General features: G+C 35.0%; 1 protein-coding gene and 1 non-coding gene across 2 annotated transcripts; one reads left to right on the forward strand and one right to left on the reverse strand.

Annotated features, from left to right (window-relative positions):
- Positions 1-570: 570 nt before the first annotated feature.
- Positions 571-35811, forward strand: LOC147388891 (uncharacterized). The gene is given in 8 exon segments (XM_086419673.1): positions 571-652; positions 15982-17333; positions 17808-17961; positions 17964-18032; positions 18035-19713; positions 34024-34179; positions 35257-35448; positions 35521-35811. Coding segments are annotated over 8 exon segments (3975 nt in total).
- Positions 35779-35885, reverse strand: LOC147388892 (small nucleolar RNA R71). Its single transcript, XR_015171074.1, has one exon. It is a non-coding gene; the product is annotated as a small nucleolar RNA R71 (small nucleolar RNA).
- Positions 35886-72089: the final 36204 nt, after the last annotated feature.

Consider the following 72089-nt stretch of genomic DNA (forward strand, 5'->3'; position numbering starts at 1 on the left):
ATAAACAGAGGAGACCATGCCGAAATTTCGAGGTGCCACCTAGTACCTTGGGATTTGGCCTTGGGATTTGTGTTAGCGTTTGGCGGGGCGCCACACTTATGCATTGACTCGACTAAGGTACGTTGATTCATTGTTAATCCTTTATAAAAACTTTGCACCGACTGTGCTTTGTCATTGCCATAGTGTAGGCACTTGACCAATAAATCATTGAATATTTCCCATGTTTGGGAAAATTCATCATCAGGACGGGCTCTAAAATTTCTAATGGAGTCCTTTATTTTCTGAGTTTTGGCCACGGGATAGAATTTGGCCATAAATTTCTTGGATAAAACATCTTAGGTGGATATGGAATTGGGTGTTAGGAAGTTCAACCACTCAACTACATGGTCTTCTAGGGATAATAGGAACAAAATAAGCTTGATACTCTCCTTATCTAGATTCTGACATATAGTCAAGAATCGATTAAGGTGGGTGTAAGGTTGTTCACGCTCTAAACCGTGGAACTTAGGGAGTATGTTGATGGTGGCTGCTCTGATTTCAAACTAAAGTGCATTGTTCAATGGTAACACAATGCATGTAGAAGGAGATGCAGAAGCTGGAGCGAAGAGCTCATTGAGAGTTTGCTCTCGATTGTCCATCATAACTACTGATGGTATCTTACGTATCCTACTAATGGTACGTTTGATCTCAGGATCAAATAATTCTAACACGTTTTTCTGTGATGTCTACCAAGCATGCAAATCACACAGTCAATCAAACAATGACGAAAATAAAAGACTGGACCTAGATAGATTGTCTAAAGCTACACAGCTTCTAACTGGTTAGAAATAGCGCAACTAGCCTTTCAACTCGATTCTATGAAGTCAATTTTGATTCATTCGGATCTCCAGATCGGAGGTGTCGCACAATGCATAAGCAAGGGCATTCTCAAATCACCTTCCTTTCTTGAGTAGACTAAGTCTATCCCCTCAAAGGGTGAGATCTTACTAGATACAAAAGATGACTAAGAAGCACAACTGACACAACTTGAAGTAGAATTTCTCCTATTGAGTTCGTGGGCCTTATAGTCAAGTCTAATTGATTTTAATTAATTTGATTGGATGACTAGTGAGTTGATTATCTTAATTAGAGCAAGGAATTGGTAATGACTTCCAATCCTTATCTTATCATGCCATCCCTAGGAGAGGGGTGTTCTTTACTACTTAATTAATTATTCCAAGTATGTGCAAATTGAAAAAAATAACATACAAAGACAAGGTGTAACTCACTATCATAGAGAGGTGTGGGTATTTCGGGATTATTTCCCGTGCTAGACGGGGTGAAGACGGTTTGAGTCGACTTAGGCCACCAACTCCAATTTTGGTGTACGAAACTAATGAGCCATGACGGTATTGTCCACCCGTCATCCTTCTTTAGTCTATTAAAATTCAAGTCTTCTTGGATAATTAAAAAGAAATTACAAGGAATCCTATACAAGAGTTTTTTAAATAGAAAAATAAACCTTACTAAAGATTAAAAGAAATTGAAAGAAGAGAAGAAAAAAATGTTCACCTACAAGAAGCAAAACAGAAATGTTAGCAGAAATAATAAACGGACTCAAAAATAGAATCTAACTTACCACAATCTTGTTGACTTTATAATATTTTATACAAAATTTTGTTCTACCCCAAATCGATATACTATAATAGTTAATCGGAGATTGGAGCAGAAAGTTACAGTCAGTTTAAGTTCTGTTGTCTAGGGTGAAAAAAAAATGGGAATGATTTTTTTTTTCAATGTTTTTTTCTTCTTTTTTCTCTCTTAAAACTTCAAGAATACTTGAACTTATAGAAAGAAACCAAAAGAAAAAATAAAATAAAATAAAAATGAAAGAAATGAATTTTAAACCAAAACTTACCACTACTACCTTTACTTTTCCCCAGCAGCGGCGTCAAAATTCTGATAAGACTATCGTTGTTTTTCTCACCGGAGTTAATAATAATCTTACTTTTACCTTGCGGGACAAGTAGGGGATTGAACCCAAGAAAAAGGAGGAGCAGAGTTAAGCTACGAGGATAAAATTAAAATTAACTAAAAAGAACTAAAACTATTTTTTTCGTTGTATTTTTTAATTTAAAAGAAAATGTAAAATTGCTAGAAAATGAACTAAAGTAAATGAAATTAAAAGCAAGTAAACTTATGAAATTAAAGTACCATTAGAGATGGATCTACCTAGAACATGTTGATGACCAATTCCTAGTCTCTAGCCTTTTTATAACTCAATCGTAAGGGCTTGGTATTAGCTCCTTAGATCGAAAAGTTTTGCAAATGAATCAAATGAGGAAACATAAACAAAGTAAAATTCTTTGAAAACTTCCTACTACCAATTATCTAGTTTAAGCATACTTTATCTTGATCTAATCTAAGCAAAAAGTATCTATACTAAGAACAAAAGATACAAGAAGTCTTAAAGAGAACTCATAAGTATTTTAAATAAAAGAAAAGCATGAAATTAGAAATAACACAAGAACTTGCTCTAGACTTTTTCATTTTCCAATGGAGTGGAGCTTAGCCTAATGTCATTGCAAGAGAGAGAAGATAAGAAATGAAAGAACTTTTCTTCATTTCATAGAGAAACTTACAACATCTTCTTCTTCTTCTTCTTCTACTTCTTACAAAACTTTTAGCTAAAAGAAAATAACTACAAGATAAAAATACAAAAAATAAGAGAATAGGCTAAGAGCCTTTGATTAAAGGAGTCTTTGATAAGAGAACCAAGTGGGGACCTTTTCTCTAGAGATTGAGACTCTATTTATAGAGAAAAAGGTGTGTAAAGTAGTCTAAAAGTAGCTTCCACTTTTCTTTGCACAAAAAGACAGAATTGGAGAATATGAGTTAAGGATTAGGACATTCCAAAGTGGGCCCAAATGCTTTTGCCTTGAGATGTTGATTCCAAGATATTGATTTTCTGCACAATAAACACACGTAATTAGATTTATCCAGTAAATGAATTTATTTATGTATAATTAAGCCTAATTAACATGCAACATGGTGCTCAAGGCTTATCATGATTATTACCTTAATACGGATAAATAGAGATAAAAATCAAGATAAATGTCCAAAAAATGTGCGTATAATTGAGTGTGTCGAGACACTCATCAACATATCAAAAATAATATAACTATAAAGCATAAGTATGGCATGATAAACGACACATAAAGATATTACTCAATGACACATGGTCGCAACATGCAAACGTGTGCAAAACAATATACCAATGAACAACGAAACACGCATGTGACAGTTGTAAAAGATTTAACTATAGAAAATAACTATATGAAAAATAAATATAAAAAAGATTTTACTATTGAAACATTGGCATGACATGCTAACAAACTAATACAGATTTACAAATAAGAACTTAACAATTGTAGAATGACAAATGTGTGAAGAATTTAAATTCTAAAAGTAGAAATTATTAACACGAGACAGCTTAACTACAAATGAATTGTGCCACGTGACAACATTTGGCTATTATGCTCACTAAATGATTTAAATATGAGAAATATATGAAGAAGATCAAGTTGGGGAGCTTGAGAGGTGAATAAAACATGTTAGAGAAAAATAACTTAATTTTTTTTTTCATGTGCTTGCTGCCATGGCCGTCGGTTAGAGGTACAGTACCATAGGATAAAATTAATTTTTGCAAAAAAATTTTGAATTTGTTTTTATGATTTACATATTTTAGAGATGCCAAAAATAATTTTTTCACCCTAACTTTCACTCTTAAGAAGCCTTCGAATTTTTTTAAAGATTGTGCCAATTTACAAAATTTTCAAGAATCTAAGAGAGGTAAAACGCATTAAAAATGAGCAAAGAAATTTGAGTGAACATTATAATAGAACTTAGATAGGGTCCATGAGCCCAAATATAAAAATAAAATCAAGTTCCTTAGTTGCTCAAGTTTTGACGAAATTGGCCACAATGGTCAAAAGTGACATGAAATATTTTCTTATAGGAAATTTTTCATCAAAAGAAGTCATAACCTCAAGTTTGACTATAAAAATAGTAAATGAGACTTATAACTCAAAATTTTCCAATATTGATTCAAATTTGGTGGACCAACAGAGTTCCATGGTGCACACAAGCATCCCATGAATTTGTGATTGAGAGCACAGAGGCTTCAAATTCCTTAAATATACCAATAAAAGAAATAAATAAGGTTTTCACACAAGATGTACAATTTTTGGTGCAAAAATTAAAAGTCAAAAATTTTCTAACGTGTCTACGCTTGTTTGGGCAATTTGTTGACGGGAAACAATGAGGCACCATCATCCATAAGTAGACTCATTTTGAGAATAATATGAGGATACAAGTATCCAAATTTACTAATAAATAACATGTTATTAAAACAAGATGGATTTTTGGATGACGTGACCACACGACTCTAACAATGTGAAAATTTCTATAAAAAAATCACGAAAATGAGGTCTTAACCTCAAATTTTACTAAAAAATACAAGGTAATGAATCAAAAATTCAAATTTACAAATTAAAATCAATTTGTGAGTTTTTAGACTCAAAAGAGTGAATATTTCCAATTGTCGTGTATTTTATACACCACTTTGAGGAACTCCAAATATTTGACTAGGGGATGATCCTTAACTATTGGTGGGTTTTTTGGCATAAGAAATGAGGACAACAACGAGAAAGGGTAGGAAATACTTCTTCTTCAATGTTGATGAATTAGTTGAACCCATGTCCTTTGTTGGTTGATCGTCAATTACAACATTTATAGACCTTTCAATGGAGTAAGGTCTTTGATTGATGACTCAATAAGGATGACTATGAATATACCAATATATAGCCTTACCATTTGTCAAGTCAACTTTTTTCAAGTTTTCATAGTCTCTGAACAGTATAACATTTGTTGTTAAAGACCTGAAATACATAACATTGGAGTGGTCATCTACCAGTACTAAAAAATGTCTCTCACTTCTTAGAATTTAAACGGTTGTAGGATCCACAAGATCCCTATGAAGTAATGCTAGAGGATTTGAGGTAGCTAAAGTGTTTATCTTTTTGTGGGTATTATGAACTCTTTTATCAATATGGAATTTATCATGTACATTTCTAACTTTATTGCCCAGCTTGGGCAACCCTCTGACTAATATTTTTTGAAGCATGTTCAAATATGTTCTTGTAATGAACATGGTCAAGATGTTGAAACCACAATTTGAGCAAAATTACTCAGACACACACAATGGTGGTTTTCCAATGTCTACAATGACATAACAGTCATCGGATGTGCGGAGATCTCTCATAATCACTTTTCATTAATGTTTGAGATCTCACACACCTTGTAGTTGAAACTCACCTATTGTTCTCTATCGCATATTTGAGATATGTTGAAGAGTTTATATTTCAAACCAACTACACAAAGAACAATTTCAACTTTGGGCATCCCAGATCCACTGATCGTGTCACCCCCAACAATCCTCATGATATAATCACGAAAGGGGACAGAGCCTCCATTAAACTCTACCAAGTGACTAAATTGACTTTGGTCACTGGTCTTGTCTTAGGAGTGACCTCTATCCAAATACCATTGTGTAAAATTTCTTACCTTAGGAAGGATGTGAATCATGAGGTACTAGTTATCCCTAGATTTAATTTTTTAGTTTAAAACAAATTCTTTGGGATAGAGGATTGTGTTTAGGAGGAGAACGGATTTTATTATTTAGCTCATATTTTTCCTTCTTTGGTGATTTTTTAAGTAGGGGACCTACTGTTCTTATATGATCTTGAAAGTGATATCATCTTCAATTCCTTCATACATCTTGATTCTTCTAGATGGAGGATCATTTTTAGAGAAGAAGGGATTTTCCTATTAAGCTCATATTTCTCCTTTCTAGGTAAGTTTTTAAGTGGGGGACCTACTGTTCTTTTGTGATCTTGAAGTTGATATCATTTTCAAATTCCTTCCTACACCTTGATTACTTTCACTTGATTTGAAAGATTCTTAGGCTTTCTGATTTAGGAAAACAATCTGGTTAAATAAGTTCTTCACAATACAGTCTACTATAGGAGGAGAAGTATTTCTTACTTCCTTGGACATGGAGGGCTCAGTTTTCATGACAAATGATTCAATTTTCTATAAAGGAGCCTATCCTGTCCCATGCAACTTTTTCTCTACCATTGAAAATTTACCAATAGAAATTAGGGTGGTTCTAAAGTAAACGGTCTTGTATTTGACATATACAAATTTCATGTGATCAATTTCTCCATAGAAGTTGTAGGTTGATTACTTTCTTGAAGTGTTTTTCTAAGAAGAAAAATATTTAGAATTGGTAACTTTCTTGGAGTCCTTGGGATTGAAGTGTCTCTAGAAGTGATTGCTTTCTAAGAGTTCAAAAAGTTTCAAAAAACAACCATTGTGTCGGGAGGCGATATAGAATTATACGTATCATAGCCCAAACTTCCTTTATCCCCAAATGATTTTCTTATACCCGTGATTTTTTCATGTTTCTCATAACCCTGGGTCTAGTTACGCTCAAGTCTAGCATAGTATGACTCTAACTCACATATAACAAATTATAGGATTCTATTCTCATGTTATAGATTTACAAATTTAGTATGTTGATAAGATATAGTTGAGTTTTTCATATTGAGTTGAGTTCACAAATGCTGAGATTTAGTGATCAAGTCACTTCTCACTCTCTTTCTGATAATTCTTGTGCCTTAAAATTTCTTTGAAGGAATGTTTCAAATTAAATATTCATGTTTTTTAACTCAATCCCTAGGGAGCATTTTTTACAAATGCTTGTTCTAGGAGATCCATTAATCTATCATTTTTTGCCTTTTCTTAATCATACTTCTTAATGAGTAAAACATGATTCACAAACAATTGATCAAAGGCAGATTTGAACTCTAAGAAATTTTGAATGCCTTCCTCATTCTAATAATCAGAAAAGGAAGTTACTTGAGGACATGATTAATTTACTAATATCTTTTCATCCTCAACTTCATCCACAAAAGGGATAGAGACCGTGGTAGATGCCATATGGATCCTGAAGGTGTTACTATCTTTAAAATTTGAAGAAGCTTGTTTTTCACCTTCTAACTCATCTAAGCCATCGCACGTGATTTTTCTATCAAGTTTTTCCCTTGTATCTAGATTTTTAAAAATCAGTTGTTCTAGACTTCGAGGGACAAGTTGTGGAAAAATGGACAATGCCTCCATAGTTAGAGTTTTCGGTATCATCCTTTGATATATAAGGAGGTTTACAAATGGATCATTTTTTGTTATCAATATTACTAGTTTTACTGAAGCTATGTGATCCTCACTTCTTATAGACTATCTTATAATTTGTCCCCATCAAAGTCATGTCCTCAATATCTAGGTCACTCCCACTATTTTCCTCAAGGATAGTTTACTATTAATTTGGGAAGTGGAATCAGATGACATGTGATTTAGCTATTTAGAAGTTGGTTTTGAAGAAAAAAAAACAGGACTGTTGTCTAACCCTTTTAGGAAATACTTTCGAGATGAAGCTCAACCATGGTAATGAGTTCAACACTCATTATTTTTACATCTTGAAACTACAATCAACATCACATTAGAAGCGAGCCTTTTAGGAAGGGATCTAAGAATAATAGTGTAAATTTTTCTTTCCAAAACAAATTATCCTAAAAAGTACATGGAAATACAATAGTCTCTAAGTTTTGCATAAAATCCTTAGATATAATTGTTTTATTCCATACTAATGTTCTCAAAATAATTTGTTAATATTTGAAGTTTGAATATTTGACAACATAGGTTTCTAAGATAAACCGAGTTTATTTTGCTGACCATCATGAGCGTATTCATATAAATTCATTGAGTGATATGATCGTGTACATTGTAACTAAAGTTTTCATGTTATCGAAACTTTTGGTATTCAATTGTATAGGTGGCTCATATCCTTCCTCTACTTTGTTCCATATATCACAACTCAAATGAGTTGATGTCAGTCCTCATCCTAATTTTCCAATATGCATACTTGAGCTAATGAATAAATGGAGGTCTAGAGGATAACCATTGTTGGACTTAGACATGGTTCAAAGTCTTGGGATCAACTTTAGGATGCTAAGCCTATCAAGAGTTACCCGTTTTGATACCAATTGAAAGTACCGGGCTTCGTACTGTGTCTAGTCCTAGAGAGGGCGGTGAAGAGGATAATTAAAATATCTTTCCATTTATTACTTAGATTGATAATGTGACTATTTATTCTAAGTCATTCAATTATCCTCAATTTTGCACTTATGTCTTTAAAATGCATTTAATGAAAATATACTTGGAATTTAAATATTCATTTCATCATGTCATCTAATGGTCTATTCATATAATATTTACCTATCAGACATTCATGGCATCTTATGATATTCAAAGCATTCAAGTGTAAGTTGCAGAATCATAAAACATGCAAGAGACATAAGACTTACAATGGTTCAACAATATGCCTAGATCCATTCTCACGATAAGTCTCTAGTTTGTAATACTATAGTTGTTCACCTAGAATCTAAATATTTATGGCACGTCATACATAGCATAATATTCATTTATAACTTGCATTCATCTAAGTGTAAATTAATAAAGGCATTTTCACAAACACGAGACAAGCATTTTGTGGTGGTTCAGCAATGTACCTACATCTACTCCCAAGGTTCATATCTAAGAACTTGATGTTTACTATCAAAGAAGTTTATTGTTTATTTCAACTTTTACACAGAATTTTTATATCTAGGCTAAATTGTAAAACCTTAAGATCGAGATAAATGCATCTTTTCAAAATTATAAATTTTGTTCATTGAAAATTGACAAACCTCATTTCTTGTCAAGAGTCCTAGACTCTAACAAAAGCTTGGTTTTTGATAGGATGAACCAAGTAACATCATAAATATATTTGGAAATGAAAAACCAAAATAATAAGGACTCACTCAATACTTTAAGTTATGCCAATGGTGATCTTAAGTTCTTCGAGTTCTCGAGCTCATAAATACATCTTGACAATTGGATCTTACAATCAAGCTTTCAAGTTCATCGACTCCTTGTGATTACTCCTTTCACCTTGTCCTTTGCTTTTTGCTCTACGAATATACAAATATGTGTGCAAGAAAAGGTTTAATAGTTGAAGTGGGATCAAACGAGAGATTGATCCAATTGATAAAGGATATTAACTGATGAGTATGAAAGGCATTTGGAAAATAAAAATTACATGCTGATGGTGCCGGGATAACTCTCAGGGGCACTAGTAGGTACAATGGTCATATTTTTTAATTTTTGGACCATTAAAGTGACTCACCCAATAGCCCTGGTGAATAGCCTAGCAGCCCTGGTAGATACCCTGGTGAAACATAAAGCTTGCTGCCAGGGGCACTGGTCATTTTACCATGTGACCTTAGGTAAATTATCAAAATACCCTTTTGGTCATTTTGAGCTCTCGGGAAGTCCGATGATCAAACAGTTCAGGGATATTTAAGATCGTACCAATATAAGATTCTCAAAAAATAATCAAGGGATGGGCGATGGCCTAAGGGTGGTAAAATTTTCAAAATGCTCTTTTGGCCATTTTGACTCCCAACAATCCATTTTCAAATCCCGGAAGTTCTGATGAAAGAATGGGTTGAGGAAAATGCTATGTGTATTTTTCCATTATTTTATAAAATAATTGACTATATTTTCTAACCTAGAGCTACGATTTCTTCATAAAATTATACATAATACTTAATTCATCATAAATTATATTTTATTGACTAAATTGTATGTATTTTCTTAGGTTTCGAGGATTTAGTTACACGTCTATTTCTTGCAGACCGAACAGGTGGAAATTGAATAATTAAAGAGTAGGAAAACTACCAAAATCAAAGACATAGTCAAAAGTCAAGGTCAAATTCAAAGTCAAAGCACTCCCCAAGAGATCTGATGGTCTCAGATTGATAAAACCAAGTTTACCTTCACTAAATATCTGTCATGTCATGCCATTTCATCTATAAATTTTGACTCACTTATTGAACTAAGACAAGATCAATGGGATTAAGCATTTATTTAAAAGAGAATAAATTTGTCTATCAAGAAGAAAAGCAAATTTGGACTTTTCATTGCTAAAAAATGCGTACAAAATTAGAGACTCCAAATATATCGTGTCGTACCATTTTGGATATAACTTTTGACTTGGTTACTAAAACGAAACAATGTCAATAGGTTGGAACTATAATTGAATGGACACGATGTAATGACCAAAAAATTAAATACATATCTAGAGAAAAGATTATAAGTTTTGATTTGGTAAATTCTAAATATATTTACTTATTTAAAAGCTTGGATTTTCAATTACAAAAAATTGGGAAAATCCATCATCACCAATAGATTAAAAAGGGGTGAGAAACATACTTTAGCCTGTAAACACGTCTTAAATAGAATTCATTCAAAAAAATTACAAAATTCTTGAATTTCATGTTAAGATTTTATCAAATAGGTAAAATAAATTTTAGAGTCATAATTTGGGAAATCTAATCACACCATTAGTTTTGTTTCAAAAAATTATTTTAAATAGATATAAGTTTGCGAAAATCAAAGTTTGGGATAGACTTTTTAAATAAAAAAATGAAGTAAATTTGGAAATGACCTTTATGTCTTTAAGTCACTATAAATACCAAACTTATTAGAAATTTACAAATTTTTCATTCTCGTTTCCAAAGACAAATCCTAACCTTAGCCTTCCTAGAGAGAAAATAATCGATTTGAGGACTGTAAAGTTAGATTCAAAACTCGACAACGAAGAAGAAAAGTTTTCTCTCATCAAGGACTTTGCGTAGGATCCAAGGAGACCGTGATTTCATCGGAGAAGAAAAAATAAAATTGAACAAAGAGGGATAATGGAAGTTGATCTTGAAGTTATTGCATCATAGAAGACGCTAAACGTGTAGGAACTCTTGCCTTCTAATCTCTAATTTCTAAATTTTTTGTATAAAATCATTTTACATCCAAGAACTAGATTTGGGTTTCAGTCTAGGGTCACATTCTTAAAAAACTATGCTTAATTAGATGATTTGAATCATTGATCTTATTTTTAAATTGTAAATCTTGCATTAAAACTAAGAAAAAAGAATTTGATCTATTAGTTTTATGATCCTAAAGAATTGAGAAAAATTAGAAAAGGATTATGGACGAGTTTGGGTTGAAATTGAAGAATAAGATAAAAAATTATTATGCTCGGTCAACATAAGAAAAGCTCAATCAACATAAGAAAAGTTTGGTTGACTGACCTCAATCGCCCGACCTATTACCCCAACAACTCTCAAGCTCGGTTGTCCGACCATATGCATAAATTACCAATTCAACTTGTTTTCAACACAGTTTTTCCCCACCAGTGTGGGTACTTTTCATCACCTTATTTTCCTTATAATCATTTAAGTAAATATCTTTCTATTTACTTTAAATCTTTAGATGAATAGAAGGGATTACCTTTCATTTGAAAACAATGAGAATGATTTAAAAATCTAAATCTCTACTTATCAAAATTTAACTTTTGATTCCAAGAAAAAAACATAATTTAAGGCATTTTTGTCAGATTTTCAAATCCTGATATTTTTTACGTTATTTTGAATTAAGCTACTAAAATTACATAATATTAATACATTTATCTAAGACTTTCATTTCTAAAAATCAAATTTTATGTTTAGAGGATTTTGAAAGTTCACTTTTTCCAAATATGGAATTGGTTGATGCCTTAGAATCACCAATATTTTTAAAAAATATATACTTTCTTAATACCCCGAATTTTATGTTGGTACTGATGAGTGTCTCCAAACACTCAATTTACGCACATTTTCTGGATATTTATCTTGATTTTTGTACCTATTTCTCTATATTAAGATAATAATCATGATAAGCCTCAAACCACCACGTTGCATGTTAATTAGGCTTAATTATATATAAATAAATTCATTTACTAGATAAATCTAATTACATGTGTTTCTTGTGCAGAAAATCAACAATTTGGAATCAAAATCTCAAGGCAAAAGCATTTGGGCCCACTTTGGAATGCCCTAATCTTAACTCATATTCTCCTCTTTTGTCTTTTTGTGCAAAGAAAAGTGGAGGCTACTTTTAGACTCTTCTACACACATTTTTCTCTATAAATAGAGCCTTCATTTCTAGAGAAAGGGTCCCATCTTGGTTCTCTTATCCAAGACTCCTTTAATCTAAGGCTCTTAGCCTATTCTCTTATTTTTTGTATTTTCATTTTCTAGTTATTTTCTTTTGGTTAAATAGTCTTGTAAGAAGTAGAAGAAGAAGAAGAAGTTGTAATTTTCTCCATGAAATGAAGAAAAGTTCTTTCATCTCTTATCTTCCCTCTCTTGCAATGACATTAGGCTAAGTTCCCCTCCATTGGAGAGTGAAAAAGCCTAGAGCAAGTTCTTGTGTTATTTCTAATTTTATGCATTTCTTTTATTTAAAATGCTTATGAATTCTCTTTAAGTTTCTTGCACATTTTATTCTTAATATAGATACTTTATGCTTAGATTAGATCAAGATAAAGTATGCTTAACTTAGATAATTTGTAGTAAGAAGTTCTTAAGAAATTCTACTTTGTTTTTGTTCCTTTATTTCATTTTAATTGCAAAACTTTCCGATCTAAGGAGCTAACACCAAGCCCTTATGATTGAGTTATAAAAAGGCTAGAGACTAGAATTGCTCATTAACATGTTTTAGGTAGATCCACCTCCAATGGTGTTTTAATTCATAAGTTTACTTGCTTTTAATTTCATTTACTTTAGTTTATTTTCTAGCAATTTTACATCTTCTTATAAGTTCAAAAATACAAAGAAAAATAGTTTTAATTCCTTTTAGTTAATTTGAATTTTATCTTCTTAGCTTAGCTCTATTCCTCCTTTCTCTTGGGTTCGATCCCCTACTTGCCCCACAAGTAAGGTAAAACTAAGATTATTATTAACTCCGGTGAGAAGAACAACGATAGTCTCATCAGAATTTTGGCGCCGCTGCCGGGGAAAGGTAAAGGTAGTAGTAGTAAGTTTTGATTTAAAATTTATTTTTTCATTTTTATTTTATTTTATTTTTTTCTTTTGGTTTCTTTCTATAAATTCAAGTGTTCTTGAGATTTTAAGAGAGAAGAAAGAATAAAAAAACATTGAAAAAAAAAAAAAGTCATTCTCGTTTTCTTTTTCACCCTTGACAGCAGAACTTAAACTGACTGTAACTTCTACTCCGATCTCCGATTATCTATTAGTGTATATCGATTTGGGGTAGAACAAAATTTTCTATAAAATGTGACAAAGTCAGCAAGATAGCGATAAGTCAGATTCTGTTTTTGAGTCCATTTACTATCATTTCTGCTAACATTTCTGTTTTGCTTCTTGTAGGTGAACATTTTTTTTTTCTTCTTTTCTTTCAATTTCCTTTAATCTTTAGTTAGGTTTATTTTTCTGTTTTAGAAACTCTTGTATAGGATTCTTGTAATTTTTATTAATTATCCAAGAAGGCTTGGATTGTAATAGACTAAGGAAGGACGACGGGTGGACAATACCGTCACGGCTCCTTAGGTTCGCACACCAAAATTGGAGTTGGTGGCCTAAGTCGACTCAAACCGTCTTCACCCCGTCTAGCACGGGAGGTAATCTCGAAACACCCACGCCTCTCTTTGCTAGTGGGTTACTCCTTTTCTTTGTATGTTATTTTTCCAATTTGCACACACTTGGAACAGTTAATTAAGTAGTAAAGAGCACCCCTCTCCTAGGGATGGCATGATAAGATAAGGATTGGAAGTCATTATCAATTCCTTGCTCTAATTAGGATAATCAATTCACTAGTCATCCAATCAAATTAATTAAAATCAATTAGACTTGACTATAGGGCCCACGAGCTCAATAGGAGAAATTCCACTTCAAGTTGTGCCAATTGCGCTTCTTGGTCATTTTTGTATCTAGTAAGATCTTGCCCTTTGAGGGGATAGACTCAGTCTATTCAAGAAAGGAAGGTATTTAAGCGTGCTCTTGCTTATTCATTATGCGCCTCCTCCGATCTGGAGATCCGAATGATTCAAACTTGATTTCATAGAACCGAGTTGGAAGGCTAGTTGCGCTATTTCTACCCAGTTAGGAGCTTTCTAGCTTTAGGCAACCTATCTAGGTCCAGTCTTTTCTTTTCGTGATTGTTTGATCGACTGTGTGATTTGTATGCTTGGTAGACGTTCACAATATAACGTGTTAGAACCATTTGATCCTGAGATCGAACGTACCATCAGTAGGATACGCAAGACACCATCAGTAGTTATGATGGGTGATCGAGAGCGAACTCTCAATGAGCTCTTCGCTCCAGCTTCCGCATCTCCTCCCACATGCATTGTTTTACCATTGAACAATGCACCTCAGTTTGAAATTAGGGCTGCCACCATCAATATGCTCCCTAAGTTCCACGGTTTAGAGCGTGAACAACCTTACACCCATCTTAATCGATTCTTGACTATATGTCAAACTTTTAGAAATCAGAATCTAGATGAGGAGAGTATCAAGCTTATTCTGTTCCCGTTATCCTTGGAAGACCACGCAGCTGCGTGGTTGAACTCCCTAACACCCAATTCCATATCTACCTGGGATGTTCTATCCAAGAAATTTATGGCCAAATTCTACCCCGTGGCCAAAACTGAGAAAATGAAGGACTCTATTAGAAATTTTAGAGCCTGTCCTGATGATGAATTTTCCCAAACTTGGGAAAGATTCAATGATTTATTGGTCAAATGCCCACACCATGGCATTGACAAAGCACAGTTGGTGCAAAGTTTTTATAGAGGATTAATAATGAATCAACGTACCTTAGTTGAGTCAATGCATAAGGGTCAGTTCATGAACCAGACTCCCAACCAAGCGTATGATTTCCTCGTAGAGTTAGCTGAGAGTGCTCAAAATTGGAGCACTAACCAAGAAGAATTTGATAGAGACGATCCGGTTAGGAAGACAGGCATGTATGATGAAGGCAGACCCTGATCTCAAAAATGTCATGTGTAGTCTAGTGAGTGGGATGAATAATCTCACGAAGAAGTTAGATGCCTTTACCATCTCAGCATCCAAACCTCACCTAGACCCTCGTACAATTTCCCAAGTGACTGTCGAACCGAGTTCTTTGTGTGTCATATGCGACGGCAACGACCATTTGGTCGAGTGTTGTCCCACCTTGCCTCAAATCAAAGCTGAACAAGCAAATGCGATTAATGGCTATAGTACTTTTAGGAAGCCAACTCCAAACTCTTTTAGCCAAACGTATCACCCAGATAATAGGTTCCATCCTAATTTCTCATACAGACAGAATGAACCTATTCAATCTAGTGGTCTATCAGGTTACAATAGGAGTTTTCCTAGGCAATCTGGTTCTTCCACAAACCAAGCTATTGTTCCTCAAGTCCCTTATCAACCCCAACAATCTACCGATTGCAGAGCCATCATACCAGATCCCATGACCAATTACCAGCAGCCTACCCAACAACAGTCGTCTTTAGAATCTATGATTGCCGAGTTGATGAGGCAGCAACAGCAGTTCATCCAAACTCAAAGCAAACCCATCAAAATCAAACTCAGATTAACCAGGTCACTGCGCAATCCATAGCTAAGATGGAAGTTCAGTTGGGGCAGTTAGCTCTTTCCTTGAGTGGGAGAGAGAAAGGTCAATTTCCTAGTCAGACTATCCCTAACCCTAGAGGTCAACCTTTGATTCCAAACGGATCAAAAGGTCAATACGAAGTAGGAAGCCATTCTGGAGCTCCACAAGACTCAGTCCAGGCTATCCACACCTTGCGTTCGGGAAAGAAGGTGGACAACAAGGTCCAACCTATTGACACGGGAGAAAAGGTCTTAGAAAAGGACAAAGTTCAAAAAGAAGCCATAGAGTCTCCAACAGAGAAGAAGAAAGATTTGGAAAATCCTCTTATCATTTTGCCAATTCCAAAAGCTCCATTTCCCCATCGCCTTAGAGATTCTAAAAAAGGTAAGCAGTTTGAGGGTGTCTTAGAAGTCTTCCAAAATGTGCATATCAATATCCCATTCCTAGATGCCATTAAGCAGATACCTTCTTATGTGAAATTCTTAAAGGATTTGACCACAGCTAAAAGGAAAACACCATTTCCTCGGGAAGCTATTATGACAGCCCAAGCTTCGTCACTCATCCAACAAACGATTGCACCAAAATTTAAGGATCCTGGATGTCCGACAATTTCTATTCATATTGGAAATCAAGTGGTCGAAAAATGTCTCTTAGACTTAGGGGCCAGTGTGAACCTTTTACCATATTCAGTTTATAAACAATTAGGTTTGGGGGTTTTGAAACCCACAGATATCACGTTGAGTCTGGCTGATAGGTCCATAAAAATTCCAAAGGGTATAGTTGAGGACGTGATAGTTAAAGTCAAAGATTTCTATTTTCCTGTTGACTTTGTTGTCTTAGACACAGAGCCAGTCATCAATTCGAACAGTCATATTCCTATCATCTTAGGACGTCCATTCTTAGCCACGTCTGACGTAGTCATTCGTTGTAGAAACGGAATTATGACTTTAGCATTTGGGGATATGAAAGTGAAACTGAACGTCTTCCACAATTTCCAAGGAATTGATGTAGATGATGGTATGGAGGAAGTGAACATGATAGATACGCTAGTCAATCAAACGTATTAAGAATTAGGGTACTCTGATCCCCTAACGAAATGTTTGGCTCACTTTGGCCTTGACTTGGACGTAGAAGAGTCTATAAGAGAAGTCAATGCTTTGCTTGAATCCGTTCCACTCTTAGATTCTGTGCGGTGGCACGCAAAAGCTGAAAGTCTTCCTGTGCGCACATCCAATCTTGTTCCTTCTCATGTCGAGCCTCCAAAATTGGAACTCAAGTCTCTTCCAGAGACCTTGAGATATGCATTTCTTGGCAAGAATCAAACCTTGCCTGTGATCATTTCCTCTCACCTCAATGAAGTCCAAGAGGGAAAGTTGTTAGGAGTATTAAGGGAACATCAAGAAGCTATGGGTTGGAGCATAGCTGACATCAAGGGAATTAGTCCATCTGTGGTGATGCACCAATTTCGTTTAGAGGATTTTGCTAAACCTTCCTTAGAACCTCAGAGACGACTAAATCCTGTCATGAAAGACGTGGTTCGGATGGAAGTGATGAAATTGCTAGATGCGGGTATTATCTATCCTATCTCTGACAGTCGTTGGGTGAGTCCTATACAAGTAGTTCCTAAGAAGTCTGGTATCACCATGGTAGTGAACCAAGACGACGAATTAATCCCCACTCGAGTCCAAAATGGATGGAGAGTGTGTATCGATTATAGGAAACTCAACTCGATGACTCCTAAGGATCATTTTCCCTTACCTTTCATTGATCAAATGTTAGAGCGTCTAGCAGGACATTCTTATTATTGCTTCTTAGATGGTTATTCCGGGTACAACCAGATACCTGTTGCTCCAATCGATCAAGAGAAAACAACGTTCACCTGTCCCTTTGGAACTTTCGCGTATCGTCGCATGCCTTTTGGATTATGCAATGCACCTGCTACTTTTCAACGGTGCATGATGAGTATATTTTCTGACATGATAGAAAGATATCTCGAAGTGTTTATGGACGATTTTTCAATTTTCGGACCAAGTTTTGAGGAATGTCTCCATCACTTGACTTTGGTCCTTCAACGTTGCAAAGAGGTCAATCTAGTCCTCAATTGGGAAAAATGCCATTTCATGGTAACATCGGGGATTGTGCTAGGGCACATTGTTTCTGCTAAAGGGATTGAGGTAGATAAGGCAAAGGTAGGTCTAATTGAAAAATTACCACCTCCTAGAACGGTCAAAGAAATTAGGTCATTCCTAGGCCATGCGGGTTTTTATCGTAGATTCATTAAAGATTTCGGAAAAATCTCGAAGCCTTTATGTGAGCTATTGGGAAAGGATGTTCTTTCGACTTTTCAGAGTCATGTCTCTCTGCGTTCAACAAACTCAAGTCCGAGTTAACCTCGGCCCCATTATTCAACCTCCAAACTGGAGCATTCCATTCGAAGTTATGTGCGACGCTTCAGATTATGCAATAGGCGCTGTTTTGGGTCAGCGAATTGAAAAACAACCTCATGTTATCCAATATGCTAGTAAAACCCTTAACGATGCTCAGCTTAACTACTCTACAACGGAGAAGGAAATGCTAGCAGTGGTCTATGCCGTTGAAAAATTCCGCCCCTACCTCATAGGATCTAAAGTCGTGATCTACACAGACCACGCAGCATTGAAGTACCTTCTATCAAAGAAAGATGCTAAAGCAAGGTTAATCCGTTGGATTCTACTTCTACAAGAGTTTGATCTCAAGATCCGAGATAAAAAAGGGACAGAAAATGTCGTAGCTGATCACTTGTCTAGGATAGTTAACAAGTCATCCGAGGAATCCTTACCCATCTCTGAATCCTTTCCCGATGAGCAACTTATGCAAATCTCTCAAGCCAATGCTCCATGGTATGCGGACATTGTCAACTACCTAGTTACAGGTCAATTCCCAGTCAAAATGACTAGTCAAGAGAAACTTCATCTTCTGTCAAAAACAAAATGGTATTTCTGGGATGAACCATACTTATTTAAGTATTGTCCCGATCAAATCATTAGACGTTGTATTTCAACCTATGAGCAAGTCAGTATCCTAGAGTTTTGCCATAATCATGCCTGCGGAGGGCACTTCAGTGGTAAGAAGACCGCCATGAAAATCTTACAATGCGGTTTTTTCTGGCCTAGTATTTTTCGTGATGCCCACGAGTTTAGCAAATCTTGTGATAGATGTCAGAGATTAGGAAAAATCTCTAAGAGAAATGAAATGCCTCAAAATCCTATCCTAATCATCGAAATTTTTGACGTGTGGGGTATAGACTTCATGGGACCCTTTCCTATCTCCCAGGGTTACCAATACATCCTACTTGCCGTTGACTATGTGTCAAAATGGGTCGAAGCTGTGGCATATAGAACTAACGATCACAAAGTTGTGATAAAATTCATCAAGGAGACGATTTTTTCAAGATTTGGTACTCCACGAGCTATCATAAGTGATGGTGGCTCGCATTTTTGCAATAAGATATTTGCTGCGTTGATGAAGAAATACCTCATAACGCATAAGGTTGCCACACCTTACCACCCACAAACAAGTGGACAAGTGGAGATTTCTAACAGGGAAATAAAGACTATCTTAGAAAAAACAGTCAATCCTTCAAGGAAAGATTGGTCTTTGAGATTGAGTGATTCACTCTGGGCCTATAGGACTGCATTCAAGACACCCGTAGGGATGTCTCCCTACCGGTTAGTTTTTGGCAAGGCCTGCCATCTCCCTGTAGAACTAGAACATCGTGCATATTGGGCGATCAAACGCCTCAACTTTGATTTTGATAAAGCCGGTGAGAAGCGAAAGCTACAACTAGACGAGTTAGAAGAGATTAGAAATGACTCGTATGATTGTGCCAAAAGGTACAAAGAGCGTACAAAATTCTTTCACGATAGGCACATTCTTAGGAGGAATTTCATTCCTAATCAAAAAGTTTTGTTGTATGATAATAGACTCCACCTTTTTCCTGGAAAACTTAAGTCTCGATGGACTGGCCCATATATTATTCAAACAGTTTACCCCCATGGTGCTGATGAAGTCCTTAATCCTAAGGACGGATCCACTTTCAAAGTGAATGGCCAACGTCTCAAACCGTTTCTCGAGTATGTTCCGCAAGAGAAGTTCTTTTTCTTTTCGATGATCCCGTCTATCAAAATTAACTATGTTTTCGTCTAGCTAAAGACGTTAAACTTAGCGCTTCTGGGAGGCAATCCATGCACTTCAAGGGACATTGTGTTAAATATCAACAGGACTATAAGGTCTTTCTCAGGTGCTATCTAACTCACTTCATTTCATTTTGTCAATTTCAATTTTACCTTTGCATGTATATGTTGAAATATTGAGGACAATATAATGTTTAAGTTTGGGGGTGTATGGGTTGGATTTCCACATATTATTTTCTTCTTTTATACAAAAAAACAAAAAATTGAAAAATATTTGGTTGGCAACTTTGTTGTATTTTTCTCAAAGTCTTAGCTTGTATCTTTTAAGCACTTAGTGAAAATATTTAATCAGTCTTTCATTGGAAGCTATGATCTGGAGTCCCCATTTATGTTTCTCTTAGGCAAAAATTAGAGCAAAGTTATCTTTTGGTTTATAGTTACTTCTAATAAGGTTACCAAGAGTCTAGATTGTATTAAAAGAGCTTGTTACCTTCTTTCTACCTAGAGTTTAAGGAAAAACTAGGTTTGATGAACTTTGACTTCCTTGTTCAATTGGTTGGTTGATTAGAAGAAAAACAAACTGGATTGTATACACCTTGTACAGCAACCATTGAATTAGACTGGGTACCGTGAAAAGGGCTGCCTACTTTTCTTAGAAAAATAGTGAAGAAGTAATAAAAAAAAAAAATAAAAAAAAAGTCAAAGATCCAAAAGTTTATGTAAAGTTTTAGTAGGGTGAAAGCCATCAAGTGTAAAAATGTGAGTATACTGGAATATCACAGATAAAGTCCCTTAGAGGTATTAAAGTGAATATCCACACTTCTCACTACCCCAGACAGGATGCTAAGTTTAGAATTAAACCCTAAGTTACTCCAGTTATTCTTGAGTAGTTAGAAGGTTGAAACTCATTTGGGAAATCGAATCTCTTAAATTTCTAAGTTAGAATCACTATCGCTCAAGGTCAATTTAAGTCTAAATTTTGTCGTAGAGAAATAAGGGTTGGACTCTATACCAAGCAGTACTTCTATTTGATTGACAAAACAAAAAAAAAAAGACTTGTGCTTTTCAATATAAGTTTTGATTTTGACTATTTTTACTTCAAAGTTATTTTAAAATTTTGTGGGTATATTTTCTGCAAACCCTCACGAGTCAAACTCGTCCACTAGGGGTAACCTAGCGGTTCAAGGGCTTGCTGCATTCGCTAAATGCAGTCGAGGTGCCTGCGAAAGTGGCAGTTTTATTTTCTAGGGACTAGAAAAAGGTAAGTTTGGGGGTGTGATGAGTGTCTCCAAACACTCAATTATACGCACATTTTCTGGATATTTATCTTGATTTTTGTACCTATTTCTCTATATTAAGATAATAATCATGATAAGCCTCAAACCACCACGTTGCATGTTAATTAGGCTTAATTATATATAAATAAATTCATTTACTAGATAAATCTAATTACGTGTGTTTCTTGTGCAGAAAATCAACAATTTGGAATCAAAATCTCAAGGCAAAAGCATTTGGGCCCACTTTGGAATGCTCTAACACTTTGGAATGCCCTAATCCTTAACTCATATTCTCCTCTTTTTTCTTTTTGTGCAAAGAAAAGTGGAGGCTACTTTTAGACTCTTCTACACACATTTTCTCTATAAATAGAGCCTTCATTTCTAGAGAAAGGTCCCATCTTGGTTCTCTTATCCAAGACTCCTTTAATCTAAGGCTCTTAGCCTATTCTCTTATTTTTTGTATTTTCATTTTCTATTATTTTCTTTTGGTTAAATAGTCTTGTAAGAAGTAGAAGAAGAAGAAGAAGTTGTAATTTTCTCCATGAAATGAAGAAAAGTTCTTTCATCTCTTATCTTCCCTCTCTTGCAATGACATTAGGCTAAGTTCCCCTCCATTGGAGAGTGGAAAAGCCTAGAGCAAGTTCTGTGTTATTTCTAATTTTATGCCTTTCTTTTATTTAAAATGCTTATGATTCTCTTTAAGTTTCTTGCACATTTTATTCTTAATATAGATACTTTATGCTTAGATTAGATTAAGATAAAGTATGCTTAACTTAGATAATTGTAGTAAGAAGTTCTCAAGAAATTCTACTTTGTTTTTGTTCCTTTATTTCATTTTAATTACAAAACTTTCCGATCTAAGGAGCTAACACCAAGCCCTTATGATTGAGTTATAAAAAGGCTAGAGACTAGAAATTGCTCATTAACATGTTTTAGGTAGATCCACCTCCAATGGTGTTTTAATTCATAAGTTTACTTGCTTTTAATTTCATTTACTTTAGTTTATTTTCTAGCAATTTTACATCTTCTTATAAGTTCAAAAATACAAAGAAAAATAGTTTTAATTCCTTTTAGTTAATTTGAATTTTATTTTCTTAGCTTAGCTCTATTCCTCCTTTCTCTTGGGTTCGATCCCCTACTTGCCCCACAAGTAAGGTAAAACTAAGATTATTATTAACTCCGGTGAGAAGAACAACGATAGTCCTTGAAGAAAACAAATAGTAGAATTTTGAAAAAATTTTAAAAATGGGACTTGGGGTAAAAATTTTAAAAAAAATTGATTAGTTTTAATAAAATATGACCTCACCATTAGATTTAAAATGGTTGAAAAACATATTTTAGCCTGTAATCACGCTCAGATGCAAGTTCCTACGAAAAAGTTACAAAATCCTCAATTTTCGTTTCAGGCTCGGTTAAAAAAATGAACTTTTTCTAGAACAAGAATTTTTAGAATCCGATCATATCATTGGATCCACAATGAAAATTATAGAAAATACAGTATTTACTCATCAATTTTAGAGTCCAAAAAGTTAAATTATCGTGAAAAACGGAAACAATATTTATTTTCGAGTCAGACAGGACTGAAAAAATATTTTTTGATAGAGTGAGAATTTTTAAAATCTGATCACACTATTAGATCCACAACAAAAATTATAGAAAATGGAGTATTCACTTGTTAGTTTCGGAGTATAGAAAGTTGAATTATTGCCAAACAAAATAATATCAAAAATATCACGCGTGTCTCGATATTTCTTATTTAAAGAATTTTTAAAATTTTTATTATTCATTATCTCTTCAACTTGTCGACCAACAGTAGACATTGTTCTTTTTAAAGAATGTTGGTTTTCAATCAACTTGATCTACGAATTCGTTATTAATGAGTCTCCGTCGATGCTCGACGAAGAATAGAAAAACATCCACAACATCAAACTCTACAAATCCCACCTATTTCTTTTTCTTTTTCTTTTCTCTTTCTCTGTATGTCATCGAAAATCAGTAGTATCATATACGGGGGTTGTAGCCATTCAACTTCTGATTTCATTGACTTAGAGTTCAAACCGTCATCTGCCATACAAAAGAAAAAGGACGGCGTCGTCGAGATGTTCAAAAACACTAGGTCCAATTCAAAAATCAATAGTATCAAATTCTGAAATTTCTCAACTTCCACGCTGGTCGTCTCAATTTTTATGCACATTCTTTTATTCTAACACCCAAAGATTGGTAGAGACTTATGATTCTCATTAATAACCTTAAATTGTGCAGATTACATTTAGGGTTCTTAACAAAAATTTGTAATGTCTTTCAAAAACATAGAATTATTTTCGTTACTTCAAATTTATGCCAAGACCTATATGTTTGATGTGTTTAATTATGTTTTATAACAAATTATATGTGGGTGGGACATTTCACCTAAATTTTTTCACTAGTTTAATCATGTGTAGTACTTGGACTCCGTTTTGATCAAATTTTTATAATTTTTCAATTTAAATGATAAAAATAAATTTAAAATTTTGAAAAATAATTTAATATTCAATGAACTTATATTGAGCGGATGAATATTGAAAAATTAATGTTGTGTTCGAAAAATTAAAAAGTTCAAAAATCGAAAAAAAGGGGTAAAAGGGGATTAAATAGTAAAATATCAGAATCACACCCAAGGGGTCATGTCTATATTTTACATTGTGATACTATGTGTGAGTTAATGAATGGATATTTAGGATTAATTTACTTTTTGTTGTCACGAGATGACTTTCATGTTTATTTACGATTATACGTTGTGTACTGTTATTTATTTTAAGTCGTTGGGCCACAATTGCATTATAGGAAACTAAATATCAATTTCCAACTCTATAATGTTAATTTCTTATTTGTTTTAAAAGAATAATAATATATATAGTTATTTTACGAAATGTTAAAGAGTTTGTGAATATTTGAAAGGATAGTTTGTCATATCATTCGGAGTAATATACTATCTTAGGATGTACGGTAAGGACAACCAAGCTCATATGTGGTATGGAACGCATATAAGAGTGGAGTCACAATTAGAATTTGGGTTTATTCTTTTTTATCTTCACTAGTGAACTTGTAATGTAAAGGTGATTATACCCGAATGAGATTGTATAATGGGAATCACATGCACACCTAATAGGTATAGACGAAGATGATTAATTAGTGATCACTAACAATCTTAAGTAGTCGAACGTTTTGACACATTGAAAAAAGACCAATTTCTTACGGTCACGTCAAACATTCAACTTGAACTGGATAAATGGTCCCGCAAGTATAGTAATGCATCAACCAGTTAGAAAATGAGGAACTAAGAATTTATTCTTGGAATATCATGTCCTGATTAGGAGTGATCTAGTCGTAGAATCCCAACTGTCTAATTTCATTATTCCAACATTGTGTATTATGTATTTATTGTCTTATTTTGGATTATAAAATGAAAAGTATGTTTATTGCTTCAATTTTATCAATTAGATTCGTGTAAAAAGAAAATGTTATAGTAAGTACTATTGATTAATGTAATGTAAATTTTTAATTGTTTAATTGGTTATCCCTATATATATATATATATATATAAATATATCAGTTAATTGTAGTTTTCATCCTTTAAAACTTTAAATGTATTGAAATGATTCAGAATACTTACTCATTAATGCTAGGATGAGGTTATTGAAAAGAATTATTATGGCACCACCAAACGTTAACACAAATCCCCATGTCAGATCTCGAGGCACTAGGTGGCACCTCAAAATTTTGACATAGTCTCCTTTGTTTATGTTAGTATTCCAAGGCATTCAACCTGTTTCACCTGATAAATAAAATCGACAATATCCTGTATATGCATACAAGAATAGAATAACAACGGAAGATCTATATACATCTAACCATGTAAGATAGATCAGAGTGTGAAATTATAAACAATATACAAGATTACTCTGAAAATCTTCATTCTAACAAAAACCCTAATGCTCAATACAAAATCTATAATACTCCTGGTCTAACTGACACAAATAGGGGTAATAATCCCAATACTCACTAGATAATGGACTGTTGTCGTCTATCTGACCTACCAGATGGTCCTTACTTACTGGCTCTATGCCTGTCTTACCAACTACAGGCTCTAAAACTAAAAAAATAGGATGGAAAGGGTGAGTAACAATGGTTACCTAGTAGAGAAACAAACAATTTCTACCAATAACCCCTCCTAACATTAATAAATAAGCATACTGAATCATTTTAACAATACAAAGTTTTACAGAAGAAACTATGATAAACTGGTACATATAACCAAGGAGGAGCAACTAATCATTTTAAAATTGATTTTATATCAATCAATAGTACTCACTAAAATATTTTCTTTTTATACAAATCTAACTGACCAAATGGAAACATTTAAACATGCATTTCACTTAATATATAAAAATAAGGCAATAGATACATAATACATAATGGTAGAGTAGTGAAATTAGAGAGTTCGGATTCACGACTGAATCGCTCCCAGTCGGGACATGATGTTTCATATTCTTTAGTGACTTTTAGTTCTTGATTTTGTGATCGGTCACTACACTTATCTAACTTTGTTGACCATTTATCTGACTCAGGTTAGCCATTTGACGTGACCGTAAGTAATGAATCTCTTTCCAATATGTCAGAACGTTCGACTACTATAGATTATTAGTGATCACTGATTAATCATCTTTGTCTATGCCTATCAGGTGTGCATGTGATTCCCAAATATACAAACCATTCGTACATGACCACCTTTACATTACATATTAACTGATAAAGATAGAGAGAAATAAACCTAGATTTCAGTTGTGACTTCACTTTCATACATGTCCCATACCACATATGAATTTGGTGGTCCCTACCGTACATCCCAGGATAGTACACTACTCCAGATGATCTGATGCATTATCCCTTTTAGGCATTCACACTCTTTAACAGCTAACAAAATAGCTACATATATTATATTATTTTCATTTAAAAATAAAAGAGAAATTAATAATACAAGGTTGAGAATGGATTTTCAGTTTCTTGCCATGCAACTGTGGCCACCCGACCTAAAATAAATAAAGGAACGAAAAAATAAACAGCGCTTCACGCTAATAGAAAAGTAAATAAACGTCCAACCAGTAACATTATCCCTGGATATCCGTTTATCAAGCTATACACAATACAACAATGTAAAATGCAGACATCACCCCTCAGGTGTGACTTTAACATTTTATAGTACATACATTTTTTTCCTTTTTTTGATTTTTATAGTTTTCAATCTCTCAAACAAAATATTTACTTTCTGATATTCATTAACTCAATATGAGTTCATTGAATATTAAATTATTTTTTCAACTATAAAATTTATTTTTATCAATAACATTGAAAAAGTACCAAACTTAAATAAAAAAGGGGTCCAAACGTTGCACAGGAACTCAACTGACGGAAATAACCTGGTGAAATATCCTATTAACGTATAATTTATTATAAAATACAATTCAACATATCAAATATGCAAGTTCTAGTATGAATTTGAAATAACGAAAAAGAATTCTATATTTTGAAAATATATAACAAATTTCTAATAAAATCTTAAATGCAATTTTCATAAATCTATGTTTACCGATAGAGATTGAGAGTCCGTACCATTTCTGTACGAAATGATTGAAGTGCGTGTGTGAAAATAGAGATGGTCAGGGTGAAAATTGAAGGGAATCAAACTTTGAGACGGTTGATTTTTAAATTTCACCCGATAATTTTGAAAATCTCGACGTCATCGTCATTTTTCCCTATTACGATGGAGGACGATTTGACCCTGAAACAGACGAAATTCGAGGTTGAAGTTTTGGAATCCCCGTATATATATGACTGATTTTTGATGAGACGAGATAAAAGAGAAGTTGAAACGAAAAAAAGTTGGGTGGATCATGTAGATGTCAAGGTTGTGGACCTTTTTCCCTTTTACGGCGAAAGTCAACGACGACTTGTTTGTGATAGATCTGAGTTTGAAAATTTGAAAAAAAAAATTTTAATCCGTTGGCTAGTTTTTGGATTGTTTAAAGCGAAGATGAATAGTAAAAAAATTTAAAAAATTTATTTATATAAAATTTTAGGATTTTACCTATTGTTTCGTTCGATGATAACTTGACCATCTAGACTCCAAAAGTGACGAATGAATACTCTATTTTATCTATTTTTTTTGTTTCGGATCTAATGGTGTGGTAAATTTCTATAAATTCAACTTAAATTTATATTTTTTATCCAATGGGACCCTAAAATTTACGTCGTTTTCATTTTTGATGATAATTTGACTTTCTGGTATTCAAAAATGACAAGTAAGTAGTACATGTTCAATAATTTTTTGTTACCAACTCAATGGTATGATTGAATCTTAACAATTCTTTCTTTAGTAAAAATTCATTACTTTAGCCTGATCCGACTCAATAATAGAGCATTTTATAATTTTTCTGTTTAAACTCGCATTTGAGAGTGCTTACAGGCTAAAATATATTTTTCAATCATTTTGAATCCAATAGTGAGATCTGATTCCACTAAAAATGATTAGAAACATCCTAAAGTTTTACCCCTAAGTCCTACTTTCAAGATTTTCTCAAAATTCAATTATTTATTTTTCCTCTAGATACAAATCGAAAACTCGGGACTTTACAATTATTTGCTTCCCTACTAGGTAACTATTATTACTCACACTTTCATTATTATTTTTTTTTAATTTCTAGTTGTACACTTGACGAGGCGGGTGTAGAGTAGCGTTAGGAAGTGAGGATCACCTGGTTGGTTAAATAGACGACTAAAACTTGTTACCTGGTATGTACTAGGGCTATAGTCCCCTAGCATCATTATTTTGATCAGGTGGTATTCTAGATTTTTGGTTGAGTGTTGGGACTTTTGTTCAAGTATGGAGTTTCAATAGAATCTTGTACATTATTAACTCCTTCTACACTCTAATTTACCTTACGTTGTTAGATATATATAGGCTTGTATTATTATTTTATTTTTGTATATATATGCAGGACATCATGTGTATGGTTTATCAGGTGTTTGAGTGTCTTGGAATGCTAACATAAATAGAGGAAACCATGTTGAAATTTCAAGGTATCACTTTATAGCTCGAGATTTTAAAAAAGGCTTGGTGTTAGTGTTTCGGGGGGCATCACAACTTTGATAGATACATAGGAAATAGACATTTGATCAATTGATTAATAGATAGATAGTGAGAATGTATATTCTTGACTGTTTGATAGGACAATGATTTTAGAAGTATGCAGTGGCTTAAGACAACACTATTGCATGATAGATAGATTGATGAATATCTCACAAATTTTCATGATTATATGGAGATATGATGGATTGATGGATAGATGGAATTGGATGGCACTACCATTACTTAGTATTTTCAATAAAAAAACTATATATATACTATAAAAAACTATTTTTGTTTACTAGAAAAAGTTTGTTAAATACCTAAAAAGAGTGATGCATTGCTATATTTCTAGAAGTGACAGGTTAATCTAGGATAACACTTGATGTTCTATTTTTTTCAGTAGTATAGGATACCTTAGAAGGTAGTATAGCTCGTGAGATCGAAGAGAACATTTGTGTGTAAAGATGGCTTTTGTATAATGTAGAGATGGTCTGACATTCATATATATTGTCTCTTAATAGGCTTAGACACGGGAAGTTCAGTCCTAGGCTAGTTAGTGATAACTTTTATTTTGTAGTCGTCAAACGAATGACCAACGTAATTGATATGAATATTTGGACCTTAGTTAATGGTCAATTCTGAGATGGATAAATGGTCACCCACGTGTGGTAACAACGACCGACCACAAAATTATATGCTAATGTTGGGATTCCAACTCGTGAGAAGTTTGAAATAATAATAGTCTATACTGAGGCTGGTGTATCAGCATGTTCCTCTACTGTCTTATCGATTACACCATCGTGTTCGTATTATATATTTTTATTTTATAATGATAAATAGACAGTTTACTTTAAAAATTGATAGATTATATTTAATAGGAATTCATAGATTGATGATTATTATAATTGTTTACTATTTTTGTTTAGACATTATCTGAATGTTATGTTGTATTAGAACTTACATTATTTAAACTATTCAATTTGATTATACATTGCATTTGTTACTAATTGTTAGAATGGCGTTAATCCTGTTAAGTAATTCCCCTATTACTCACCCTACCATTAATTCTTTCAGATTTTTTAACTGTTGAGGTACTTGTTTACGAAGATTCATATGAAGAGGTCCCTAAGGAGTAATTTAAAGATTGTCATAGGATTTTAACGGTTATTATGATTATATATAAGAGATATGTATTAGTTTGGAGACTTCGTAATTTAATGTATATATGAGATTGATGATTTTGGATCATGACTATGTTTGATTATAGCTTCTATTCACTTTGACTTCTTATAAAACCCCATGTTTTTTATTCGTATCTCGAATAAAATAAATAGTTGAATTTTGAAAAAATCCTAAAAGTGGGACTTGGGGTAAAACTGTAGGATTTTATTCTAGTCATTTTAAATGAAATTTGACCTCACCATTAGATTCAAAATGGTTGAAAAATATACTTTAGCCTATAAGCATACTCAAATACGACTTCGAACAGAAAAGTTGCAAAATCCTCAATTTTTGAATCCGACTAGGCTAAAATAATAACTTTTTACTAGAGCAAGAATTTTTCAAATTTGATCACACCATTTGTATTCGTAATGAAAAATTATAAAAAATGAACTATTTACTTGTCATTTTTGGAGCCCAAAAAGTCAAATTACCATCAAAAACAAAAATGACATCAATTTTAGGGTCCCATCGGGTCTAAAAAGTAAAGTTTTGTTAAAGATGTAATTTGTAGAATTTGAGAACACAATTAGATCTGAAATGAAAAATTAGACAAAATAGAGTATTCATTCATCACTTTTTGAGTTCGGACAGTCAAGTTATCGTCAAATGAAACAATAGGTAAAATACTGATTTCGTTTCAAAAATATTATTCAAATGAATTTACTACTCATCGTCATTTTAAAATGTCCAAAAACTAGCCATGAGTTTTTAAAACAAATTTATTTTTTTCGACTTTCAAACTCATATTCGTCCCAAACGGTCATTCTTCGACCTCCGACGTAGAAGGGAAAAACGTCTGTAACGTCATTCTCTACAAAACCCACCCAATTTCTCTTCGTTTTCTCTTCTCTTTTGTCTCGTATGGTCAAAAATCAGCAGTACGTGATACGGGGGTTTCAAATCTTATACCTCGGATTTCATCCATTTTGGGGCCAAATTGTTTTCCGCTGCAGAAGGGAAAAAGGACCAGGGCATCGAGATCTTCGAAATCACAGGATTAATTTAAAAATCAACCGCTTCGAAGTTCGATCCACCTCGATTTCCATATTGATTATCTTGATTTTCACGCACGTGCTTTAATTATCTTGGATAGCGATTGGTAAGGACTCTTAATTTTATTGATAACCATAGATTGTGAAAACTGCATTTAGGGTATTTATCAAAAATTTGTATTGGGTTTAAAAACTGCAAAATTCGTTTAGTTATTTCAAATTCATGCCAGAACTTGCATATTTTGTATGTTTAATTGTATTTTATAACAAATTATACGTGGGTAGGATATTTCACCGGGTTATTTCCGCCAGTTGGGTTCTATGCACTACTCGGATCCTGTTTTGATATAAGTTTTGTAAATTTTTAATTGAAATGATAAAAATGAATTTCAATGTGTGAAAAAAGATTTGATATAAGAAAATGAATATTTGAGTAAATGAATTCAGAAAATGAATGATGTGTTTGAAAACGTAAAAAAGTGCAAGAATTGAAAAAAAGAAAAATGGGGATGAAACGGTAAAATGTAGGAGTCACACTCGAGGGGTAATGTATGTATCTTACATTGTAATGTTGTGTGTAGGTTGGTAAAGAGATATCCAGGGATAATGATTCATTGCATGTTTATTTAAATTTTACTGGTGTAGAAACTCTGAGTTCTGTTATTTATTTTAGGTCGGGTGGGCACAATTGCATGGTAGAAAACTGGATATCAATTTTCAACCTTGTATTGTTAATTTTTCTTTTGTTTTCAAATGAAAATAATATATATATATATATATATATATATATATATATATATATATATATATATATGTAGATATTTTGTGAGCTGTTAAAGAGTCTATCAATACCTGAAGGGATAGTGTGTCAGGTCGGACATATCAGAAGAGAGTGCCCTTTATCATAGTCATGAGTAAATGTTGTGACCTAGAAGAAAGTACCTATCTCTGACGAAGTTTTGGAAGATACGATTTTTAATTATAATGTAACTTGATTGTTAACTTGATTAGTTGAAATATGAGAGTGATTTGGAGTGATTAATTGATGGATGTATTGGGTTAATGAAAAATAGGTGACAATAGGATTATGAATTGAAAATGAGATTGGCTTTGAACCAAAAGTAAATGATAATCGAAAATAGGTGTTGTTCATTATGCATGTCTGCATTTTACATTGTAATGTTGTGTGTAGGTTGGTGAAGGATATCTAGAAATAAAAATTAGTTGCATGTTTATTTAAATTTTATTGGCATAAAGGCTTCGAGTTCTATTATTTATTTTAGGTCGGGTGGCCACAATTGCATGGTAGGAAATTGGATATCTATTCTCATCCTTGTATTGTTAATTTCTCTTTTGTTTTCAAATGAAAATATATATATATATATATATATATATATATATATATATATATATATATATATATATGTAGATATTTTGTGAGCTGTTAAAGAGTCTATCAATACCTGAAGGGATAGTGTGTCAGGTCGGACATATCAGAAGAGAGTGCCCTTTATCATAGTCATGAGTAAATGTTGTGACCTAGAAGAAAGTACCTATCTCTGACGAAGTTTTGGAAGATACGATTTTTAATTATAATGTAACTTGATTGTTAACTTGATTAGTTGAAATATGAGAGTGATTTGGAGTGATTAATTGATGGATGTATTGGGTTAATGAAAAATAGGTGACAATAGGATTATGAATTGAAAATGAGATTGGCTTTGAACCAAAAGTAAATGATAATCGAAAATAGGTGTTGTTCATTATGCATGTCTGCATTTTACATTGTAATGTTGTGTGTAGGTTGGTGAAGGATATCTAGAAATAAAAATTAGTTGCATGTTTATTTAAATTTTATTGGCATAAAGGCTTCGAGTTCTATTATTTATTTTAGGTCGGGTGGCCACAATTGCATGGTAGGAAATTGGATATCTATTCTCATCCTTGTATTGTTAATTTCTCTTTTGTTTTCAAATGAAAATAATATATATATATATATATATAACTATTTTGTGAGCTGTTAAAGAGCCTATGCATGCCTGAAGGTATTGTGCGTCACATCATCCGGAGTGGTGTAGTATCTTGGGAAGTACGGTAGAGGCAAACAAACTCATACATGGTATGAAACGCATATAAGAGTGGAGTCACAACTAGAATCCGGGTTTATTCCTCTCTATCTTTACTAGAGAACTTGTAATGTAAAGGTAGTTGTATATGAATGGTTTGTATAATTGAAAATCACATTCACGCCTTATAGGTATAGACAAAGATGATTAGTCAGTGATCACTAACAATCTATAGTACTCAAACATTTTGACACATCAAAAAGAGACCCATTACTTACGATCACATCAAATGACCAGCCTGAGCCGCATAAATGATTCCGCAAGTATGGTAATGTGGCGCCCCGCCAAATACAAATACAAATCCCTATGTCAGATCTCAAGGTACTAGGTGACACCTTGAAATTTCGGTATGGTCTCATTTGTTTATGTTAGCATTTCAAGGCGTTCAATTTGCACCTGATAAACGACATACAATCCTGTATATATACATACAAAATATAAAACTAGTAGAAGCCTATATACATCGTACGATAGATCAAAGTACGAAAGAAGAAATTTATATACAAGATTATACAGAAATTCCTCACACTAACAAAATTTTTAACACAATATAGAATCTAAAATACCTCTAAAAAAACTGACACAACTAGGGGATATAGCCCCAGTACTTACTAGGTAATGGACTCTGATCATCTATCTGACCCACCAGATGGTCCCCACTAAACGGTTCTACGCCCGTCTCGCAACTACAGACTCTGAAGCTAAAAAAATAGAAAGGAACGGATGAGTAACAAAGGTTACCTAGTAAGGAAACAAACAATTTCTGCCAATAACCCCTCCTAACATTAACGAATAAGCATACTAAATCATTTTAATAATATAAAGTTTTACAGAAGAAATTACGATAAACTGGTACATATAGACATGAATGAGCAACTAAACATTTTAAAATTGACATTATATCAATCAACAGTGCTTACTATAGCATTTTTTTTATATACAAATCTAATTGATCAAATGGAAACATTAAACATGCATTTCATTTTATATATCAAAATAAGGCAACATATACATAATACACATTGGTGGAGTAGTAGAATTAGAGAGTTGGGATTCACGACTGGATCGTTCCTAGTTAGGACTTGATGTTTCATATTCTTTACTGCCTTTTAGTTCCTGATTTTGTGGCCGGTCACTGCATTTACCACACTTGGTTGACCATTTATCTGGCTCAGGCTGGCCATTTGATGTGACCGTAAGTAATGGATCTCTTTTCGATGTGTCAAAACGTTCGATTAGTATAGATTTTTAGTGATTACTGACTAATGATCTTCATCTATGCCTATCAGGTGTGCATGTGATTCCAAATATACAAATAATTCGTATACGACGATGATAAGTCGGTTTGTAACGACTTCTTCTATGTAATTTTACTTCTAATTTTGTTAATTTGAGAATGATTTTATTTAGTAATCGTTCTTTTTATTATTTTAGGTAATAAATTGCCAAGAATACGAAAAGGAAGCAATTCGAGGTGAAATTGGAAGAAAAGACGAAGTTTCGGAGAATGGCGTACAAGAGGCAGAGGCCGCCGTGACACTTGTGTTTCAATCAACAAATGCCCCAAAACAGGAGCTAGCCGTCGCAGTGGTGGGTACATGCCCGCCACGGCGCGATCCCTTTTTTGCACTCCGTCTCGTGTTGTTATTATATCTTTTAGATCCGATTTAAAGGGGATTTAACCCCAATTGTATTGAGAATGTTTGGAGACTATAAGTAGTTTATTTTTAGGGTTTATTGAGAGATCTTGGAAACGCTAGATAAGAAGGGGGATAGGAGATTAAGTGATTGCTACTGCAATCTCGAATTTTATTGGCTTATTCTTCCTTTCTTCTATGCTTAATTTCAAGATGTTTGTTTCGTATTTCGTTATGAACTAAATTTGGTTTCTAGGATTGAGATGTAGCTCAGATACAATTTCATAGTTATTTTATTCAAATTTAATTTCTTGTTTTGCAATTACTTATTTGTGTGTCTATTTTGAGTTTAATGCTGTCAAATCTTAAGGCCAAAGTTTTGATTGATTTATTGATCTAGGTTTATAATGAGAATTAGAATCTAGGTTATATCAATAAAATAGATCACGTTAGAATGAATGAACGGTAGAAGTACTTTAGCATGTTCTAAGAGGTTAGTAATTCAATTTATGATAATTCCACAGATTTTATGACTCTTTAGTATTTAAATTCACATAGAGATGTGCTGAGTTAATATTTACAGGAGTAATCTAGCGTATTTCGAGAGAAAACACTAGTTGGTATAGGGAATTAAACTTCCAAATAAGGCAAAGCTGGAATTATTTTGAATAATTAATTACGTAGGAGTATCTATAGTGAAGTCGAAAACCCTAGGTTTTTAATCCATAAGAATCCATTGTTTCTTGTTTCATTGTTATTTCAATTTGCAATTATACAATTCTCGATTCATCAAATCGTAATTTAAGTGATTATTTTTGGTACTTAGTAACTTAATCCTCATGGGAATGATATCTTATACTATTACTTGAAACAATTAGTGCACTCACTAGCATATATTATAAGCATCAAGTTTTTGGCGCTACTGCCAGGGATTAAAGATTACTAATATTAATACCAATTACTTTTATTGTTAATTTGATTTTTATTTATTCTTACTTTATTCATTTTTCCCTTTTCAAGTTTTTCTTAGTGTATGAGACGGACAAGGAGCTTGGATTTAGTGCGAATCAACCTTGTTATCAATAAGACACTTAGAAGGCTAAATAGGGAGCGCAAGCAAATAACTGAACAAAGAGTTTTAACAATGGCGGAAGAAGAGACTAATGGTGGACGTGGAGATGCGATCCCGAATAGAGCACTGAGGGACTACTCTATTCCTAATGTGGGTGTCTCTAGCATTTGAAGGCCACCTATACAAGCAAACAATTTTGAGATCAAGATTGCCATCATTCAGATGATACAATCTTCAGTTCAGTTTGGGGGGTTGGCTAATGATGATCCAAATCTGCATATTGCAAATTTCTTGGAAATTTGTGATACATTCAAGCACAATCGGGTGACTGATGATGCAATAAGACTGCGTTTGTTTCCGTTCTCATTGAATAGCAAGGCTAAGGCATGGTTGACCTCGCTACCTTCAAGAACCATTGCTACATGGGATGGGCTGGTTAATGCCATTCTGACTAAGTACTTTCCACCAGCAAAATCTGCGAAGATGAGGAACGATATAACCAATTTTCTATAGCAAAATCAAGAATCTCTCTATGAAGTTTGGGAGGGGTTTAAAGATCTCTTAAGGAAGTGCTCACACCATGGACAACTGTTATGGATGCAAGTGCAAACATTTTATAACGGTTTGCTCTCAAACACTCAAACCATGGTGGATGCAACAAGTGGATGAGCATTCTTCAACAAGACACTGGAGGAAGGATATGAACTTATTGAAGTCATGGCTAGTAACAACTTCCTGAAATCTGATAGGAATGCATAGAAAAGGACAGCCGGAGTTCATGACATTGATGCTTTTACTAATTTGGCTGCTCAAGTTGCTATTTTAAATAATAATTTTAAGAAAATGAATGATGTTGTAGTTTCTAATGTAGTTTGTGATAATTGTGCAGGGAATCATCCTACTTTGGAATGTCAAGGCCTGTGACGCCCCGCCAAACACTAACACAAATCCCAAGGTCGAACCTTGAAGCTTGGACAGTTTCCTCTGTTTATGTTAGCGTTCTGCGGAACTCAAAACAAAGGAAACCGATAACCAACAGATCCTGTATATGACAATGAACCAAAATATACAAAGTATGAAAGACAGTAAACTGCGAATAACGCAGGATTTGATTCAGAGTTGCGCAAAAAGAAGGAAATATACAGGATTACAAAAATTTCCTCACTCTAACATAGACCTAGCACTCGGTCCCAGAAAAAAAACATATACCACTCCTACGACGAACGAACTCCTAGTAGAAGTAGTCATGGTGCTCACCGGGTAACGGACTCTAGTCGTCAATATGACCCACCAGGTAGTCCTCGCTAGATGGCTCTACGACTGCCTCTCCGGCTGCAGGCTCTGAAATTAAAAAAAACAGGAAGGAAAGGGTGAGTAACAATGGTTACCCAGTAAGTCCACAAACAGCCCCTACTAATAACCTCGCCTAATATGTCCGAGTAAGCATACTGAAACATTTCAATACATGCAAGTTTTACTATTGAAACTACGGTTAACTGGTACGTATAGCCAGGGATGAGCAACTATATAATTTAAAAGTTTACATCACATCAATCATCGGTACTCACTATACATTTTCATTTTGTTATACAACTGCGACTTATCACATTGAAATAACAAACATGCTTTGCAGTTTATAATTCAAAATATAACAACAGATACATAATACAAGTTGGTGGAGTAGTGGAATCAGAGAGTTGGGATTCACGACTGGATCGCTCCCAGTCGGGACATGATGTTACAACATAAATCTGGCTTTTAGTTCCTGATTTTGTGGCCGGTCGCTGCTCTTACCACACTGGTGACCATTTATCCGGCTCAGGCGGGCCGTTTGACGTGACCGTAAGCAATGGGTCTCTTTTCGATGTGTCAGAACGTTCAACTACTACTAGATTGTTAGTGATCACTGACCAATCATCTTCGTCTATGCCTATCAGGCGTGCATGTGATTCCCAAAATAAACACTCTATTCAGATACGACCACCTTTACAATACACGTTCACTGTTAAAGATAAGAAAGGAATGGACCCGGATTCTAGTTGTGACTCCATTCTCATACGCGTCCCATACCACGTATGAGCTTGGTGGTCCCTACCGTACACCCAGGATAGTACATCCCTCCGGATGATGTGACGCACTATCCTTTCAGGCATTCACAGACCCTTTAACAGCTCACAAAATAGCTACATATATATATATATATATATATTGTTTTTCATTTAAAACAAAAGAGAAATTAAGAGAACAGGGTGGAGAATGGATATCCAGTTCCTACCATACAACTGTGGCCACCCGGCCTAAAATAAACAACAATACTCGGAGCCTCTACGCCAACATAAATTTAAATAAACATGCAACCCCTTCATTAATAACCTGGATATCCTTTCACCAACCTACATACAACATACAACGTAAAATGCAGACATCACCCCTCGGGTGTGACTCTAACATTTTACCGATTCATCCCTTTCCCATTCTACCGTGTTTTTACTTCTCGACTTTTCAAATCAAATATTTCTTTTTCAAGCTTACAAATACACTTTGATCATTCGAACGAAAACTATCCAATTTTTGTTAAAATAGGGTCCCACTAGGTATGCGAAGGCAAACTGCCAAAATTGGAAAAATCGGTGAAAATTTTGCTAAGTGTCAGAAACTCGATTTTTCAAAGTTGTCAAAATTAAAAATGGGTTTTTCTTTTTTTGTAAATGAAGGCCCTCGATAATATGAGAAAAGGTATGTAATTTTGTAACCTAATTCAAAGAAATGCAAAAGATATCACGTGAATACTTAAAACATTCCCGTCGTGATGAAAATTTGTTTATTTTTTTCCCGCTTCGTTTGAAGGAGTTACGGGGTCCATAAGTAGTCGGTTTGGCATGTTAAAAGCATGAGGAATCCAAAAAAAATATCAGAAAAATTTTTCGAACACTTTTTGATTTTCACGGTAGCACACGGTAGCACCGTGCCTGGAGCACGACGGCTCACGGTAGCACCGTGACTATTCACGGTAGAACCGACAGAAACTTTGTTTTTGCGAATTTTCTGATTTTTCTTCTTCATTTCTTCAAGTTTTTCACTCCTTTTCGATTCTAGTTACCCACCCACGAATTAAACATTTAAACTACGATAAAACACATCAAACATCACTATTTCTAGCATGAATTTGAAGTAAATTAAGCGACATTCTATAAATTTAAAACATACAAAAGTTTCGAAAGATCCCTAAATGTAATTTTTCCGAAATCTACGGTTATTAATAAGAGTTGAAAGTCCCTTACTTGTTTTGTGGTTGCCAATGGCGATGAACCAACACAAATGGTCAATGTTCGACGGTTCGAGGTTCCGATAGTGGTTGGGCTTGGGTGTAAATGGTCGAGTTGATTCCAAAACCCCCTTTGAAGGTGTTCCACCCCCTTTTTTGATGATGGAAAACTCTCCCTTGGTTTTGATGAGACTCTAAGTGGGTATAGATGAACTTACTTGCTGATTTTTTTTGTGAGAGAACCAAAGAAAGACAGGAAAATGAAGGTTAAACGGGCTGAAGGCGTGGAGTTCGTCGATGCCGACAACTTTCTCTCCTTCGCCGATGATCAACTCGGGCTCGCTTGCGATAGATCTTGATGGAAAAGGTTGAAACCCTAGGGTTGGAGAATGGGCTGATTCTTTGTGAGTTGGAGAGGAGAAAATGACTAAAAGAATAAGTTAGTTCTTTTTATATTAAAAGTGAGGGCATTTTTGTACTTTTCTTTCATGTCCATTTTCGACAAAATCTTGACCATTCGAACTCGGAAATTGACATATGAGTACTCCATTTCGAATAATTTTTCGTTGCGGACCTCATGGTATAGTTAAATTTTCTTGATTCTTCCTCTATCAAACATTTACTATTTTGGGTCCCACTTAACACGGAATTCGAGGATTTTATAGCTTCCTCATTCGAACTCGAATTTAAACGTTCTCACAGGCTAAAGTACATATTTTTCTTATTTCAAACCTAATGGAGAAGTCAAAATTCATTAAAAATGAACAGACTAAAATTCGAGTATTTTACCCTAAGTCATTCTTTTAGAATTTTATCGAAATTCACAATTAGATTTCCTTGAGATATAAATTAAAAACTCGGGGTGTTACAAGGCCCATATGAAGCAAATTCTTCCGAACAAGTGAATTATGTGTCCAACAATCAAAGATAATACAATCCTAACTCCAATTACTACAATCAAGGGTGGAGGAATTATCCTAACTTCTCATGGAGCAACAATGCAAATATACAAAAATCGCCTTTTTTTTTTCAATCTCAAGAGAAGAAACCAACCATGGAAGAGGTCTTCACCCAATTCATGCAGAAGACCAATGCATTCATTGATGATACCCAGGCCAATTTCAATAATCAAGGTGCAAGTATTCGCAACCTTGAACATCAAGTTGGGGAAATTTTCAAGCTATTGACGGAAAGAGCTCAAGGAACACTCCCAAGTAATACTAAGAAGAATCCCAAAAAGCATGTGAAAGCTATAACTCTTAGAAGTGGGAAGGAGTTAGAACAATCAAATGGGGGGGTAGCAAGCAAGCAAATGAGGATGAAATTGCTTTTCCTAAAGATCAAGATGCTACCGTTCCTATTCAACAACTTATTTCACAACCATCTTCTAATCCCATTCCTTTTCCTCAAAGATTGCGAAAGTAAAATTTAGATAAGTAATTTTTTAAATTTATTGATATTTTTAAAAGCTTACATATTAATCTTCCTTTTGTAGATATGTTAGAGCAAATGCCGAAATACGCTAAGTTCTTGAAGGAAGTTCTATCAAACAAGAGAAAATTGGTGGATAATGAGAAGGTTATGCTCACGGAAGAATGTAGGGCTATTCTTCAAAGAAATCTTCCCCAAAAACTAAAAGATCCAGGGAGTTTCACTATTCCTTGCACTATTGGTGATTTTAATTTTGATAGAGTTTTCTGTGATCTTGGTGCAAGTATTAATTTGATGCCTCTCTTTATTTTCAGGAAACTCGGTTTAGAGGAAGTGAAGCCTACTATGGTATCCTTGCAGCTTGCAGATAGATCTATCAAGCATCCTAGAGGCATTATTGAGAATGTTTTGGTAAAAGTGGAAAATTTCATATTTCCTGTTGATTTTATCATTTTGGATATGGAAGAAGACAAGGATGTTCCACTCATATTGGGAAGACATTTTCTCGCCAAAGGTAGAACTCTCATAGATGTTCATCAAGGTAAGTTGATTTTAAGGGTTCAAGATGAACAAGTAACTTTTAATGTTTTTAAGGCTATGAAATTTCTTTCCAATGTTGATGCATGTTTTGCAATAAGTGTTTTGGATAGGGTAGTAGCTGAAAATTTTAATGAATTTATTCCTCCCTTACCTTTGGAAAATTGCATATTAAATGGTAGAACTTTAGGAACTCTAAGTGATGATGAAGATATAATTGTATGTGTGCATAATCTTGATGCTTTACCACTTTGTGAGTTTCCAAAAAGGCTTAAATTTAAAGAGTTAGGAGCTGTGCATGTTAATGAACCATCATCTAAAAAGGAACCTCCTAAACTTGAACTTAAACAACTGCCATCACATCTTAGGTATGCTTTCTTAGGAGAGTCTTGTTATTATCCTGTTATTATTAACTCTTCTTTGAATGATTTGGAGGAGATAAAGTTATTGAGGGTTTTAAAGGAACATAGGAAAGCTATTGGATGGACTATTGATGATATCAAGGGAATTAGCCCATCTATTTGTATGCACAAGATTTTGATGAAAGAGAGCTACAAGCCATTGGTGTAACCTCAAAGAAGATTAAATCCTTTCATGCAAGAAGTGGTGAAAAAGGAGGCTATGAAGCTTATGGATGCAGGTATAATTTATCCAATCTCGGATAGTTCATGGGTAAGTCCGGTCCAAGTGGTTCCTAAGAAAGGTGGTATGACCGTAGTGACCTTGCTACTTTTTAACGTTGCATGATGTCAATTTTTTCTGATATGGTTGAAAAATACATTGAAGTATTCATGGATGATTTTTTTGTTTTTGGTTCTTCTTTTGATAATTGTCTTTCTAATCTCTCTTTGGTTTTGTAGCAATGTGTTGACACAAACTTGGTCTTGAATTGGGAAAAATGTCATTTTATGGTAAAATAAGGAATTGTGTTGGGACACTCAAATTTCTGTTAAAGGAATTGAGGTGGATCGAGCAAAAATTGATGTAATTGAGAAGCTTCCACCTCCTACCAATGTTAAGGGAGTTAGAAGTTTTCTTGGACATGCAGGATTTTATAGGAGATTTATTAAAGATTTTTCTAAAATTTCTAAACCTCTTTGTGAATTGTTGGTAAAAGATGCAGTTTTTTATTTTCCCAAAGAATGTTTAGATACTTTTGAAACTCTTAAAGTGAAATTGATATCTTCTCCTGTTATTGCTGCACCCGATTGGGAATTGCCTTTTACTTTGATGTGTGATGCTAGTGAATATGCTATAGGTGCTGTTTAAGGGTAGCGAAAAGATAAGGTCTTTCATGTGACTTACTATGCTAACAAAGTTTTAAATGAGGGTCAATTGAATTATGCAACTACCGAAAAAGAGCTTTCAGCAGTTGTTTATGCTTTTAACAAATTTTGGTCTTATTTAATAGGTTCTAAAGTGATTGTCTACACCGATCATTCGGTTTTGAGGTATTTATTTGCTAAAAAAGATGCAAAGCCAAGGTTGCAAAGATGGATTTTACTTTTGCAGGAATTTGACTTGGAAATCAAGGACAAGAAAGGAACCGAAAATGTAGTTGCAGATCATCTTTCTATGATGGACCATATACAGCAAAATGAAGAACTTGATGGGGATATTAATGAGAAATTTCCGGATGAGCAGCTGTTTGCAGTTGGAGAAGCCCCATGGTATACTGATATTGTCAACTATTTGGCTAGGGGGATTGTGCCTACCGAACTCACCTACTAAAGGAGAAAGAAGTTCTTTTCAGATATTAAGTATTTTATATAGGATGATCCATTCCTTTACAAGATGTGTGGTGATCGTATAACTAGAAGATGTGTACCGGAAGTGGAGAGTATTCTTCAACATTGTCATTCTCGCGAAGTTGGGAGACACTTTGGAGCAACCAAGACAACAGCAAAAATTTTACAATTAGGATTTTATTGGCCTACTTTTTTAAATATTCATATAATTTTGTTGCCAATTGTGATAAATGTCAAAGGGTTGGGAATATATCTAGGAAAAATGAGATGCCTCTAACAAATATTTTGGAAATTGAATTGTTTGATGTTTGGGGTATTGATTTTATGGGTCATTTCCATCTTCTTCTTCTTTTTCTAATCGTTTTATTTTGGTTGCTGTAGATTATGTGTCCAAGTGGGTTGAAGCTGTAGCATTGCCAACCAATGATGCTCGGGTGGTGGTGAGAATTTTGAAGAAGTATATTTTTGCAAGATTTGGAACACCAAGAGCTATCATAAGTGATGAAGGATCACACTTCTGTAACAAACAATTTGATTCACTTTTGAGCAAATATGCAGTGACACATAGGGTGGCTACACCTTATCATCCGCAGACAAGTGGTCAAGTTGAGGTATCCAACCATGAGCTAAAGATGATTCTAGAGAAGACAGTCAATTCTTCAAGGAAGGATTGGTCAACCAAATTGGATGATACTCTATGGGCCTACCAGACAGCGTTAAAGACACCTATTGGAATGTCTCCATATCAATTGGTTTATGGCAAATATTTTCATCTCCCAGTAGAGTTGGAACATAGATCATGTTAGGCTGTTAAGTTCTTGAATTTCAATTTACAAGCTGCAGGGGAGAAGAGACTGTCACGGTTAAATGAGATGGAAGAGTTCCGGAACGATGCTAATGAGAATGCTAGGATCTATAAGGAAAAGACGAAGAGATAGCATGATAGGCACATTCACAAACAGGAATTCAAAGAAGGACACCAAGTTTTCCTCTTCAATTCAAGACTTAAACTTTTTCTGGGAAAATTAAGATCACCTGTGGTCCGGTCCTTTCACTGTCAACAATGTCTTACCATCGGGGGCAATAAAAGTCAAGCTTTCGTCGAAAGGGATTTTTACAGTAAACGGATAACAATTGAAGCACTATTTCGGAGGGAACTTTAGTACCGAGCGGGTGTCCATTTTGCTCTCAATTCCAAAGTGAAGATTTAAGAAAGTCTAGCTAAAGACTTAAATTTTAGCGTTTCTCGGGAGGCAACCCGATTTATTTCCAGCATTGAAATTTTAATTTTTGAACAATTTATTTAATTTTGCAATTTAACTTTTTTTTAATTTCAAGGATTTAGGATTTCATTAGTTTATTTTATTTTAGTTTTAGTTGTTATTTTATTTTATTAGGTAGTTTAGGATTTGTTTTATGTTATTTGTTTTGATTTTAATTATGTTTGTTTTATTTTTTAGGTGAATAAAGGGTTTCAGTGCTGCCCAGTCAATTCCGTCACAACGGTGGGTACATGTGCGCCGCAGCGATTTCTGAAAATCAGATAAAGAGGCCAAACCCCAAATTGAAGGAATTAGGGCAAGAGCCACGGCGAAAATGACTTACCTGCAGAAGGGCGAGTCGCGAAGTCGGAATTTTAAGGGGTTAAACCTGTCATTTGGTTCAAACTTCTCACATTCTCTCCGCCCATTTCTCTTATTTTATCCAAAAACCTCTCATTTCCTTTCACCTCTTCATCTTCCTCAACCTTCTACCTCCCCTAACTCTATTTAAATTCATAAAATTTCTTTCATTTGTTCATATCACTCTCACTATTCTTGTTTATTCTCAGAAAAATGAAAGGTTGCTACTAAGTTTGGGGGAAGGAAGGTGATTGCATTGAAGTTTGGATTCAAGATTTGAAGAAGAGATTGAGGTTTGCAAAAGTGGTAAGGGTTTTCTTCTCTCTTGATTGCTGAAGTTCTGTGTTTGGTTGATTTCTAATTAGAAGAATTTTATTTGGCTTACATTGGCTTCATCAAGTATTTCTAAGAAGAGGAAATCTAGGATTTTTTATGATAAAAAAATTTGTTAGTGAAGATGCACAGAATAGGTTCTATGAATCGGTAACTGGTAGAAATCCTAGCAGAAAGGGGATTAACTGTCAAAACTGTAGGATATTCTCGTATTAGGGGGATTATAGAAGAGAGAAAATGGGAAACGTTTTGTGCACAACCTAAGCCTGCAATAATACCAGTTGTAAGGGAATTCTATGCCAATACTCCTGAACATGACCATAGGAAGGTATTTGTTAGAGGAAAACAGGTCGATTTTAGTGGGGAGGCTATCAACAAATTTTTAAAATTACCTGATATTACGAAAGATGTTTATAATAGGTTCATTGGGAGGCAAATATATTATCAAGAGATATTGCAAGAGATTGTCATACCAGGTACCCAATGGAAGCTAATAGAAGAAAAACCCGTGACATTTCTGAGCATTGGGCTCACTAAGGACTGTAAGGCTTGGTACTATTTTCTGGGGACTAGAATGATGCCAATAAGGCATTTTAGTTATATTAATAAGGAAAAGGCAATTCTCTTGTACTGTATTGTGACTGGAAAATCTATTGATGTAGGGAAATTCATATCTTCTCATATTATACAGTGTTACAAGCACAATTCCATGTAATTATTTTATCCTTCCTTGATCACTGCTTTGTGTGTTGCTACTGGGGTCCAATTTGGGGCAGATGAGGAGATTTTGGCTCCTATGGCTGCACTTTCTGACAGTAAAGTGCAAGGTATGACAGGGGTTAACAGAATGGCACCAGTTGTTCAGAGTCATCAGGCAAGACCATAGTCCTCTAGATCTCTCACTATGGCTGAGCGAATGGAGAGGTTGGAAGAAAGGGTTAATCAGCAAGGCGAGCAGCTCTAGTAGTTTACAAAGTATCAGTATGCCTGGAACAACACTCTTGAGTTGATGATGAGGCAGCTAGCAATGGGGATAGTAGTAGACATGTCACAGTTTCTTAACATGCCAATTTATCCAGGAAAGTCACATGGAGAGGGACTCGGGTCTTCTCGGGCAGAGGACTTAGATGGAGATGAGGGTGATGGAGCAGCTAAGGAGGAGGAGATGTAGTCTCTATTTTTATTTCGTTTTAATTTTCTGTCTATTTTTCTATTTTTTATTTCAATTTTATTTTCTGGATTTATTAGTTATGTTTTGTTTTATTTTGGATATTTGAACTAAGTATGAGTTTTCTTTGTGTGAGTTAACGACTTAACATTGATTGCAAATGTGGTTTTTCTTTTTCTTTTTAGGATACTGCTTGAAAAGAAAGGAGAAAATGTCGTTGTACCCGAGAAAAATTGAGAAGGGAGTTATTCTGTCCCTTAATTTCCTTATTTTAGTTTGTTTGCTTTTGTTCATTAAGGACAATGAAGATAATTAAGTTTGGGGGGGAGGATAATTTGATTCTTTTATTCTTTGAGTTGGTAGCTACATTAAAGTCATACTATCATTCTTTTCATTCTTCTATTTTTCATTCTTTTTTTCTTTTCTATTCTTTTATTTGTTTTCTGCATTAAAATTTTTGCAATAAATTTTCAACTTTTGAGCATTTCTTTTGTTTTCTAGTCAATTCATAAAGTCAATGATGATAACTTGATTACTGTGATATGTGGCTGTTGAGTTAGAATTCGATATTACTTAGACTTCGAGGATAGCTTAGACGTTTGTTTTGTTTGAATTGGATATTCAATGTTGGTCTAGTATGGTAATTTTGAATAATGATCCTATTTTGCTACTTAGAAACATTTTATTTAGACATTTGTGAATGAAAAATAGGCCTCAAAAAATTTTAGAACTTGGCTGATTGTCACTTGAGGCGAAATCCTAGACTTTCATGTTGCTTAGGAAATGATTTAGGCTATCTTTGGACCGTTTGAGCTTTTCTCGCCTACCTTAATTATTTTTATCTGCTAGTTACCTATTTGAGCCGTTTATTTAATTTTTAGCCTTAATTTTCTTTCTTTAAACTTATTTTCCTACCTGGTTTTGAGCCTAAACACTTTTCCTTACCTTTAATAAGAATATTCACTTGTGTGTGATTTGTTGAGATTGAAGAGCAAAATTCTATTGTTAAGGGAGAAAAGGATAGAAAAGAATGTTGTTGACCCTAGTGATAATCAAAGATAAGTTAGGGGGTCTTGAAGAAAAATGAAGGAGGGATACAAGTTTGAAGAAAAGTGTTCTGCATTTATTTATTTTGTTTTGCATTATCATAAAAAATAAAAAATTAAAAAAAAATTAAAAAAAGAGAATTTGATGGTAGTAGTGGTAAAAGTGTGCGAAAGTGTTATAACACAAAATAAATAAGGAAAGTATGAAAAGTGAAGTTGTGATGTTAGTATTCTTAAGCTCTTTAAAATATTTCATTTTGTTCGATTGTGAGTATTCTCATTCTTTGAATTATCCTAACCATTCTTTTTTAGCCAATACCTAAACCTAACATTACAAGCTTAATTAAGACCATTTGATCCGAGGTGGCATGATGAGTTTACATTAGTGGAGAGTGACAAGAAAGCCAAACTTATGAGATTTGATATTTTATTACTATTTTGAGGTCAAATTTGTTTGCATTGTTTTTATAAAATTATCCGGGTGGTCAAATGGATTGTTTTAGAGATTGGTTGCTTGGATTTTTCAGAGGATTGATGATTTGAATGGGATGAAAGTTTGGGTGATTTTTTTAGTTTTTGTAATGTCCAATAGATTCTTGACACTTTATGTTATTAGTGATTTTTGAGACACTATTGTGAATTGTGCTTGTTAAATAAATCTTGTTCTTGAAAATTGAAGAGTTTGAATTTAGTTTTGGTTCAGTTCGTTCTAGGTTAGGTTTATTTCTGTTTTTGCTCGAGGACTAGCAAATGTTAAGTCTGGGTGAATTTGATAAGTCGGTTTGTAACGACTTATTCTATGTAATTTTACTTGACATTTTGTTAATTGGAGAGTGATTTTATTTAGTAATCATTCTTTTTATTGTTTTAGGTAATAAATGGCCAAGAATACGAAAAGGAAGTAATTCAGGGTGAAATTAGAAGAAAAGATGAAGTTTCGAAGAATGGAGTACAAGAGGCAGAGGCCGCGGCGGCTATGGATACATGTCCGCTGCGGCGCTCGTGTTTCAATCAACAAAGACCCCAAGATAGGAGCTAGCTGCCGTAGCGGTGGGTACATGCCAGCCGAGGCGTGATCCCTTTCCTGCACTCCGTCTCTTGTTGTTATTATATCATTTAGATCCGATTTAAAGGGGATTTAACCCCAAGTATATTGAAAACGTATGGAGGCTATAAGTAGTTTATTTTTAGGGTTTATTGAGAGATCTTAGAGACGTTAGAGAAGAAGGGGGATATGAAATTAAGTGATTGCTACTGCAATCTTGAATTTTACTGGTTTATTCTTCCTTTCTTCTATGTTTAATTTCAAGATGTTTGTTTCGTATTTCTTTATGAACTAAATTTCGCTTCTAGGGTTGAGATGTAACTTAGATACAATTTCGTAGTTGTTTTATTCAAATTCAATTCCTTATTTTGCAATTACTTATTTGTGTGTCTATTTTGAGTTTAATGCTGTCAAATCTTAAGGCCAAAGTTTTGATTGATCTATTGATCTAAGTTTATAATGAGAATTAGAATCTAGGTTAGTTTAATAAAATAGATCACGTTAGAATGAATGAACGGTAGAGGTACTTTAGCATGTTTTAAGAGGTTAGTAATTCCACATAGAGATTTTATGACTCTTTGGTATTTAAATTCACATAGAGATGTGCTGAGTTAATATTTAAAGGAGTAATCTAGCGTATTTCGAGAGAAAATACTAGTTGGTATAGGGAATTAAACTTCCAAATAAGGCAAAGCAGGAATTACTTTGAATAATCAATTACATAGGAGTATCTGTAGTGAAGTCGAAAATCTTAGGTTTTTAATCCATAAGAATCCATTCTTTCGTGTTTCATTGTTATTTCAATTTGCAAATTCTACAATTCTTGATTCATCAAATAGTAATTTAAGTGATTATTTTTGATACTTAGTAACTTAATCCTTCTGGGAATGATATCTTATATTATTACTTGAAACAATTAGTGCACTTGCTAGCATAAATTATACGCATCAGACCACCTTTACATAACAAGTTCACTAGTAAAAATAGAGAGGAATGAACCCGGATTACAGTTGTGACTCCACTCTCATACGCGTTCCATACCATGTATGAGTTTGGTTGTCCCTGCCGTACATCCCAGGATAGTACACCACTGCGATGATATGATGCACTATCCCTTCAGGCATTCACAGATTTTTTAATAGCTCAAAATCGATACATATATATATATATATAATAATATATATTTTTTTTTTTTTTGAAAACAAAATAAAAATTAACAATTCAAGGTTGAGAATAGATATCTAGTTTCCTACCATGCAACTATGGCCACCCAGCCTAAAATAAATAACAGAACGGAAAAGTAAACAGCGCCTTGCGCTAACAAAAAATAAGTAAACATGCAACCAGTCATTATCCGAGGATATCCCTTCACCAACCTACACACAACATTACATTCTAAAATACAGATATCACTCCTTGGTTGTATTTCCTACCCGTAGCACATGTCAGCTAATGGAGCATGCTATGTATAGCATTGCTACCACACCGCTATCGCAGCTGATCATGGGCCTAGTTTGACAAGTGAATGGAGTGTGACATCTCATATTTTCGGATGTAAAATGCAGACATCACCCCTCGAGTGTGACTCTGACATTTTACCATTTCATCATATTTTCCTCTTTTTCCAATTTTCATAGTTCTCAATCTTTCAAAAATAAAATATTCACTTTCTGATATTCATCAACTCAATATGAGTTAATTGAATATTAAATCATTATTTTTTCAATTGTGAAATTCATTTTTATTATTTAAATTTAAAATTTACAAAACTTATATCAAAATAAGGTTCGAGCGGTGTGCAGGACCCAATTGGCGAAAATAACCCGGTGAAATATCCTACCCACGTATAATGTGTTATAAAATACAATTAAACATATTGATTTCTATATTTTTGGAAATACATCATAAATTTTTAATAAAATCTTAAATGCAATTTTCACAATCTACGATTACTAATAGAAATTGAAAGTTCCTTACAATCTCCGTGCGAAAGGATTGAATCATGTGCACGGAAATCGAGCCAATTCAAACTTCGAGATGACTGATTTTAGAAATCTAACCCGTGATTTCGAAGATCTCGATATGGTTTGTTTGACCTTCTACGGTGGAGGACTGTTTGACCTCGAAACTGATGAAATCTAAAATCAAAATTTCGAAACCCCGTATATAAATACAGCTGATTTTTGACTATACGAGATGAAAAAGAAGGTACAATGAAGAGAAGTTGAGTGGGTTTTGTAGAGAACGAGGCTGTAGAGGTTTCTCCCTTTTACGTCGAAAGTCGATGGCGAGCCGTTTCTCAATGAATCTGAGGTTCAAAATTGGAGAAAAATGAATTTGTTTTTTAAATTGTTGACCAGTTTTAGATTACTTTGGAAGATGAACGGTGAAAAAAATTAAAAAATTTATTTATATAAAGTCGTGGGACAAAATCGGTATTTCTTTTATTGTTTCGATCGACGATAACTTGACCGTCTAGACTCCAAAAGGGACGAATGAAGACTCTATTTCACCTAATTTTTCCTTCCGAATCTATTGGTGTGGTGTCCCGCCAAACGCTAACACAAATCCCCATGTCAGATCTCGAGGTACTAGGTGGCATTATGAAATTTCGGCATGGTCGCCTCTATTTATGTTAGCATTCCAAGGCATTCAACCTGCACCTGATAAATGACATGCAATCCTGCACATAAACATACAAAATATAATATTAGCGGAATCCTATATACATCGTACGATAGATCAAAGTGCGAAAGAAGAAATTTATATACAAGATTATACAGAAATTCCTCATTCTAACAAAATTCCTAACACTCAATACAGAATCTAAAATACCTCTAGACGAACTGACACCACTAGGGAATATAGCCCCAGTACTCACCAAGTAACTGAGTCTGGTCATCTATCTGGGCCACCAGATGGTTTCCACCCGCTGGTTCTACGCCTGCCTTGACAATTGTAGACTCTGAAGCTAAAAAATGTAGGAAGGAATGGATGAGTAATAATTGTTACCTAGTAAAGAAACAAATAATTTCTGCCAATAACCCCTCCTAACATGAACGAATAAGCATACTGAATCATTTTAACAATACAAAGTTTTACAAAAGAAACTACGATAACCAGTACATATAGCCAGGGATGAGCAACTAAAAATTTTAAAACTGACATTATATCAATCAACAGTACTTATTATAACATTTTCTTTATATACAAATATAATTGTTCAAATGGAAACATTAAACATGCATTTCATTTTATATATCAAAATAAGGCAACATATACATAATACACAATGGTGAAGTAATGGAATTAGAGAGTTGGGATTCACGACTGAATCGCTCCCAGTAGGGACATGATGTTTCATATTCTTTACTGTCTTTTAGTCTTGATTTTGTGGCCGATCGCTGTACGTACCACACTTGGTTGACCATTTATCCAGCTCAGTCTAGCTGTTTGACGTGACCGTAAGCAATTGGTCTCTTTTCGATGTGTCACAACGTTCGACTACTATAGATTATTAGTGATCACTGATTAATCACCTTCGTCTATACCTATCAGGCATGTATGTAATTCCCAAATATATAAACCATTCATTTGCGACCACCTTTATATAACAAGTTCACTGGTAAAGATAGAGAGGAATGAACCCGGATTCCAGTTGTGACTCCACTCTCATACACGTCCCATACCACGTATGAGTTTTGTTGTCCTTACCGTACATCCCAGGATATTTCACCACTATCCCTTCAGGCATGATATGACACACTATCCCTTCAGGCATTCACAGACTTTTTAACAGCTCACAAAATAGATACACACACACACACACACACACACACACACACATATATATATATATATATATATATTATTTTCATTTGAAAACAAAAGATAAATTAATAATTCAAGATTGAGAATGGATATCCAGTTTCTTACCATGCAACTGTTGCTACCCAACCTAAAATAAATAAGAGAACAGAAAAATAAACATGCTACCAGTCATTATCCCTGGATATCCCTTCACCAACTTACACATAACATTACAATGTAAAATATAGATATCACTCCTTGGCCGTATTTCCTACCTGCAGCCACGTGTTAGTTAATGAAGCTTCCCATGTGTAGTACTACTACCACACCGCTATCCCAGCTAATCATGTGCCCAGTTAGGCATGTGCAGGGGGTGTGACATCCCATCTTTTCGGATGTAAAATGCAGACATCACACCTCGGGTGTGATTCTAACATTTTATCGTTTCATTCCATTTTCCTCTTTTTCTAATTTTCGTAGTTCTCAATCTTTCGAAAATAAAATATTCACTTTCTGATATTCATCAATTCAAAATGAGTTAAATAAATATTAAATCATTTTTTTAATTATGAAATTTATTTTTATCATTTAAATTGAAAATTTACAAAACTTATATCAAAATAGGGTCTGAACGGTGCACAAGACCCAACTGGCAAAAATAACCCGGTGAAATATCCTCCTACCCATGTATAATTTGTTATAAAATACAATTAAACATATCAAATATGCATATTCTGACATGAATTTGAAATAACCAATTGAATTCTATATTTTTAGAAACACATTACAAATTTTTAATAAAATTTTAAATGTAATTTTCACAAAAATACGATTACTAATAGAAATTGAGAGTTCCTTACAATCTCTGTGCGAAAGGATTGAAATACTTGCGCAGAAATCGAGGTGATTGGCACGAAAATCGAAGCTATTTAAACTTTAAAATGGCTGATTTTTGAATCTAATCTGGTGATTTTGAAGATCTCGATACCGTCGTCCTTTCTCCCTTTTACAGCGTAGGACGTTTTGACCTCGAAACTGATAAAATTTGAAGTCAAAATTTTGAAACCCCCGTATATAATTAGGGCTATTTTTTACGATACAGAGTGAAAAAAAGGTGAAATGAATAGAATTTGGGTGGATTTTGTAAAGAACGAAGCTGCGTACGTTTGTCCCTTTTACGTCGAAAGTCGACGGCCAGCCATTCAAATTGAATCCGAGGTTGAAAATTGGAGAAAAATAATTTTTTTAAACCGTTTGCTGGTTTTAGACGATTTTGGAAGCTGAATAATAAAAAAAATTAAAATTATTTTTATATAAAGTGTTAGGACGAAATCGATATTTCTTCTATTATTTTGATCGACGATAACTTGACCATCCAGACTCCAAAAGTGACGAATGAATTCTGTATTTCACCTATTTTTTCCTTTTGGATCTGATGATATGGTCAATTTTCACAAATTCTATCTTTAACAAAAATTTACATTTTCGGCCCAATGTGACCCTAAAATTGACGTCATTTTCATTTTTGACAATAATTCGACTTTTTGGTCTCCAAAAATGACAAGTAAGTAGTCCATGTTCAATAATTTTTCATTCGGAATCCAATGGTATGATCGAATCTTAATAATTCTTTCTCTAGTAAAAAGTCATTATTTTAGCCTGATCCAACTTGGTAATCGAGGATTTTGTAACTTTTCTGTTCAGACTCGCATTTGAGCATATTTACAAGCTAAAATATGTTTTTCAATCATTTTGAATTTAATGGTGAGGTCAGATTCCATTAAAAATAATTGGAAATATCCTCAAGTTTTACCCCTAAGTCCCACTTTCAGGATTTTTCTCAAAATTTCACTATTTATTTTTCTCGAGATATGAATAAAAAACTCACGGTTTTACATGTAAACAATGACCAGCCACAAAATCAAGAACTAATATTTTATTATGAAACATCATGTCCAGACTAGGAGTGATCCAGTTGTTAATCCCAACTCTTTAATTCCACTACTCCACCATTGTGTATTATGTATTTGTTTTCTTATTTTGATATATAAAATGAAATGTATGTTTAATATTTCCAGTTGGCTATTAGATTTGTATAAAAAGAAAATGCTATAATGGATACTGTTGATTGATGTAATGAGAGTTTTAAAATGTTTAGTTGCACATCCCTGGCTATATATACCAGTTAATTGTAGTTTCTTCTATAAAACTTTGTATATTTTAAAATGATTCAATATGTTTATTCGTTCATCTTAGGAGAGCTTATTAATGGAAATCGTTTGCTTCCCTACTAGGTAACCATCATTACTCCCCATTTCCTTCTCCATTTTAGTTTCAGATCCGGGGCTTTGCGAAGCAGGTGTAAAAAATGAATGAGGACTATCTAGTTGGTTAGATAGACAACCAGAGCCTGTTACCTGGTGAGTATTGGGGCTATACCCCTTATAGTGTTAGTTCATTCAGGTAGTATTATTGGTCTTATATTGAGCGTTAAGACTTTTGTTAGAGTAAAAAATATTTGTATAATCCTGTATTTTATTTATCCTTCTGTACTCCAATCTATCGTACGTTATTAGATATATATAGACTTTCGTTATTATTCTATTTTGTATGTGTATATGCAGGATATAGTGTATGTCGTTTATTAGGTGTAGGTTTTTAACGCCTTGGAATGCGAATATAAACAGAGGAGATCATGCAGAAATTTCAAGGCACCATCTAGTGTCTTGAGATCTGACATGGGGTTTTGTGTTAGCATTTGACGGGGTGCCACACTTATGGATATTAGTTATTTTGCACTATGTTATATGATGTAAACAAGAATTCTATTGTCTATTGTTATGCATAGATGAGTGGTTGGTTTATCATAGTTAAAGATTCTAACAAAGGAACCCTTTAGATTCATGTTGGGATTTCGAGGCATGATAACGTGGTATCAGAACTCAATATTACTTATGTATGGGATGAGCATTTTTCTGTGCCTAGAAGTTTTTCAGAATCTAGATAGAATGTAGGATAAAGAGTAAGAGGGAAATTTATGTTAAATGTAAGTCACGAGACAATAATCTACTTGAGAAAACTATCATACTACATAGAATTTTTAAAGAATATATATTCAGGGAAAGCTTAATATACTACCTAAATTTTTGTTGGAGTAACTTGGATCAAAATTTTTTTGTGTGGATTATTGAATTTGTAGATTAGGTAAAATGAAAGGAAATATAAATTTATCGAGAAATGTGACAAAGCCTCAAACTTTTGGGAAAAATCTAAAATTACCAGCTTTGACAAGATAGAGACCTAGAGGGGGGTGAATAGAACTATTTTAAAATTCTTCTGAATGTGAATATTAGGGTGTGAATGAATTTTTAATGAGTGTGTTAATCAGGGTGCATTCACTAAAACATCCATGAAATAAGATATTTATGCAAGATATGATCAGTCATGATGTGCATCCAAATTGGCATAAAGATAAGGAAATCTAAGGCAAAATATGAGACACACGATTTATAGTGGTTCAGCACCCGTGCCTACATCCACTCCCAAGAGAACCCAAATTGAGGGTTCTTTGTTGTCCACTAAAACTAAGGTTTTTGGTTCACCTTAAACCGCACATAGAATTTTTCGGGTTAATTCCGCAATCCTAAGATTGAATGGACCACATCCACTCAAAATCCTTGAGTTTTATACTTCGGAAACTCAGTAACCTTGTCACTCAACTTGAGTCCGCAACTCAATCAAGTGCTTGATTTTGAAGAAGAAATCAAGTAAACTATTACAAGAGTATTTTTAGAATTTAAAATACAGACAATCAAACTCACAGTTATGACGATTGAAGTGAGTTTGTTGTTCTTCAGTTCTTCATTACTCCCTTCAACAATGGCTTCTTGCCTCGCTCGATGTTAGAATGTAACTCTTGAAGGGTGGAGTAAGTAGAGCTTGATCAACTGAGATGAGGTAGTTTGATATGCATGATTTCGACTACCCTTCACGACTCTTCTTACTTCGTTAAGCCTTTTGAAGTATGCTTATTGGCTTGGGCTGAATTTCGAAGTTGTTGATCAAAACCAAGAAGAGGCCTAGAGCTTTTCTTTTATAGGAAGAGCTCTTAACGGCTTTCTGTAGGTGGCACCTGAATTCCAACGGTGGCATCGAACAATCATAACGGTCGAAAATCTTACCGTTTAGCATTTTCGGCAGTACTGACGGTGGAACCTTCAAGCTTCATCGGTGGGACCGATGAGTACTTTTACGGTGGAACCGCCAAAAGTATGCTTCTGCCACCGAATGAAAATTCCTTAATTAGTTCTAACGGTGGATGGCGGTGGGACAAACAAAGTGTTCTTCGGTGGAACCGATGCCTAATATATCGGTGGGACTGACAGGATTGTTCTTCTGCCACCGATAGAAGGTATCCCATGTTAATTGGTCGGTGGATATCGGTGGAACCGTCAAGATCTTCATCGGTGGGACCGATGAATATTCTATCGGTGAGACCGACAGGTTAGAGCTTCTGCCACCGATAGAAGATATCTCAAAATGTTCGGTCGGTGGCTGGCGGTGGGTCCTTTACTCCTGCCGACAGCTTCTGATCCTCTTGAAATATACCTGTTCTGATGCTCCACGGGTGATGATGACCCTTGACCTTGATTGGTTTTGATATATTTTGGATTTGTCGTTGAGTAATGAATACACAATAATGTTTCTAGTAGTTACATCATGACATCACACGAGTACCCTTGGAATTGACAAAACATGGTATTAACAATCTCCCCCTTTGTCAATTACAAGACAAAACCAATCCTAGAATGCCAACTGTGACCCTTTGGAAAAAGTAATCACTTACATGAAGAGCCCAAAAGGATTTTACACAATATATATTACTACAAAGCATAAGAGCTCTTTGAGATTGCACAAACATTTTCAAATACAAGACACGCAGATATCTCCCCCTTACTCCTTGCAGTAATCATACATTCCTGCATTTAAACAAGTGTTCACAGGTGGGATTCCTTCTCCCCCTTTTTGTCAGTGGTTGACAAAGGGGGCATCACCCTAAGGCCAACAGTCAAGGCAACCAACAACAGTGGTAGAGAAATACAATAGGGAACATGCATAATCATAACCACATATTCATTAGAAACCTGAGTAGGTACAAAAGATAGATAAATACAGGATATGTTATAGACAGCGTGACCCAATTCAACAAAACAACAAAATAGCAAGAAAATGTAACAAACAAAACTAAGCACTGCTAGAGCTGTCATCGGAGGTGGCGTGCCCGGGTACACAAGCCCGAATAAGAGTCTTGAGATAGCGGTTCATCTTCTTGAGGCGCGACTCCAGACGAGTTTGCCCTTGGACCAAATGGAGCTGGCCGGCTTCCAAAGCAGCTAACCGAGACTCAAGATCGGAGGGGGGAGCCGGAGGTGGAGTGGGTGTGTCCGAAGGAGGGGGAGTGGCAGTCCGACGGGCAGAGCGAGGTGGAGGAGGTGCATCTGGAAGGACAATCCGCATCTTTGAGAGAGTTGCAGCCGTGAAACGGTCTTCATGAATCACTGGACTGGTGTCCTTTGGAAGACCACAATAAACTGCCAATTGGAAATGAGGTGGCCATAGGGGAGGTTACCGGAGGACCGTCCGGACCGTGCAAAACCTACAATCGTATGAAGAAGATAGGTGGCAAGACACATGGGTTGACTGGTAGCAACATAGTACAGAGTATCAGCCATGTGCATGGCTACGTCGGTCTTGTTCCCAACACGCGGATAGTGACTCGAGGTAAACAATTTGTGAAGAAACCTATACCGCGGTAGAAGATCCGTGCCACGAATTGCACTATCCTTGACCCACTGGATGTCCCGGCGCCCACAGAGTACATCCATATATGCATTCCAGCAAGACCCTAGGTCGGAAATGGGATTGGGATGGTTGACATGGGTGCAAGTGATACCAATATGGAGGCAATGGTGGCAGTCGTAACATGAGTGCTGATCTGAGTGGGCGTGCCGAATGCCACCACATCCAGAGATGGAGGAAAGTCACGAGAATCCACAATACTGGCATAGAAGCGACGGACCCGCGAAGGAAACACATCACCTCCAAGGTCCAGAAGTGCCTCCCACCCCATCTGATGTAGTAGATCAGGAATGCCAAAGGGGTGCACCACTGTGAGATCCACGTGGCGTTCATAGACAATGGGGCGGTCGCGAAGGGCTTGCAAGCGCTCTATATATTGGCGTTGGTCATTGTCAATGCCGACATCAGACGAAGGAGGATGTCGTGAGCCCTGTGGAGGAGGCAGATCAGCTTCCTTGTCATCTGAGTCGTCGGCCTCAGCAGAGGAGGACGATGAGGAGGACGGTGGGGCAGTGGATGTTGAAGCATGCTTGCTTCGAACATTTCGTTGGGCTGGAGGAGGTTACACTTGGCGACGACGCGCCATGAGGGTACTGAGGATCCCAACGGAGAGCAGGGTTAGCAGGGCTAGGAGAAGCATCATGGTGGCAAGCAACAAGAGAGAAAGAGGGAAGAAAGAAGAAGACGAAGCAAGAGGGAGAGTGAAGCAATGGAACAATGAGGGAAGTGAAAGGACGCGAAGGGAAATTAAAGAGAGAAAAGAAGAAAGAGAAAAAGAAATTTTGAAAAACGAAGAGTCGCGTTCTGTCGGTCGAACCGTCAAAATTAGTCGGTGCCACCGATATCTGCCGATGAGTAATTTGGCGGTGGAACCGACAAAATGCTCATTCTGCCACCGACAGATGTCTGCTCCAAAATTCATATATATTTTTTTTGTTTTTTTTTTGGTTTTTTTTTAGCATGCCGAGTGCACACAGGCACTTTTGAATGATGTCGGAACGACCCTGCTCACAATGAGCAGACCCCAATGGATTTTCGAAGGTGATCAAACCGTAAGGAATCGAGGGGCTTGGTGAAGATATCAGCAAGTTGATTTTCAGTCGGGATATATTCCAAGCGGATGGTGTGTTCTTCAACAAGTTCACGAATGAAGTGATGCCGAATATCAATATGTTTAGTGCGAGATATTGATGGCACTGGTGTTATCGCATAAGAGGCTCATCGTATCTTGAGATATCCCATAGTCCGCGAGCATCTGCTTCATCCAAAGAAGTTGAGCACAGCAACTCCCAGCAGCAATGTACTCAGCCTCAGCAGTTGAAAGAGATATGGAACTTTGCTTCTTACTATACCAGGCAACTAAACAATTCCCGATGTAGAAACAACCACCACTGGTGGATTTTCTATCATCCATGTTGACGGCCCAATCGGCATCGGAGTACTCGGCAATGATGGACGAGGAATCAAATGGATACTAGAGTCAATTTTTTGTGGTACCGGCGACGTACCTGATAATCCTCTTAACAGCTAGGAGATGAGATTCCTTAGGATCGGCTTGAAAACAGGCACAAGTGCCTACACTGTAAGAGATATCGGGCCTACTGGCTGTAAGATAAAGAAGGCTGCCAATCATACTCCTGTAAAGATGCTCATCTACACTTTTACCTGAAGGATCTTTAAAAAGTTTAAGAGTGGTGCTAATAGGAGTATGATGTGTTCTACCAGACTTTAAGCCAAATCGATCTACCAAATCTCGCGCATATTTAGTCTGAGAAATGAACAGGCCATTCTCGAGTTGTTTAATTTGCAATCCCAGGAAAAGCTGAGTTCACCAACCATGCTCATTTCGAATTCGGATTGCATAAGGTGAGCAAATTTTTTGGCCAATCCTTCGGCGTGGATCCGAACACAATGTCGTCCACATAGATTTGAGCAATGAGAGTGTCGCCACCAATTCTTTGAACAAACAGCGTTTTATCAACGCTCCCCCTAACAAATTTATGACTGAGCAGAAACTGAGTCAGTCTTTCATACCAGGCACGGGGGGCCTGTTTGAGACCGTAGAGAGCCTTTTTTAATCTGAATACTTGGTGAGGATGTTTGGGATCAACAAATCCTTTTGGTTGTTCAACATATACTTCCTCATCTAAGAAGCCATTGAGAAATGCACTCTTAACGTCCATTTGGAATAGTTTGAATTTCAACACACATGCAATGGACATCAAAATCCGAATTGACTCAAGTCTTGCCACCGGGGCAAAGGTTTCATCAAAGTCAATCCCCTCAATCTGAGAGTAGCCCTGAGCAACCAGACGAGCTTTATTTCGGACAACATTGCCAAGTTCATCAGATTTGTTCTTATAAATCCACTTAGTCCCAATGACATTCTTGTCAGATGGCCTTGGTACAAGCTGCCAAACCTGATTCCTATGAAATTGAAGAAGTTCGTCTTGCATGGCTTGGACCCAGTATTCATCATGGAGGGCTTCATCAATATTTTTGGGTTCCAACTTGGATGTGAAGCAAAGATGACTATTTAACGTCTCAAGTTGCCGTCGGGTTTTTACTCCGATGTGAGGATCTCCAAGGATTTGACTGGCGGGATGACCCTTGACAACAGGTAGTGTTTCTGGAACTAGAGACGTTGGGGCTGGCAAGGATGTAAGAGGGAACACTCCCTCGTCCTCACCTTCAGTGTCAGAGGGACCATTCTCCTGAATGGGTTGATCATCGATCACCACATTTATGGATTCTTGAATTGCGGAGGTCCTCTGATTGAATACTCGAAAGGCTCGACTGTTTGAGGAGTATCAAAAAAAATTGCTGGATCGCTTTTCGAATCAAACTTCCCCAAATGTTCCCTATCTCTAAGGATAACACTTGCTCCCGAAGACCCTAAAGTGCTTAACACTCGGAGTTTTGTTGTTCCATAGTTCATATGCTGTTTTATTCAGGCCTGTGAGATATACTCTATTGATGATGTGACAGGCAGTGTTTACAGCTTCGGCCCACAGACTTTTAGGAAGATGTTTACTGTGTAGCATGACTGTGGCCATTTCTTGAAGAACGCGATTCTTTCTCTCAGCAACTCCATTTTGCTGAGGGGTCTTCGGAGCGGAAAATTCATGTCGAATTCCATGATCATCGCAGAATTGTGTGAATCGACTATCCTCAAACTCTCCACCATGATCACTTCTTATTCTACCAACAACAGATTCCTTTTCTATTTGGATACGCGTTATGATCTTTTTGAATTCATCGAAAGTATCTGATTTCTCTCTTAGAAACGCAACCCAGGTGAATCTAGAGTAATCATCAACGATCACCAAGAAATGTCTCTTTCCCCCTAGACTTTGTACTTTAGTGGGACCTACAAGGTCCATGTGTAAAAGCGCAAGGGGTTTCGAGATTGCGAGAGTGGTTGTTTTTTTATGGGTACTTTGAATTTGTTTACCAATTTGACATTCCCTACAGACATCTCTTGCTTGTTTACCCAATTTGGGTAATCCTCTAACTAACCCTTTTGAGGAAAGTCTAAACAGGTTCTTATAGTGAACGTGACCCAGACGTTGATGCCATAACTAGACTTCATCAATTTGAGCCATGTTGCTAACTGTGGTCTCTCTTGAATTTTTTATAACATAACAGTTATCAGAAGTGCGAAGGCCTCTCATGATAATTTTTCCATTCAGTGTGGAGATCTCGCACACTTCACGATTGAAGCTCACTCGGTGATCCTTGTCACAAATTTGGGATATGCTAAGAAGGTTATGTTTCAAACCATCTACGCACAATACATTTTCCACCGTGGGCAATCCATGGCCACTGACAGTTCCTCGCCCAATAATCCTAGTGGTGCTGCCGTCACCAAAAGTGACTATTCCTCCATCAAAATCAACCAAGTGGCTAAATTGACTTCGGTCACCCGTCATGTGTCGGGAGCAACCACTATCAAGATACCAACGTGAATGATTCCCAGCTTTGAGGGCTGTGTGAATTACAAGGCACTTGTTGTCCCCATTTTTGACTTTCCATTGTAAAGTCGTCTTGGGGGGATTGCATTTAGTAGGAGAGTCCTCCTTACTAGGTGAGCTTTTCTTAGGGGACCTACCCTTCTTGGGTGATTTTGAGGAAGAGTTTTTCATTTGGTACCTTCTTCCACTTTGATTACCCATACTTGATTCAGCAAGAGCTTTAGCTTTTAGATTTAGATAGGCAATCTGTTTGAAGAGTTCCCCAATATTGCTGTTTTGTTTGGGAGAAGATGAATTCTTTGTTCCCTTCCATTTTGGTGACTTTTCTTTCTTTGTTTTTTCAACTTTATTCACCAACGGATTCTTTCCCTTATCATGCTTCTTCTGTTCAACCGATAAAGATTTACCAATAGAGGTCTGAGAGGTTGCGTGTAGATAGTTTTGTATTTGATACATTCAAATTTCATGTGGCCCGTTCTACCACAGAAGTTGCATGTGATAATCTTTTTGGAGTCTTTCTGAGTGTTTGATGACTCTCCATGTGCAAGCGTAGGAGGAGATGGAGGTGATGCAGAAGTATAACTGTCATAGCCTATTCCTCCTTTATCTCCATAGGATTTTTGCACTCCTAGAAGTTTTTGTAACTCCAAGCTACCATGAGTGTAGTTATACTCAAGTCTAGTCTTTTGTTTTTGCAGTCTATCGACGTCAAACTTAAGAACTTTGTTTTCATCACGGAGATTAACTAATTCTAAGTTTAGACGAGCTATTGTGGAGTTGGCCATCGAGAGGAGATTCTTGAGTTGTTGAAGATTTTTTACCATCTCCTCTTTCTCAATCAGGACTGTCTCAGATGTAGAGAGCAAGCTAGACTGTCTTTCTAAGGTTGTAGAGAGCTGAGTCTTAATATCTTCTAATTCAAGTCCTAAGGAGAGTTTTTCCTTGCACATTTCCTCATATTGGGCATGCCACTGTTCTTTTTGGAGTTTTTCTCGACTATGTTTCTTGGTCAGTTTTACATGACTAACGAACAGTTGGTCAAATGCAGATTGGAGTTCAAGTTCATCACTGTCCTCATCTTCTCCTTCTTCATCAGAGGAAGAAGTGACCAAGGAGCGATTCTGACTTTCACAGTCCAGATCTCCTTCAAGTTCATCCCCATCTGGAATGTGACAGTGGTAGCAGCCATAAGGATTCGAAGAGTGTTTTGATCTTCATTATCTGATAGAGACCCTAGTTCTTCTTCGTCTCCAGATTCTTCAGAGTCATCCCATGTGGCCTTAGCAGCCATTGTTGTGCCCTTATTCTTAGGTCTAGGTAGACCTTTGGATTTGGGTTTAGAGGGGCACACATTTGAGTAGTGACCACGACCGCCACATGTGTAGCACTCAGTATCTTCCCTTGGTTTAGACATGGTTCTACCTATAGGCGCATGTCTATCTATCGGATGATTACGTCTACTAGTGTTACCCGGTCCTCTTCTTTTGAAGAATTTTTGAAACTTTGAGGCTAACAAGGCTAAGTCTTCCTCATCCGAATCAGTCTCTTTATCCTCTTCAATCAATATCTTCTTATGATCATGGGAGGAGGATTGAGATCCGATATGCGATGTTCGCTTGGATGTAGACTTTGAAGAGGATGTCTTCAGGACCTGAGTCTTCCCTTTTGAGGGAGGCCCTTCGAGATGGAGTTCGAAAGTAGTGAGAGACCCCATAAGTTCCTCAACGGTCATTGTTTCCACATCTCGGTATTCCTCAATTGAGGTGACCTTAGAGGCAAACCTCTTAGGTAGGGATCTTAGGATTTTTGCACAAATTCTACCTTGAGGGACAGTTTCACCTACATAAAACATAGAGTTGCAGATGTCACTTAGACGTGCGTAGAACTCTTGGACAGTTTCGCTTTCCTCCATTTTGATATTTTCAAATTGGGTACGGAGGAGTTGAAGTTTAGATTTTTTCACTATACTCGTGCCTTCGTGAGCGGCTTCTAGAATTTTCCATGCTTGCTTAGCCGACTGACACGTGCATATCCGTTGATATTCATCGTCGGAAATGGCACTCGTAATGGCATTTAGAGCCTTGTAATTGTTGCTACTGTCTATTTTGTCCTGTTCTGTCCATTTTCTTGATGGTCTCGAAACAGAAGTAGTGACACCATCTACTTCGATGATGTCAACGGGAGGTTCCCAACCTTCCTCAATCATGTCCCACACATCCCTACTTAGTGAGTTGATGTATATCATCATTTTATTCTTCCAGAAAGCATACTTAATGCCTTCGAACATGGGTGGACGAGCCGAGGACCATTTATCGGCTCTAGACATGGTGTAAGGTCACGGATCACTCAGGGTGGTTAGACCTTTATAGTAACCCGCTCTGATACCAATTGAAATTACCAGCTTTGACAAGATAGACCTAGAGGGGGGTGAATAGGACTATTTTAAAATTCTACTGAATGTGAATATTAGGGTGTGAATGAATTTTTAATGAGTGGGTTAATCAGGGTGCATTCACTAAAACATTCATGAAACAAGATATTTATGCAAGATATGATCAGTCATGATGTGCATCCAAATTGGCATAAAGATAAGGAAATCTGAGACAAAATATGAGACACACGATTTATAGTGGTTCAGCACCCTGTGCCTACATCCACTCCCAAGAGAACCCAAATTGATGGTTCTTTGGTGTCCACTAAAACTGAGGTTTTTGGTTCACCTTAAACCGCACACAGAATTTTTCGGGTTAATTCCGCAACCCTAAGATTGAATGGACCACATCCACTCAAAATCCTTGAGTTTTATACTTCGGAAACTCAGTAACCTTTGTCACTCAACTTGAGTCCGCAACTCAATCAAGTGCTTGATTTTGAAGAAAATCAAGTAAACTATTACAAGAGTATTTTTAGAATTTAAAATACAGACAATCAAACTCACAGTTATGACGATTGAAGTGAGTTTGTTGTTCTTCATTACTCCCTTCAACAATGGCTTCTTGCCTCGCTCGATGTTAGAATGTAACTCTTGAAGGGTGGAGTAAGTAGAGCTTGATCAACTAAGATGAGGTAGTTTGATATGCATGATTTCGACTACCCTTCACGACTCTTCTTCCTTCGTTAAGCCTTTTGAAGTATGCTTATTGGCTTGGGCTGAATTTCGAAGTTGTTGATCAAACCAAGAAGAGGCCTAGAGCTTTTCTTTTATAGGAAGAGCTCTTAACGGCTTTCTGTCGGTGGCACCTAAATTCCAACGGTGGCACCGATCAATCATAACGGTCGAAAATCTTACCGTTTAGCGTTTTCGGCAGTACTGACGGTGGAACCTCCAAGCTTCATCGGTGGGACCGATGAGTACTTTTACGGTGGAACCGCCAGAAGTATGCTTCTGCCACCGAATGAAATTCCTTCATTAGTTCTGACGGTGGATGGCGGTGGGACCGACAAAGTGTTCTTCGGTGGAACCGATGCCTAATATATCGGTGGGACCGACAGGATTGTTCTTCTGCCACCGATAGAAGGTATCCCATGTTAATTGGTCGGTGGATAACGGTGGAACCGTCAAGATCTTCATCGGTGGGACCGATGAATATTCTATCGGTGTGGACCGACAGGTTAGAGCTTCTGCCACCGATAGAAGATATCTCAAAATGTTCGGTCGGTGGCTGGCGGTGGTCTTTACTTACTCCTGCGACAGCTTCTGATCCTCTTGAGATATACCTGTTCTGATGCTCCACGGGTGATGATGTCCCTTGACCTTGATTGGTTTTGATATATTTTGGATTTGTCGTTGAGTAATGAATACACAATAATGTTTCTAGTAGTTACATCATGACATCACACGACTACCCTTGGAATTGACAAAACATGGTACTAACAAAATCTACCTAAGTCGAGGAAACCTATAGAGATGAAACTTTTGATGCAAGCAATCTCTGAAATATCTCAAAATTCGGCTTTTTTGGAAAAGAAACAATCAAAAATATTTGAAGTCCAGATGATTATGATGAGGCAATTAGCAAAAAGATTAGAACGGATACCAAAGATGTTTAACTATCATTTTAAGGATAAATTTCGAAAAGGTCAAGAAGTAAATATGTTACTGTATGAAAGATGTGGGACAAGCCAATTAAGGGAGAAATGAGGCCACAAGGTTTTAATAAAGTTGATAGCGTACTCATTACCAATAGGCAAGACAAACAATCGAAAATAAAAAAAATGTACTAGAGTCATCGTAGTTACAAGAGGCACCAATAAATCAAACAAATAAGGAGCACCTCAGATGCTATGAATGTAAGGTACTAAGGCATATTAGGAGACAATGTTCTAAGGTACCACAAAGGATTAGGGATACATTACATGTTAAGGCTTATGCTAGCACTCAAACCAATTCTACAACTTCCCAGAATGTCGCAAAAGATACAATTATAATTTTACTATTTAACGTGTTCTATAATATACTATATGTATATTGAACTATTTATTGCATCTAGTATTATAGGAAAGCTAGAAATATATATCATAGATATAGATAGACATATTTCATCGATAAAGTCAATAGGATATAAAATATTACCATTCAAGATAATTGATACCTCATTAGAAAAAATACTAACCATTTTGAATTTTGAAGTATAGATTTTTTTTTATGGATGATTTGGATACTACTCATGCACTTAAGGTTTGCGACTATGATATGTATAGCAAGAAAAATCGTAATCATGAATATTAAGACATTTAAATATATGCGTGATATTTCGAGGTTAATGGATTTACTCTAAGGTAGTGATTATGGAACTAGTCTATCAAAACTATCACAAAATACATAAAACTTGTAAAATTAAAGAAAAGAAGAATGTGAAGTTTGTGAAAAGTCATGATCCTTGGGTCAAAATGTACTTAATTTTGGGATCAATATATTTTTGTGAAGATTTTGTTATTGATTAATCGATTGAACATTTAATTATTTGATTCAAAGGAAAACGAATAGATGTAGTACAATAATAATCATGAAACCAATACATTTATTTGGTAGATGATGATTCGTTGACAAACTAGCCAAAGCTAAAATTGATGCTGATATTAAGGTTAAATATTTGTTTAGATGCATACAAAGTATCGAAATATATGTTGATAAATATTTGTAATGACAAGGATATTGATTTATACTTTTGAGTTATAATGGTGAAGATATGTCGAAGGATGTGAAAATATATTATTGTAGTCATACTCACGATTAATGAATTAATTGTGGTAAATCAATAAGCTTATTAGTTCTTAGTGTGATAATATTAAGGAGAGTATAGGAAAGACTTTGACAATGATAACAATTTCAAGGGAATAGACAAAGGAATGATGTATGATAAAGTATCTTGAAGTTTTCAAGTCTCGTATGATTTTAATACTTTAGTAACAAAGGTTTTAATTTCTAAGTATGATGAAGAGAATGTCTAACTAAGTAAATTGAAGTTTGTTAATGCATTGAAGAATATTATCGATATTGAGTTAAATCTTTAACATTAAAAAGGTTCATATCCAAGATAATCAATAATCTAGTATAGTAATGAAGTAGATTTAATGACAAGTTTAAATAAAATCAAAATATTTTCTTGAGCATTAGGTACAAGATAGATAGTATGTATTTTTATTATCTCAGCACTAATATTTGTCTAGTATTCGAAAGTCTAATAGTTTGGAGAGTTGGGTAATGATTGAGGTTTTAGAAACCATAAATATTTTTGTTTTTATGGGAAATCTTATAATGACTAGGAAAACTCCATCGAACATTCCAAGTCATTTTCTTTTATAATTTTTATTTCTTAAGGATGTAATAGTTCAGTTTGAGATTTTAATGAAGGATATTTGTAAGACCCCGAGTTTTTAATTTGTATATCGAGGAAATCTAATTGTGAATTTCAATAAAATTCTAAAAGAAAGACTTAGGGTAGCTTACTCGAATTTTAGTTCATTCTTTTATAACAAATTTCGACTCCATCATTAAGTTCAAAATGATCGAAATATATACTTTACCCTGTAAGAGCATTCAAATTCGAGTTCGGATGAGAAAGTTATAAAATCTTGGAATTTCATGTTAAGTGGAACCCAAAATAGTGAATTTTTTATAGAGAAAGAATCAAAAAAATTTAATGACACCAGAAGGTTCGCAACGAAAAATTATTCAAAATGGAATACTCATATGTCATTTTTCGAGTTTGAATGGTCAAGAAGGAAAAATACAAAAATACCCCCAACTTTTCTTATAAAAAAAACCAACTCATTCTTTAATTCCCTTTTTCCTCTCCAACTCACAAAGAATCAGCCCATTCTCTAAACCAAGGGTTTCAACCCTTCCCATCAAGATCTATCGCGAGCTAGTCCGAATTGATCATCGGCAAAGGAGAGAAAGTCATCGGCATCGACGAACTCCACACCTTCAACCCATTTAGCCTTCAATTTCCTTTCTTTCTCGTGTTCTCTCACAAAAATTAGCAAGTAAGTTTATCTATACCCTCTAGAGAGTCTCATCCAAATCAAGGAAGAGTTGTCCATCGCCATTGAAAAGGTGAAGAACACCTTCAAAGATGGTTTCACGACCAACTCGATAATTGGCACCCAAGTTCAACCACTTTTGAAATTTCGAGCCGTCGAACATTGACCCTTGGTGTTGGTCCATCACCATTGACCACCACGAACCAGGTAGGGGACTCTCAACTCTTATTAGTAGTCGTAGATTTTGAAAAAATTGCATTTAGGGATGTTTCAAAATTTATTTTGTGTTTTGAAAATTGTAGAACATTATTGTAATTATTTCAAATTGATGATTAGAACTAAAGTATTTGATATATATTATCATAATTTAAATATTGGATCCATGGGTGGGTTACTAGAATAAAAAACGAGTGAAAAACTCGAAGAAATGAAGAAAAAATAAAAAAATCAGTGAATTTTCGAGATTCTGAAGGTTCCACCATGAGTCGTCGTGTTCTTGTCACGGTGCCACCGTGTGCCACAGTGAAAACCAAAAGTTGCCCGAAATTTTTTTTGGATATTTTTTTTTGGATTCCTCATGCTTTTAACATGTCAAAACGACTACTTATGGGCCCCGTAACTCTTTCAAATGAGCTGGGAAAAAAATAAACAAAATTTCGTCACAACAGAAATGTTTCAAGAATTCGTGTTATATCTTTTGCATTACTTTGAATCAAGTTACAAAATTACATGGCCCCTCTTATGTTGTCGAAAGCCTTCATTTACAAAAATCCATTATCAATTTTGACAACTTTGAAAAATCAAATTTCCGACACTTAGTCAAATTTTCATCAACTTTTTCAATTTTGGTAGTTTGCCTTCGCATACCTATTGGGATCCCGTTTTAACAAAAATTGGATAGTTTTTCGATCGAATGATCAAAGTGAGTTTTCAAACTTGAAAAAAAAAATTTCTTTGAAAGGTCAAAAAGTAGAAACACGGTAGAATGGGAAAGGGATGAATCGGTAAAATATCAAAATCACACCAAGGGGTGATGTTTGCATTTTACGTTGTATGTTATGCGTAGGTTGGTGAGAGGATATCCAGGGATAATGAAATGGTTGCATGGTTATTTAAATTTATGTTGGCGCAGAGGCTCCAAATACTATTATTTATTTTAGGTTAGGTGGCGACAGTTGCATGGTAGGAAATTGGATATCCATTCTCAACACTATTTTGTCAATTTCTCTTTTGTTTTGAAATAAAAATGATATATATATAGCTATTTTGTGAACTGTTAAAGAGTCTGTGAATACATAAGGGATAGAGCATCATATCATCCGGAGTGGTGTACTATCCTACGATGTACGATAGGGACCAACAAGCTCATATGTGGTATGGGACGCGTATGAGAGTTGAGTTACAACTGGAATCCGGGTCCATTCCCTTCTATTTTTACTAGTGAACGTGTATTGTAAAGGTGGTCATATACGAATGGAGTGTTTATTTTGGGAATCACATGCACGCCTAATAGGCATAGACGAAGATGATTAGTCAGTTATCACTAACAATCTAGTAGTAGTCGAACGTTCTGACACATCGAAAAGCTATCCATTGCTTACGGTCACGTCAAACGGCCCGCCTATGCCGGATAAATGGTCACCAATGTGGTAAGAGCAGCGACTGGTCGCAAAATCATGAACTAAATGTTAAATTTATGTTGTAACATCGTATCCCGACTGGGAGCGATTCAATTGTGAATCCCAACTCTCTAATTCCACTACTCCACCATTTTGTACTATGTATCTGTTGTTATATTTTGAATTATAAACTGCAAAGTATGTTTGTCATTTCAAAGTTGTCAAATTATTTGTATAAAAATGAAAATGTATAGTGAGTACTAATGATTGATGCCATGTGAATTTTTAAATTGTTTAGTTCCTCATCCCCGATTATACATACCAGTTAACTGTAGTTTTAATAATAAAACTTGCATGTATTGAAATTATTCAGTATGCTTATTCGTCCATGTTAGGTGAGGTTATTAGTAGGAGTCATTTATGGACCTACTGGGTAACTATTGTTACTTACCCTTTAATTCCTATTTTTTAGCTTCAGAGCCTGCAGCCAGAGAGGCTATCGTAGAGCTGTCTAGTGAGGGCTATTTGGTGGGTCATACCGATGACTAGAGTCCATTACCTGGTGAGCATCATGACTACTTCTACTAGGAGTCTATTCGTCTTAGGAGAGGTATATGTTCTTTTTGGGGTCGAATCCTAGGTCTATGTTAGAATGAGGAAATTTTTGTAATCCTGTATATTTTCACCTTTTTTGTGCAACTCTAATCAAATTCTATGATATTCGCAGTTTACTGTCTTCCACGTCTTGTATATTTTGGTACCTTGTTATATACAGGATTTATTTGATTATTGGCTTGTCAGTTTTTCTTTGTTTTTGAGTTCCGTGAAACGCTAACATAAGAAGAGGAAACTGTCTAAACTTCGAAGTTTGACCTTGGGATTTCTGTTAGTGTTTGGCGGGGCACTACAGTATTCTTTAGAATGATAAAGTCCATAACTAGAACTTTCCATTGGTTAATTAGAATATTGTTTGTCATTGAAACAAATAAGGCTTGAATTTAGGAAATTCTTGTTGGAGCATTTTAGAGAAATGATTGATGTTTCAGAGAATTGAAACAAATGGTTGTAGAGGATTGTTGTTAAAGTTAGTTAGGAAGAGAATTTGTTTGATCTTTCATTCTAATTTCAATTTGTTAAGACATATGGAATTAAGGGAGCACATGTATCTTCGAAGGAGTAAAAAAACTCTTGTCGTTAGACATCTTTAGCAATTTAAATTTCCTACCTTTTTGGCATAAAAAATTTAAGATTTTATAAATTTTTTTGAGGATTACATATTTTTGTGGAATTTTATTTTTAAAGGAGAAAACTGTATTTGTTCATTTTTTTTTTTTTTGAAAATCTTTGACTTACCAAAGAAATGTATGAACTCAATTAATGAAGAAAACTTAAGAGTTAAATTTAATGATTCAATTAGAAATCTGTATTATGATTTTGAGCTTTTCATTTTAAAATATTGTAGATAATTTGTTAAAAAGGTGGACAGGGCATTTTCATTGAATTAAATATTAGTATCAATTTGAGCAACTTAATAGAGAAAAATCAGATTTCTTGAAATCGTATTGAGGAACATGTGAAAGCTAGAATACATATAATTTGAGAGTAAAATGGTTGTTTACATGAGCTAACATGTTTGATTGAAGGATATACTTATAGAATTGTAAATATATGTCTATAACTTAGAGTTGTTAAGTAAGATATATGATGTAGAATTTATGTTTATAAATAATATCTTAAGTCATAGTTTTTATGACAAAAGTTTTGAGCAAATATCATAATAAGTAAAACATAGAACAAGAGGTAGATATATTGAGATTCAATCTAAATATCAAGGGTAAAGAGTATTTGAGAATAAAATACGTTCTTAAATTTTGATGATGAAATTTTTTTAAGGGAAGATGATGTAATGACTAGAAAATTTAACACATATCTCGAGAAAATATTAAATATTTTGATTTGATAAATTTTGAGTTTATTTAATGATTTAAAAATTTGAATTTGGATTTACAAAAATCTGGGAAAATCCATCATCACCAATAGATTAAAACGTGATGAGAAATATACTTTAGCTTGTAAACATATCTTAAAAAGAAATCGATCAAAAAAACTGTGTTAAGTTTTTATCCAATAGGTAAAATATATTTTAGAATCATAATTTGGAAAATCTAATCACACCATTAGTTTCATATTAAAAAATTAGCTAAAGTATACTATAAGTTGGAAAATTTTGAGTCTAGGATAGAAAACTTTTAAATAAAAAAAAAAAAAAAATTCAAAATGACCTTTACATCCTTTAAGTCACTGTAAATACCAAACTTATTAGAAATTGACAAATTCTTCGTTATCTTCTCCAAAGATGAACCCTAACCCTTGCCTTCCTAGAGATAGAAAAATCAATTCGATGACTATAAAGTCAAATTCAACACTTATGAAAGAGATGAAAGTATTCCTCTTGTCAAGGACTTCACATGGGATCCAAAAAGATCATGATTTTGTTGGAGAAGAAAAATTGAAAGTGAACAAAGAGGGATATTGTGAGTTGTAACACCCCGGATTTTCAACTCATATCTCGAGGAAATTAAATGGTGAGATTGGGAGGAAAATGTCAAATGAGAGATTTAGAGTAAAATACTCGAATATTGTTATGATTAATTTTGAAAAAAATCGACTTCGCCATTAGATTCAAAAGGATCGAAATATATACATTAGCCTGTGTAAGCAAGTTTGAATTCGAGTTTGGAGGAAAAAGTTATAAAATCCTTGAATTTCGCGTTAAGTGGGACCCAAAATAGATAATTTTTGTTAGAGGGAGAATCAAGAAAATTCGACTACACCATTAGAACCACAA

Source organism: Akebia trifoliata, chromosome 12 (genome assembly GCF_017979445.1).
Source record: "Akebia trifoliata isolate Shusen 1 chromosome 12, ASM1797944v1, whole genome shotgun sequence".
Lineage (NCBI taxonomy): Eukaryota > Viridiplantae > Streptophyta > Magnoliopsida > Ranunculales > Lardizabalaceae > Akebia > Akebia trifoliata.